The sequence below is a fragment of the Lactuca saligna genome, chromosome 4, assembly GCF_052625555.1.
Source record: "Lactuca saligna cultivar CGN05327 chromosome 4, ASM5262555v1, whole genome shotgun sequence".
Lineage (NCBI taxonomy): Eukaryota > Viridiplantae > Streptophyta > Magnoliopsida > Asterales > Asteraceae > Lactuca > Lactuca saligna.
Window position 1 is genome coordinate 9,839,069 of NC_136420.1, and position 72,089 is coordinate 9,911,157.

General features: G+C 36.4%; 2 protein-coding genes and 1 long non-coding RNA gene across 4 annotated transcripts; 2 read left to right on the top strand and 1 right to left on the bottom strand.

Moving 5' to 3' along the window:
- The first annotated feature begins 19,739 nt into the window (after positions 1–19,739).
- Positions 19,740–22,491, top strand: LOC145041193 (UDP-galactose/UDP-glucose transporter 3-like). Of its 2 annotated transcripts, none has more exons than XM_078989140.1 (7): positions 19,740–19,948; positions 20,845–20,942; positions 21,049–21,179; positions 21,274–21,304; positions 21,452–21,555; positions 21,635–21,756; positions 21,928–22,490. In XM_078989140.1, exons 1-7 carry the CDS (start codon positions 19,845–19,847, stop codon positions 22,334–22,336), a joined length of 999 nt encoding a protein of 332 aa, XP_078845266.1. In that variant the 5' UTR covers positions 19,740–19,844; the 3' UTR covers positions 22,337–22,490. The 2 variants fall into 2 exon arrangements, with proteins under 2 accessions (XP_078845266.1, XP_078845267.1); XM_078989141.1 differs by lacking the exon at positions 19,740–19,948 and adding an exon at positions 20,029–20,187 and having other exon boundaries at positions 21,928–22,491.
- Positions 22,492–23,295: 804 nt separating this feature from the next.
- On the top strand, positions 23,296–25,049 carry LOC145041194 (uncharacterized). The gene is made up of 2 exons (XR_013679989.1): positions 23,296–23,710; positions 24,331–25,049. It is a non-coding gene; the product is annotated as an uncharacterized LOC145041194 (long non-coding RNA).
- Positions 23,818–28,048, bottom strand: LOC145041192 (transcription factor MYB88-like). The gene is made up of 13 exons (XM_078989139.1): positions 27,778–28,048; positions 27,616–27,688; positions 27,028–27,463; positions 26,889–26,935; positions 26,740–26,796; positions 26,495–26,623; positions 26,214–26,393; positions 26,034–26,128; positions 25,302–25,426; positions 25,096–25,208; positions 24,874–25,001; positions 24,650–24,795; positions 23,818–24,507 (listed from the first exon to the last, which is right to left on the bottom strand). Exons 3-13 carry the CDS (start codon positions 27,145–27,147, stop codon positions 24,394–24,396), a joined length of 1,254 nt encoding a protein of 417 aa, XP_078845265.1. The 5' UTR covers positions 27,148–27,463; positions 27,616–27,688; positions 27,778–28,048; the 3' UTR covers positions 23,818–24,393.
- Positions 28,049–72,089: the final 44,041 nt, after the last annotated feature.

Here is a 72,089-nt window from a genome sequence, read left to right on the forward strand (position 1 = left end):
CACGACGCCGAGTGACGTAAAATATGAATTTAAGATAGAGCGATATTTAGCCTTAGCGATCTAAACGAAAGTCGTAGATTTCGTTAAACCGAGAGCGTGCATAAAAGGAACGCCCAAATCTGACTTCGTATGAGGAAGTTATGATTTTATGAAGTTTCGACTTAGCAGTATACAGCCCGAATACTCGATTTGAGATCGAGCGGTTTTTAGCCGAAACAATCTAAATGAGAATCGAAGATCTTGTTGTTAGTAGCGAAGCAATGAAAAGTTAGGTGAGAACGGACGTCGGACGAAGAAGTTATAATTTTATAACGAAGTTTTCCTGTCCGAGCCTTCTAAAAATAAATAATAAAAATAAAAGTCAAAATTAGCCGACGGAGTCTAAATGAAAGTTGTAGAGTATGGTCTGACCTTCGCGTGGATATAAAGAACGTCGAAATCAGAGTTCGTATGAAGGAGATATGAATTTCTGAAGTTTAATAAAATATTTAATATTTATTTTTATTTTACTCCGATATTACCCGAAGAGAGGAGAGGCGGTCTATCCGAAGTACGCAACGCGTACTGCTGTACGCCCCGCGTACAGCATAGGGCACTCGAGTTCTACGGAGTAGCGAGTCGTATGCAATGACGGAGATGGACCGATGACGTAAGCGCTGACGACCACCGAGGCGTACGCCCCGCGTAGCCTTGTACGCCCCGCGTACGTGCGAGGGTTCAGCACCTATAAAAGGAGACCCGAATGCAGCCGAGTTTCCTTTGCAAATTTCATCATTCTCTCTGGTCCTTTGCCTCGTTTTGCGTGCTGTTTGTACCCCGAAGCCCCGATAATATTCCCGAGCCCCGAAGCGAGATCCGAAGCCCCAAGAATCCCGAAGAGCGTTATTCCCGAGCCGAAGGCCTGCCCGCGAGGAGCCCGGTTTTGTGAAGATCTTCCAGATCTACGGAGAAACACCTCTTCTGCAAGCCGTAGTGCTGCCCGATCATCTTTTGATCAAGTGAGTGTGTAGTTATTTTCATTCCAACGCAATATTATGAAGTATTTCCTATAAAATACGTGTTATGTGTATATATTTGGTTGTTATACGTGTGAGTGTATATTCACTCTCTTCTATCTTATAGATATGATGTATTCTCTATGAAATACGTGTTATGTGTGTATGCCTCATCTGTTATGTGGAATATGTATTGCTTAAAGCATGTTATACAGGTTTTTAAACTATGTATAAAAACGTATATTTTTATCTACTAATATGTTGGGTAGAACATGGGTGGATAATTGGTGTGTAATAAACAGATGAGAGGCCTCGGTGTTATTGGTGTTATTCTAGTCATTCAGCAGAGTATGGATGATGACCACGGACTATTCTAGACTGTCCTGTGGAACACTAGCAGGCTCATTACCTGTAGGTGTTGTGAACGACGTGTTCACCGGTGTACTCTATCCCCCACATGGTTGCCTTTAGGACACTTATTGTTGAGGAAGCCCCTCTGCAGTGATGTCCGTCCCAATGAAAAATCCTGAAATAAGTTCCTTATAATAGACGTTATTTTTAGGAACGTAAGGTGAGGATAACGGGAATGGGTAATCGGGTTTATTGTTGATTGTTGAAATTAAATATAATTATTGTGGGTTGAAAACCCTATATGCTCACCAGGCTCCCAAGCCTGACCCACTCAGTTGATTTATTTTACAGGAAGTGGCGCAAGAGCTTAAGATGGGCGAACATCAAGTTGTTTTGTTTACAAGTCTGTATATGTATATATTTGTTGAATGACTTGTAATGCTATCGTTTATGCTTTATGATTTGTATCGGAACATGACATCCCGACTTTTGATTATGAAATGAAATTATATTTCTTTATGAAATGTTTTGATAAATATCTATTTTATCATGTTTTGTTTTTGGGAACAAATTCCGCATCTCTTTTAAAATTAAAAGGATTTACTCTGAAAATTATTTTAAAAAGCATAAATGAAATCGGTCTTTTCTGGCCGAGATTTTGGGGATGTCACAGTTGGTATCAGAGCATTAGTTTAAGCGAATTAGGAATTTGTAGGATTTCTAAACTTAAACTTAGCATTCTAAGTGGAGATTGCGAGGTGTGTGTCTGTTGGATCTTAGACACAAGCACTAGTTTATTTTAGGAAAGTTGCCTAAAATGCTTTTATGTGCTAAATGTTATATGTTGCCATATATGATATTATTTGTTCGGATCTACGGTTTGTTGCCAACCGGATCTGAAGGTTTATGTGTTTAGGATTCTAGGCGTATGTATACAATATTAGAAGTAGCATGTAATCGTTTGGAGTAATAAGGTGAAATTATTCGGTGTATAGATCAAAATGGTGAGAACAAGAAGCGGAGTTGGAAATGCTAATGAAAACAGGAATCAACCGCCTGTAATCGAGCAAGTACCTGTCGTAGCTGCTGCACCTGAGCCGATAACAATGGCTGGTGTACAAATGATGATTCAAATGATGTTGGATCGTCAGATTGAAGAAACAAGACGCCTGCTTAGGCAGAATCGTGAAGAACCGTCAATTCAAGCGGAAGAGCCCGAGGAGAATGGAGGGCAGTCTGAAGGAGAAAACTTTAGTGGGATCATTGGTCAAGACGAACAACCAGTATGGAGGAAATGATGGTCGTAGGTGCAAGTATAAGGATTTCATGGCATCCAAACCACCATGCCTATCCGGAAGCCCGACGCCGGTGCAAGTTATGGACTGGGTCTCCGAAATGGAGACTATGTTTGAAAGTTGCGAATGCAGCAACAGGCAGAAGACCGCTCTTACGATCCCTCTGCTAAAATCTGGCGTGTTAAGTTGGTGGAAGCTGTTAGCTGACTCTATGCCCAAGGGAGAAGCAAGCAAAATGTCTTGGGAAGACTTTCTGGAACAACTAAAACTGCAATACTACTCCGAGCAGGACCTTCTGGAAATCAGTAATGAGTTTCAGAATTTGAAGAAAGGGAAATTGAGCGTTACTGAATACGCTACAAGTTTCACGGAAAAGATGAAGTTTATCCCATATTTGGTGCCTACAGAACTCTCTAAGGTCAACAAGTTTGCCCTTGGACTACCAGCGGACTATGGTCCAATGGTTAAGCAAGCGACCACATTGAAAGCCGCCATCTGGGCTGCTAGAAATGTTGAGACCCAGATCAGGGAAAAAGGTCTAGAAAGGTCAGAGGTTGGTGAGAAAAGGAAAATCGATGGATTTTCAGGGTCCAGCAAGAAAAGTAAATTCTCGAAGTCTAGTTCGAGAGGAAGTGGAGGAAAGGTAGAGGCGAAATGGTGCGACAAGTGCAAGAAGAAGCATCATGGGAAGTGTGGCGGGGAAACCACATGCTTCAAGTGTGGAAAGCCAGGGCATTATGCCAACGACTGCACTTTCACCAAGAATGTTTGTTATGGTTGTGGTGAGGAGGGGCACATCTCAAGGGATTGTCCGAAAAAGAAGGAAGCATCAAGACCCAACATTCCGCCAAAGCCAAGGGCGAGAGCATTCCAGATGACACTGGAAGCTGCTAAAGATGAAGCTGATGTCGCTTCAGGTACCTTTCTCGTTAACAAATTGCCTGCCCAAATTTTATTTGATTCTGGAGCCAACTACTCCTTTATATCACATGAATTTGGTAGAAAACTAGCTTTGCCTATTGTGAGACTAGATAATGCTTTATTAGTCGAAGTTGCTAGTGGCAAGATTGTACCTGTTAGCCATCGTATGAAAAACATATTAATTGATTTGAATGGGAATAAGTTCCACGAGGAATTATTACCTATAGAACTTAATGGTTTCGACATCGTTTTGGGAATGGATTGGCTTAGTGCCAATGATGCCGAAATTTTATGCAAGAAGAAAATAGTGAAAGTGAATTCGCCTGGAAAGGAATCGTTTATGGTGTATGGAGATAAACGCAGAGTAAATTCTGGAATCATTTCCCTAATGAAAGCCAGAAAGTGTTTGACCAAGGGATGTACATCATATTTAGCATTCGTGATCGATGCTAAGAAGGAAAAGAAGGTGATGCAAAATATTCCTGTTGTGTGTGATTATCCGGAAGTATTTCCCGAAGATCTTCCTGGATTACCGCCCGATCGACAAGTAGAATTTCGTATTGACTTGTTGCCCGGAACAACGCCAATTGCAAAAGCACCTTATCGATTAGCACCGACGGAGATGAAGGAGCTAATGATGCAACTTCAGGAGTTATTGAACAAAGGTTTCATTAGACCTAGTTCATCGCCCTGGGGAGCTCCGGGGTTATTCGTAAAGAAGAAAGATGGAAGCATGAGGATGTGCATTGATTACCGAGAGCTTAATAAGGCAACAATAAAGAATAGATATCCGTTGCCGAGGATTGATGACCTATTCGATCAGCTACAAGGTTCAAGTTATTTCTCAAAGATTGACTTGAGGTCAGGATATCATCAGCTAAAAGTAAGAGAGCAGGATATAGAGAAGACTGCATTCAGAACCCGATATGGACACTATGAGTTTTTGGTTATGTCATTTGGACTAACCAATGCTCCCGCAGCATTCATGGATTTAATGAACAGGGTTTGTAATCCGTTCCTTGATAAATCTGTGATAGTTTTCATTGATGACATTCTGATTTATTCAAAAAGCCAAGAGGAGCATGGCAGACACTTGCGAGAAGTTTTGGAAGTCTTGAAGAAGGAGAAGCTGTATGCGAAGTTCTCCAAATGTGATTTTTGGATTCGAGAAGTCCAATTCTTGGGTCACGTGGTCAACCAAGAAGGTATAATGGTTGATCCAGCAAAGATTGAAGCTGTAATGAAGTGGGAACAACCAAAAAGTCCCACGGAGATTCGAAGCTTTTTAGGATTAGCCGGATATTACCGAAGGTTTATCCAAGGCTTTTCTTCGATTGCTAGTCCATTAACAGCTTTGACCCACAAAGGAGCTACTTATGCTTGGAGTGATAAGCATAAAGAAGCATTCGAGAAGCTAAAGAAGAAACTATGCGAGGCACCGATACTTTCTCTACCCGATGGAGTTGAAGACTTCACTGTTTATAGCGATGCGTCTGGTGTTGGATTGGGTTGTGTTTTGACCCAAAGAGATAAGGTGATCGCATATGCATCTCGACAGCTGAAAGAGCATGAAAAGAACTACCCGACTCATGATTTGGAGTTGGCAGCGGTAGTTTTCGCTCTGAAAATATGGAGGCATTACCTCTATGGCACGAAGTGCAAACTTTTCACTGATCATAAGAGTCTCCAATATCTCTTTAGTCAGAAAGAATTGAATATGAGGCAACGACGCTGGCTGGAACTACTCAAAGACTACGACTGTGAGATACTTTACCACCCCGGTAAGGCCAATGTTGTTGCTGATGCTCTCAGTCGGAAAGTCAATCTTGAAAAGCGAAGGCCAAGAGCGTTGAGAATAGAAGTTGTCTCAACCATTTTAGAAAGTATAAAGAAAGCTCAAGAGGAAGCTTCGGAGAAGAATGACCGGAAGGAGGAACGTTTGGGCAAAACGTTGGTGTTCGGTGTAAACAGTCACGGACTGAAGGTGTTCCAAGATCGGATTTGGATACCTAAGACAGGAGGAGTCAGAGATCTTCTGATGGAAGAAGCTCACAAGACCATGTACTCAATTCATCCCGGTAGCACTAAAATGTATAGGGACCTGAAACCCTATTATTGGTGGCCGACGATGAAGCTCGACATTGCGAAGTATGTGGCCGAGTGTGTGACTTCTGCAAGAGTCAAGGCACAACATCAGAAACCGTACGGGAGTTTAGAACCATTGCCTGTGCCTATGGGTAAGTAGGAAGACATTACTATGGATTTTGTCACTAAACTGCCCAGAACAAAGAATGGTCACGACATGATTTGGGTGGTCGTCGATCGATTCACTAAGAGTGCGCATTTCATAGCAGCCAATGAGAAATGGTCTATGGAAAAGCTTGCGAATTCTTATGTGAAGGAAATTGTGAGACTTCACGGTGTTCCGTTAACGATTGTGTCGGATCGTGATAGCCGTTTCACCTCACGATTTTGGAAAAGTCTACAAGAGGAATTGGGTACCAAGTTGTGTTTAAGTACAGCTTACCATCCGCAGACTGATGGTCAGAGCGAACGGACGATACAAACACTTGAAGATATGTTGAGAGCGTGTACCTTGGAATTCCTAGGTAATTGGGATGAACATTTACCTTTGGTAGAATTTTCCTATAATAATAGTTTTCACTCGAGCATAAAGATGGCACCTTATCAAGCCCTGTATGGACAGAAGTGTCGTACGCCGTCTTGTTGGCTTGAGGCTGGGGAAAAGCAGTTTATGGGGCCGGAGATAGTCCATCAAACTGCTGAAAAGTTGAAAATAATTAGGGAGAGAATGTTAGCAGCTCAGGATCGTCAAAAGAGTTATGCTGACAAAAAGCGAAGACCGATGACTTTTGAAGTTGGAGATTCGGTTTTGCTTAAAGTCTCGCCGTGGAAGGGACTTATAAGATTTGGAAAAAGGGGAAAGTTAAGTCCAAGGTTTATTGGACCGTTTAAAGTTCTTCAGAGGATTGGGAACCAAGCTTACAAGCTCGAACTACCAGAAGAACTGAATGGAATTCATAACACTTTCCATGTATGTTATTTGAGGAAGTTCACGGGAGAAGTTCCCGACATAATTCCACTTTCAGAGTTGAGGATCGATGAGAACAAAAGGTTGATTGAGGAACCGGAGGCAATTGTTGACCGAAAGACTAAGAAATTGCGACGTGAGATGGTGGAGTTAGTGCTTGTCCGATGGAAACACACGAATGGGCCAAATCTCACCTGGGAGACGGAGAGTGACATGATGAGTCGCTATCCACATTTGTTTGCTGGTGTGTGATTCCGGGGACGGAATCATTCTAAGGTGGAGAGAATTGTAATGCCCGTGTTTCTAGGCTTGCCATTTTTAGCAATGTAATAGTCTAGGTTAACCTTGTAACTCAACTTGAAATAATAAGAATGTATTATTTGTGAATTATTTGAATTATGTGATTTATGTGTGTATTTTCTTAATTTTTATAATTTAATAAATTAAGAATAAAATAAGCGTCAAAATTTAAGTGTGAGATAAGCCCGACATCTTTGCATAAAGTTGTAGTGGTCGAAACAAGGATTCCGGAGATATAAGGAATGCCAAAATCCGAGTTATAACGAAGAAGTTATGACATGTCGAAGTTTCGCGACAGAACCGACACGACGCCGAGTGACGTAAAATATGAATTTAAGATAGAGCGATATTTAGCCTTAGCGATCTAAACGAAAGTCGTAGATTTCGTTAAACCGAGAGCGTGCATAAAAGGAACGCCCAAATCTGACTTCGTATGAGGAAGTTATGATTTTATGAAGTTTCGACTTAGCAGTATACAGCCCGAATACTCGATTTGAGATCGAGCGGTTTTTAGCCGAAACAATCTAAATGAGAATCGAAGATCTTGTTGTTAGTAGCGAAGCAATGAAAAGTTAGGCGAGAACGGACGTCGGACGAAGAAGTTATGATTTTATAACGAAGTTTTCCTGTCCGAGCCTTCTAAAAATAAATAATAAAAATAAAAGTCAAAATTAGCCGACGGAGTCTAAATGAAAGTTGTAGAGTATGGTCTGACCTTCGCGTGGATATAAAGAACGTCGAAATCAGAGTTCGTATGAAGGAGATATGAGTTTCTGAAGTTTAATAAAATATTTAATATTTATTTTTATTTTACTCCGATATTACCCGAAGAGAGGAGAGGCGGTCTATCCGAAGTACGCAGCGCGTACTGCTGTACGCCCCGCGTACAGCATAGGGCACTCGAGTTCTACGGAGTAGCGAGTCGTATGCAATGACGGAGATGGACCGATGACGTAAGCGCTGACGACCACCGAGGCGTACGCCCCGCGTAGCCTCGTACGCCCCGCGTACGTGCGAGGGTTCAGCACCTATAAAAGGAGACCCGAATGCAGCCGAGTTTCCTTTGCAAATTTCATCATTCTCTCTGGTCCTTTGCCTCGTTTTGCGTGCCGTTTGTACCCCGAAGCCCCGATAATATTCCCGAGCCCCGAAGCGAGATCCGAAGCCCCGAGAATCCCGAAGAGCGTTATTCCCGAGCCGAAGCCCTGCCCGCGAAGAGCCCGGTTTTGTGAAGATCTTCCAGATCTACGGAGAAACACCTCTTCTGCAAGCCGTAGTGCTGCCCGATCATCTTTTGATCAAGTGAGTGTGTAGTTATTTTCATTCCAACGCAATATTATGAAGTATTTCCTATAAAATACGTGTTATGTGTATATATTTGGTTGTTATACGTGTGAGTGTATATTCACTCTCTTCTATCTTATAGATATGATGTATTCTCTATGAAATACGTGTTATGTGTGTATGCCTCATCTGTTATGTGGAATATGTATTGCTTAAAGCATGTTATACAGGTTTTTAAACTATGTATAAAAACGTATATTTTTATCTACTAATATGTTGGGTAGAACATGGGTGGATAATTGGTGTGTAATAAACAGATGAGAGGCCTCGGTGTTATTGGTGTTATTCTAGTCATTCAGCAGAGTATGGATGACGACCACGGACTATTCTAGACTGTCCTGTGGAACACTAGCAGGCTCATTACCTGTAGGTGTTGTGAACGACGTGTTCACCGGTGTACTCTATCCCCCACATGGTTGCCTTTAGGACACTTATTGTTGAGGAAGCCCCTCTGCAGTGATGTCCGTCCCAATGAAAAATCCTGAAATAAGTTCCTTATAATAGACGTTATTTTTAGGAACGTAAGGTGAGGATAACGGGAATGGGTAATCGGGTTTATTGTTGATTGCTGAAATTAAATATAATTATTGTGGGTTGAAAACCCTATATGCTCACCAGGCTCCCAAGCCTGACCCACTCAGTTGATTTATTTTACAGGAAGTGGCGCAAGAGTTTAAGATGGGCGAACATCAAGTTGTTTTGTTTACAAGTCTGTATATGTATATATTTGTTGAATGACTTGTAATGCTATCGTTTATGCTTTATGATTTGTATCGGAACATGACATCCCGACTTTTGATTATGAAATGAAATTATATTTCTTTATGAAATGTTTTGATAAATATCTATTTTATCATGTTTTGTTTTTGGGAACAAATTCCGCATCTCTTTTAAAATTAAAAGGATTTACTCTGAAAATTATTTTAAAAAGCATAAATGAAATCGGTCTTTTCTGGCCGAGATTTTGGGGATGTCACAGTTGGTATCAGAGCATTAGTTTAAGCGAATTAGGAATTTGTAGGATTTCTAAACTTAAACTTAGCATTCTAAGTGGAGATTGCGAGGTGTGTGTCTGTTGGATCTTAGACACAAGCACTAGTTTATTTTAGGACAGTTGCCTAAAATGCTTTTATGTGCTAAATGTTATATGTTGCCATATATGATATTATTTGTTCGGATCTACGGTTTGTTGTCAACCGGATCTGAAGGTTTATGTGTTTAGGATTCTAGGCGTATGTATACAATATTAGAAGTAGCATGTAATCGTTTGGAGTAATAAGGTGAAATTATTCGGTGTATAGATCAAAATGGTGAGAACAAGAAGCGGAGTTGGAAATGCTAATGAAAACAGGAATCAACCGCCTGTAATCGAGCAAGTACCTGTCGTAGCTGCTGCACCTGAGCCGATAACAATGGCTGGTGTACAAATGATGATTCAAATGATGTTGGATCGTCAGATTGAAGAAACAAGACGCCTGCTTAGGCAGAATCGTGAAGAACCGTCAATTCAAGCGGAAGAGCCCGAGGAGAATGGAGGGCAGTCTGAAGGAGAAAACTTTAGTGGGATCATTGGTCAAGACGAACAACCAGTATGGAGGAAATGATGGTCGTAGGTGCAAGTATAAGGATTTCATGGCATCCAAACCACCATGCCTATCCGGAAGCCCGACGCCGGTGCAAGTTATGGACTGGGTCTCCGAAATGGAGACTATGTTTGAAAGTTGCGAATGCAGCAACAGGCAGAAGACCGCTCTTACGATCCCTCTGCTAAAATCTGGCGTGTTAAGTTGGTGGAAGCTGTTAGCTGACTCTATGCCCAAGGGAGAAGCAAGCAAAATGTCTTGGGAAGACTTTCTGGAACAACTAAAACTGCAATACTACTCCGAGCAGGACCTTCTGGAAATCAGTAATGAGTTTCAGAATTTGAAGAAAGGGAAATTGAGCGTTACTGAATACGCTACAAGTTTCACGGAAAAGATGAAGTTTATCCCATATTTGGTGCCTACAGAACTCTCTAAGGTCAACAAGTTTGCCCTTGGACTACCAGCGGACTATGGTCCAATGGTTAAGCAAGCGACCACATTGAAAGCCGCCATCTGGGCTGCTAGAAATGTTGAGACCCAGATCAGGGAAAAAGGTCTAGAAAGGTCAGAGGTTGGTGAGAAAAGGAAAATCGATGGATTTTCAGGGTCCAGCAAGAAAAGTAAATTCTCGAAGTCTAGTTCGAGAGGAAGTGGAGGAAAGGTAGAGGCGAAATGGTGCGACAAGTGCAAGAAGAAGCATCATGGGAAGTGTGGCGGGGAAACCACATGCTTCAAGTGTGGAAAGCCAGGGCATTATGCCAACGACTGCACTTTCACCAAGAATGTTTGTTATGGTTGTGGTGAGGAGGGGCACATCTCAAGGGATTGTCCGAAAAAGAAGGAAGCATCAAGACCCAACATTCCGCCAAAGCCAAGGGCGAGAGCATTCCAGATGACACTGGAAGCTGCTAAAGATGAAGCTGATGTCGCTTCAGGTACCTTTCTCGTTAACAAATTGCCTGCCCAAATTTTATTTGATTCTGGAGCCAACTACTCCTTTATATCACATGAATTTGGTAGAAAACTAGCTTTGCCTATTGTGAGACTAGATAATGCTTTATTAGTCGAAGTTGCTAGTGGCAAGATTGTACCTGTTAGCCATCGTATGAAAAACATATTAATTGATTTGAATGGGAATAAGTTCCACGAGGAATTATTACCTATAGAACTTAATGGTTTCGACATCGTTTTGGGAATGGATTGGCTTAGTGCCAATGATGCCGAAATTTTATGCAAGAAGAAAATAGTGAAAGTGAATTCGCCTGGAAAGGAATCGTTTATGGTGTATGGAGATAAACGCAGAGTAAATTCTGGAATCATTTCCCTAATGAAAGCCAGAAAGTGTTTGACCAAGGGATGTACATCATATTTAGCATTCGTGATCGATGCTAAGAAGGAAAAGAAGGTGATGCAAAATATTCCTGTTGTGTGTGATTATCCGGAAGTATTTCCCGAAGATCTTCCTGGATTACCGCCCGATCGACAAGTAGAATTTCGTATTGACTTGTTGCCCGGAACAACGCCAATTGCAAAAGCACCTTATCGATTAGCACCGACGGAGATGAAGGAGCTAATGATGCAACTTCAGGAGTTATTGAACAAAGGTTTCATTAGACCTAGTTCATCGCCCTGGGGAGCTCCGGGGTTATTCGTAAAGAAGAAAGATGGAAGCATGAGGATGTGCATTGATTACCGAGAGCTTAATAAGGCAACAATAAAGAATAGATATCCGTTGCCGAGGATTGATGACCTATTCGATCAGCTACAAGGTTCAATTTATTTCTCAAAGATTGACTTGAGGTCAGGATATCATCAGCTAAAAGTAAGAGAGCAGGATATAGAGAAGACTGCATTCAGAACCCGATATGGACACTATGAGTTTTTGGTTATGTCATTTGGACTAACCAATGCTCCCGCAGCATTCATGGATTTAATGAACAGGGTTTGTAATCCGTTCCTTGATAAATCTGTGATAGTTTTCATTGATGACATTCTGATTTATTCAAAAAGCCAAGAGGAGCATGGCAGACACTTGCGAGAAGTTTTGGAAGTCTTGAAGAAGGAGAAGCTGTATGCGAAGTTCTCCAAATGTGATTTTTGGATTCGAGAAGTCCAATTCTTGGGTCACGTGGTCAACCAAGAAGGTATAATGGTTGATCCAGCAAAGATTGAAGCTGTAATGAAGTGGGAACAACCAAAAAGTCCCACGGAGATTCGAAGCTTTTTAGGATTAGCCGGATATTACCGAAGGTTTATCCAAGGCTTTTCTTCGATTGCTAGTCCATTAACAGCTTTGACCCACAAAGGAGCTACTTATGCTTGGAGTGATAAGCATAAAGAAGCATTCGAGAAGCTAAAGAAGAAACTATGCGAGGCACCGATACTTTCTCTACCCGATGGAGTTGAAGACTTCACTGTTTATAGCGATGCGTCTGGTGTTGGATTGGGTTGTGTTTTGACCCAAAGAGATAAGGTGATCGCATATGCATCTCGACAGCTGAAAGAGCATGAAAAGAACTACCCGACTCATGATTTGGAGTTGGCAGCGGTAGTTTTCGCTCTGAAAATATGGAGGCATTACCTCTATGGCACGAAGTGCAAACTTTTCACTGATCATAAGAGTCTCCAATATCTCTTTAGTCAGAAAGAATTGAATATGAGGCAACGACGCTGGCTGGAACTACTCAAAGACTACGACTGTGAGATACTTTACCACCCCGGTAAGGCCAATGTTGTTGCTGATGCTCTCAGTCGGAAAGTCAATCTTGAAAAGCGAAGGCCAAGAGCGTTGAGAATAGAAGTTGTCTCAACCATTTTAGAAAGTATAAAGAAAGCTCAAGAGGAAGCTTCGGAGAAGAATGACCGGAAGGAGGAACGTTTGGGCAAAACGTTGGTGTTCGGTGTAAACAGTCACGGACTGAAGGTGTTCCAAGATCGGATTTGGATACCTAAGACAGGAGGAGTCAGAGATCTTCTGATGGAAGAAGCTCACAAGACCATGTACTCAATTCATCCCGGTAGCACTAAAATGTATAGGGACCTGAAACCCTATTATTGGTGGCCGACGATGAAGCTCGACATTGCGAAGTATGTGGCCGAGTGTGTGACTTCTGCAAGAGTCAAGGCACAACATCAGAAACCGTACGGGAGTTTAGAACCATTGCCTGTGCCTATGGGTAAGTAGGAAGACATTACTATGGATTTTGTCACTAAACTGCCCAGAACAAAGAATGGTCACGACATGATTTGGGTGGTCGTCGATCGATTCACTAAGAGTGCGCATTTCATAGCAGCCAATGAGAAATGGTCTATGGAAAAGCTTGCGAATTCTTATGTGAAGGAAATTGTGAGACTTCACGGTGTTCCGTTAACGATTGTGTCGGATCGTGATAGCCGTTTCACCTCACGATTTTGGAAAAGTCTACAAGAGGAATTGGGTACCAAGTTGTGTTTAAGTACAGCTTACCATCCGCAGACTGATGGTCAGAGCGAACGGACGATACAAACACTTGAAGATATGTTGAGAGCGTGTACCTTGGAATTCCTAGGTAATTGGGATGAACATTTACCTTTGGTAGAATTTTCCTATAATAATAGTTTTCACTCGAGCATAAAGATGGCACCTTATCAAGCCCTGTATGGACAGAAGTGTCGTACGCCGTCTTGTTGGCTTGAGGCTGGGGAAAAGCAGTTTATGGGGCCGGAGATAGTCCATCAAACTGCTGAAAAGTTGAAAATAATTAGGGAGAGAATGTTAGCAGCTCAGGATCGTCAAAAGAGTTATGCTGACAAAAAGCGAAGACCGATGACTTTTGAAGTTGGAGATTCGGTTTTGCTTAAAGTCTCGCCGTGGAAGGGACTTATAAGATTTGGAAAAAGGGGAAAGTTAAGTCCAAGGTTTATTGGACCGTTTAAAGTTCTTCAGAGGATTGGGAACCAAGCTTACAAGCTCGAACTACCAGAAGAACTGAATGGAATTCATAACACTTTCCATGTATGTTATTTGAGGAAGTTCACGGGAGAAGTTCCCGACATAATTCCACTTTCAGAGTTGAGGATCGATGAGAACAAAAGGTTGATTGAGGAACCGGAGGCAATTGTTGACCGAAAGACTAAGAAATTGCGACGTGAGATGGTGGAGTTAGTGCTTGTCCGATGGAAACACACGAATGGGCCAAATCTCACCTGGGAGACGGAGAGTGACATGATGAGTCGCTATCCACATTTGTTTGCTGGTGTGTGATTCCGGGGACGGAATCATTCTAAGGTGGAGAGAATTGTAATGCCCGTGTTTCTAGGCTTGCCATTTTTAGCAATGTAATAGTCTAGGTTAACCTTGTAACTCAACTTGAAATAATAAGAATGTATTATTTGTGAATTATTTGAATTATGTGATTTATGTGTGTATTTTCTTAATTTTTATAATTTAATAAATTAAGAATAAAATAAGCGTCAAAATTTAAGTGTGAGATAAGCCCGACATCTTTGCATAAAGTTGTAGTGGTCGAAACAAGGATTCCGGAGATATAAGGAATGCCAAAATCCGAGTTATAACGAAGAAGTTATGACATGTCGAAGTTTCGCGACAGAACCGACACGACGCCGAGTGACGTAAAATATGAATTTAAGATAGAGCGATATTTAGCCTTAGCGATCTAAACGAAAGTCGTAGATTTCGTTAAACCGAGAGCGTGCATAAAAGGAACGCCCAAATCTGACTTCGTATGAGGAAGTTATGATTTTATGAAGTTTCGACTTAGCAGTATACAGCCCGAATACTCGATTTGAGATCGAGCGGTTTTTAGCCGAAACAATCTAAATGAGAATCGAAGATCTTGTTGTTAGTAGCGAAGCAATGAAAAGTTAGGCGAGAACGGACGTCGGACGAAGAAGTTATGATTTTATAACGAAGTTTTCCTGTCCGAGCCTTCTAAAAATAAATAATAAAAATAAAAGTCAAAATTAGCCGACGGAGTCTAAATGAAAGTTGTAGAGTATGGTCTGACCTTCGCGTGGATATAAAGAACGTCGAAATCAGAGTTCGTATGAAGGAGATATGAGTTTCTGAAGTTTAATAAAATATTTAATATTTATTTTTATTTTACTCCGATATTACCCGAAGAGAGGAGAGGCGGTCTATCCGAAGTACGCAGCGCGTACTGCTGTACGCCCCGCGTACAGCATAGGGCACTCGAGTTCTACGGAGTAGCGAGTCGTATGCAATGACGGAGATGGACCGATGACGTAAGCGCTGACGACCACCGAGGCGTACGCCCCGCGTAGCCTCGTACGCCCCGCGTACGTGCGAGGGTTCAGCACCTATAAAAGGAGACCCGAATGCAGCCGAGTTTCCTTTGCAAATTTCATCATTCTCTCTGGTCCTTTGCCTCGTTTTGCGTGCCGTTTGTACCCCGAAGCCCCGATAATATTCCCGAGCCCCGAAGCGAGATCCGAAGCCCCGAGAATCCCGAAGAGCGTTATTCCCGAGCCGAAGCCCTGCCCGCGAAGAGCCCGGTTTTGTGAAGATCTTCCAGATCTACGGAGAAACACCTCTTCTGCAAGCCGTAGTGCTGCCCGATCATCTTTTGATCAAGTGAGTGTGTAGTTATTTTCATTCCAACGCAATATTATGAAGTATTTCCTATAAAATACGTGTTATGTGTATATATTTGGTTGTTATACGTGTGAGTGTATATTCACTCTCTTCTATCTTATAGATATGATGTATTCTCTATGAAATACGTGTTATGTGTGTATGCCTCATCTGTTATGTGGAATATGTATTGCTTAAAGCATGTTATACAGGTTTTTAAACTATGTATAAAAACGTATATTTTTATCTACTAATATGTTGGGTAGAACATGGGTGGATAATTGGTGTGTAATAAACAGATGAGAGGCCTCGGTGTTATTGGTGTTATTCTAGTCATTCAGCAGAGTATGGATGACGACCACGGACTATTCTAGACTGTCCTGTGGAACACTAGCAGGCTCATTACCTGTAGGTGTTGTGAACGACGTGTTCACCGGTGTACTCTATCCCCCACATGGTTGCCTTTAGGACACTTATTGTTGAGGAAGCCCCTCTGCAGTGATGTCCGTCCCAATGAAAAATCCTGAAATAAGTTCCTTATAATAGACGTTATTTTTAGGAACGTAAGGTGAGGATAACGGGAATGGGTAATCGGGTTTATTGTTGATTGCTGAAATTAAATATAATTATTGTGGGTTGAAAACCCTATATGCTCACCAGGCTCCCAAGCCTGACCCACTCAGTTGATTTATTTTACAGGAAGTGGCGCAAGAGTTTAAGATGGGCGAACATCAAGTTGTTTTGTTTACAAGTCTGTATATGTATATATTTGTTGAATGACTTGTAATGCTATCGTTTATGCTTTATGATCTGTATCGGAACATGACATCCCGACTTTTGATTATGAAATGAAATTATATTTCTTTATGAAATGTTTTGATAAATATCTATTTTATCATGTTTTGTTTTTGGGAACAAATTCCGCATCTCTTTTAAAATTAAAAGGATTTACTCTGAAAATTATTTTAAAAAGCATAAATGAAATCGATCTTTTTTGGCCGAGATTTTGGGGATGTCACATGAGTCTTGATGGGCTAGGGGTAAAATGATCATTTTACCCTAAGTTTGGATTTCAGTTGCTAACTGGATGTTGTTTGGGTATTGCTAGTTTGGGAAGTTATCAGGTCAATAACTAGGGTTTCGTGCAGTGAGCTTCAACATTCGAGGTGAGTCTCATCACTGTTCGTATAGGTCAAAGACATCAATGTCGGTCCATTTGGTTTATGTATTGTATGAAGACCCGGGGGTTAGCCCTTGGCCTACTGTATGAAATACCAGGAGGCGGCTCCTGACATACTGTATGAAAGACCCGAGTCTGAACTCTATAATTATTAGTTAAGTAGTTGTAGACTGTACGCTAGTTGTCTTTGTGATGCTTGCATGGAAGACCCGGAGGTGGCTCTTTGCACTTGTCTGTAAAACTTAGGGTTGTGGCCCTCGGCCTGGCAAGAAAGACCATGAGGTGGCTCGTGGCATAACAAGACTATGGGTGACACATAACACATTTATTGATTATGATATATGAATGATATGTATGGCTCGCAGTTATGTATGACATGTATGGTATGTGAGATTTGAGGAACTTACTAATGAAAGAGCTCGGAATGATTGCAACACATACACCCGTGTTTCCGCAATATGTGATCTTCGGTATTGGACTCTAATATTTATTTTATTTGAAATGCTTTTCAATGTCTTGAACAAAGTTATTAAAGTGTTTTAATTATATTAAAAAAATAAATTTTTTTACCTTGAATTTTTGGGTTGTTACAAATGAGCATCTTGATCTTAGTGTACTACTTTCCTACAAATCCATCCAAATATCAGCGTTTTGCTTATTTCACAAAATTGAGAAAAACAGTTTTGTAACAATCCTTCTTTAGAGTGTCGAATGATTTCAAATGATGAACAAATTCCCAAACATTCGATTAACAAACATTCATCATGTAATCTCGCAGAAGCAATTTATCAAATTTTCGGATATAAACACATAAACACACGACAAATATACTAAACTTAGGTCATAACTGATTCACAACCTTGAAAAGCAAAAGATGAGGCTGAACTTACAATCTCGACCACCACACACGCCACCTCTATAAGGATGATACATAGTTGCTATAAACTTCAAATTGCAGGAGAAGATCGAAGAAATCTTGCAATTTAAGTTTAATAGAAAGAAGGGTATGATTCAGCAGTGGAGAATGATTATCCATAATCCCTACCAGGGTTTCGTTCAATTAAGTTTGTATTCCTTTATAATATCAAAACCTAAAGCTTCGTGAAATGGTTCTTTAGTTGATTCATGGAAAATATGGAATATTTCAAACTGAAACAAAGCTACAATCAAATGAAAGAAAATATAAACATACAAAACCCAAATTTGAAGATAAAGATGAACATAAACCCATTCGAATGACCATCAGAAACAAATCGATGGATAATTTGAAACCTAGATGATGAACATAAATCAATTCAATGGAAAAACTGTGTATGTAAACTATAGCAGAGAATCCAATTGAAAAAAAAACTTATAATCATGAAATAGCTTCAAGTATTTTTTTTTTTTAGATTGAGTCATCGAAATACCTGTAAAACCTGCAAACCAGTGAAGTTAAAGAACAAAGTGTGTAAACATAGTTTATAGGAATTGATTTGAAGATGATTTCGTTTTAGAACCCTAACTTCCTCCAAAACCGTTGATTTGGAATTGCTTGTGAGATTTGGGTGTTTCAAATTTGAATTAATATCTGGTTTCCAAAAAAAAAAAAAAAAAAAAAAAAAAAAAAACTTAGAATAAGCAGATAGGAGTTGAATGGGCAAAATAGGTACTTCACTTTGTAAAAAAGAGGAGCTTAGAAGATGCCTAGTGGACAAAAAGTCTTTTACTAGATAGGGATAATATATGTCATGTGCCTTTGAGAAACTTCTTGCTAACTAGTCAGTTCCTAAATACCTGATTTTACTTCTCACAAAATGAGCTTGTGACAATCCGTCGTGAGCCGATTTAGGTTGCCTTTTTGGGGTTTGGTACAATACTTTAATATCAAGATTCTAAATGGCGTGAATCATGTCATGGCGGCAAAACCAAGTCTCAAGTTTAACGAGCCATGACGAGCTATAACGTTTTTCAAAGTGTGATGTAAGGCGACAATTTTGTATTAATTTATAATTATATTACCACATAAATATAAATTTATATTAATAAGGTGTTTGGGAAAACTTTTTAAGGCTAAAAGTTCCTTTTGAAAAAGGACTTTTTGTTTAGTGACTTTTTCTAAAAGAAAATATTTAAAAAGTATTTGTATTTGTTTTTGGCATAAAAGTTAACTTTTCGGGTTAAAAGTCTCAAATCATAAAAAGATTGGATTTGTGATTTTTGAAACATTCTCTTTTTCTTCACTACAAAAAGTCATTTTTAAAATATCTTTTTCTGTTTTTCAATAGCCAAACATCTTTTGGATATTTTTCAAGTTTTTGGAAAAGTTAAAAGCCAAAAGATGTTTTAAAAGCAATGCCAAATACCCTCTAAGTATAACTACTTTTTAGAAGTGTTATATCAATAACTAATAACAAAAAGTTAACAAAAAACACAATAATTGTATCCCCGATTAGAAAAGACATAACAAAGAGCAAAAAAAACGTATCTAAAACAAAAAAAACGCACGTCATAACGCGCCTTGGCACGCCAATCACATCTTGCCACATATCACACTTAACAACAACGTTATAAAACTTTTCGTAACGGTGATGGCATGTCTCACACCATGACACGCCTTGACGCGCACCATGACGTGCCTTTAAGAACAGAACATTGTTTAATATTATATACAAACTTAACCTCACATATCATCTTATGAGATTTCATTTAATGTACACAAGATCTAGCAACATCAATACTTGCTAAAACTCAAACATGCATACCCATGGAATCATAATTTTACCAAATGTGTAACTATAATTCCATTCATCGAATATGCTTTAATAAATCGACATTTTTTGTTTTTATATATCAATTTAATTCAGTTAATTGTATATTTATATAGATATTTGACACGTTGGATACTCTTATTGATTTTATAAATCAGCAAAATATGATAACACTATGTAACGTAACAACTCATTTTCAATAACATGTAACGATGTTATTTATAGATATCAAACAATATTTGTAAAGTGAACCTTCCATCGAATCAAAGACGTCCACGTGCGAAGTGCATCATAGCTTCAAGAGATTTCATTCCACCTGAACATTCCTCGTAAAATATATAAATTAAATATAAATTCTGGTTGATAGAAAATTTCCCGTCGTTCGAGTTTTCGGTTATAGCACCACCGTTTGGAAGAGTTCGTTGGATCTGTGATACCGGCGAATCGACGTATCTCGCCGGATCTCTAGGTTCGGCGTCGATGGTGTTCCATGGCGTAGGTCTCCGCCGTGCTCTGGAGCTAGCATTCTGTATCGCTGGTATTTGGTCGGCTTATATATATCAAGGCGTTCTTCAAGAGACCGTGTAAGCGTTAGTTTTTTGCTATCGATCTCTTAAATTCCTTTTGTTGATTTCATGTATTATGTTATTCATCTAATTGTTTCGTACTTTTAGCATTTAGTGATTTTTGAGTTTCTAACTTGTAATAATGGAATTTCTGATGAATGATGTTTAATTTCCATGAACTCGTCGAAGAAGAAATTGAAAGTAACGCATACAAGAAGTTTTAACTTACTATCTATCAACATTGACGATAAATTTAGGTTAGCTCTGTTACTATTTTCCAATTAAAGTATAACATGAACATTACGTCAAAATGATGTCGATTTTAAGATCCATTGGAAGTTTTTTTGCAATCTACCTTCTCACATCAAACACATAGGGTGATCATTACGTCAAAATGTAAGGTTCTATTAAGTTATGAGAATTGCAGAGTTTGGGTTTTTTTCAGGGGATGAACTCCACTAGATATTTTTGTTATTTGTAAAGCAGAAAGCGACTATGACTTTTGGATACAAAGTCTAATTTGGAATCATGGATCCAAGAACCCTATAGGCTTTTAGAGATGAAAGTCGTTGATAATGATGATTTTCTGTTCTCTTCTTGTTTGGATATTTCTTCTTCAAACATATAGTGTTTTTTTCTTTATGCAACTTCAAAGGAAATTGAACAACCAATTGAAAGAATTAGCAATCCTAATCTAAGCAAATTTCTCAGCCATGTAATGTGTACTAATCTTCCTTTCTATGTTAATGTGATCGTGTGCAAGTGTGGTCATGATTCATTAATCCTACCAATAACAAACTTGTTTCTATTTCCCTTTTTAGAGTAAAACATGTTTACTACAATTCTTTGAAAACTTGGTAGATGTTTTTACTTTTTATCATCTTTTGCTTAAAACTTAGTTGTTGAATTTCCAGGTCTACTAAGAGATTTGGCCTTGAGAAGGAGAGGTTTGAACATTTGGCATTCTTAAACCTGGCACAAAGTGCTGTTTGTCTACAATGGTCCTTCGTTAGTGAGTCTTTCTTATGTTTCTTCATTTTCATTTCTTCTCATGATCTTAAATCCAAATCTCTATACTATTAAATATTAATACTAACAATTTCTGTTCATTGCATTAGTGATAAAGCTTTGGGGCAAGGGTAAAGGTGTTCGTGCTCCATGGTGGAGTTATTGGAGTGCTGGAATTACAAACACAATTGGCCCTGCAATGGGGATTGAAGCTCTAAAATACATCAGTTATCCTGCTCAGGTATTTAAACAGTATAAAATCAAAAGTGATTTTGTAACAAATGTATTTATTTTTCTTCACAATCTTAATCCTTTTTTCCTTATATCACTTACAGGTCCTTGCAAAATCTTCCAAAATGATTCCAGGTGTGTCATATGTTTTTCTTCATATCACTTATAAAACCTAGCTTCATCATACCATATTTACAAAATATATATATATATATATATATATATATATATATATATATATATATATATATATATAATAATCAATCTTAATCTTTTGCACAGTGATGTTGATGGGATCCCTCGTTTATGGTATTCGATACACTTTTCAGGAGTATCTTTGCAGCCTCCTTGTTGCTGGTGGTGTGTCAATCTTTGCATTGGCAAAGGTGAATTTATCATCATTCTACTCAATTTTGCTTATAAAAATTCACAACTAATTAATTTCAATGACTTTATTTTACCCAGACTAGCTCAAAAACCATAAATAAACTTGCTAATCCAAATGCTCCACTTGGATATGGACTTTGCTTTCTCAACTTGGTGTTTGATGGTTTCACAAATGCGACACAAGATTCAATTTCCGCAAGGTACTTTATTTAAAAAAAAATTATAATATTGTTTTCCTAATATATCATGTATGTAACAAGATTAGGTTTTTGTGATAATTAAATTAAAATATTAAGTGAAATAAATATAGTTGCTAATTTTAGGTAGGGTTGAGTTCCAGTTCAATGCATGTGAAACACAGTATTTTGTAGGTACCCAAAAACAAATGCATGGGACATGATGTTAGGAATGAACTTATGGGGAACAGTATACAACACGGTTTTCATGTTTGGTTGGCCTGAAGCGAGTGGATATGAAGCGGTTCAATTTTGCAAACACAACCCTGAAGCAGCGTGGGATATTTTATACTACTGCTTATGTGGCGCGATTGGTCAAAATTTTATATTTTTTACGATTAGTCGTTTTGGTTCGTTAACTAACACCACTATTACCACAACTCGCAAATTTGTGAGTATTGTGGTTTCGTCTGTGCTTAGTGGCAACCCTTTATCTCGAAAGCAATGGGGGAGTGTTGCTATGGTTTTTACTGGATTATCCTTTCAGATTTACCTCAAAAAGAAGAGACCCAAGAGAATGAAGAAAAAGAAGAAGAATGTTTGATGAAAATTCGGTCTAAACCACATTTTTTAGGTAAATCTTTTTTTTTTTTTCATTAGTTCATTGTTTAGTTCGAATACATAATCCATAAAAATTAATTTTTTTTAGATTAGAATTTTCTTGAGTGTTACCATAGAGAAAAAGTTGTACTTATTTCACATAATTCTTTTTTCTCAAGTTATGTCAAGTATTTTCTCTCTTTTTTAATAGTCAAGTAGTTTAAGCTTTTGCTAGCTTGCTAAGTTGATATTTTAGCTAATTAGATGTGTTAAGTATGTGAAGCATGTATGTTGTAGTTATGCTCCAGTGAAGGAAGGTGACATCTGACAAAATGTCTTATTATTGCCAACTTAGAATTTATAGTAAATTGCAAATTTGGTCCTAATGCTTTACCAAAAATCTCAAGTTCAGTCCAAATTCTAAATCTGTACTCTCAATGTGAGCCTTGACTCTTAAAATGACTTCATCTTTTGGACTAAACTTGTGCTTTTAAAGCACGGTGACAATATCCAGAATGAAACACAATTGAGACAATTTTAAAATTTGGACTAAATTTGCAACTTTTAAGTAAATTATAGTGACCGAATTTGTAATTTACTATAGAAATTATTTGTAGGTATCAGTACCCCCAACTTATTTATTAAAAAAAAAAAAAAAAGGTCTATTTCAGGTTATAGTTTAGAAACCGACAAAAACAAAACTGGCCTAAAATGTCAAAAGTCATTGGAAGTTCTATTTAAAATGGAAATTTCATATATATCTTTTTTAAACATTAAAATATCATGTTTATTCAAAATTAATTTTTAAATATTATATTTATCTTTCATAAAATTTTTAAATATCATATTTATCATTTATAAATATCAAAATATCATATTAATTACCTGTAAATTAAAAAAATAAACAACTCGTACCTAATAAGATTTGTTTTGTTTAAATGCTTACTACCCAACAACCAATCATTGATTTATATGCATTAATGCATATATGCGATTTAATATTGGAGAAAAAGGAAAAAAGGTGGATGAAATGGGGCCTCCATAGAAACATGCTTTTAAAATTTGTACAGTTTTCCCTCTCTTCTCTCATCACTTCCACCATACCTTTTCTTTAAGAAATCATTTTCCCAAACCAACAGCCCCTATACCAACTTGTACCCCATGCATTAAGAGTTGTACACATTTCTCAATCCACAAACTTCCACCCTGGAAAAGAGACCAAACCTTCTTTTTGCTCATCATTATCAGCAGAGCTGACCAACTTAAATACACCAACAGATCGGCACACTACAATCCCCACCTTCCCCACAACCCAAATCCACCATTTTTAACCAAATTTACACACTGACACACAGCATCAATCTTTCATCGTCTGCAAGTAAGTTTCTATATCCCTTTTTTTAACTACATTGTCTTCTTTGCATTCAATTCTTTCATCACAATTTTATGTAATAACTTAAGAAACTTTGAAGGCAAAAAAAAAAAAAAGGAATAAGCTTCTGCACACAAGAATCACATCCGCTAAAAACCAATCATTGTAGGTTTAATACATTACAATATCAAAAAATAAAAAAAAAACTTATACCATAACCTCTATTCTACACACACACACTAAAAATGGAGTTCAACTGGGATGGTTGAGCCTCCTCCTCACTCGCTCACTCACTTCTATGCTTCTAAAACCTCCCCCTTTTCCATTTAGGGGGTAATATTGTAAATATCAGCAACTCGCCGATGTATAATTACACTCTGTAAGAAAAAAAATATATATGTTCTGTGCATGATTTTGGCGTATTTTGAGGCCAAATAATTATGAGGGGGAATACTAGCCATATTCGAAACCCTCCAAAAATGAAAAAACAAAAACAATGCATGTCAACTAGTAAAATGTAAATCCTTGATCTACTTGTGGTTGTGGTTGTTCTGGAATGTACCGGAACATTCCAGATTTTGATGCAGATCTTGATGTTGATCAAACCTTTTTGTTTAAAAAATCAGGCTGATATGATATGAGATGCAAAATCCTATGAAAAAACTCTACATTACATGGGAATAATCAAATCAAAGGCAATGAAGAAGAGCCCTTTTGCAAGGTGGAGGTTGTGAAGTTCTGATTTCTGGCTTTGGTGGTGGTGTTGATTCCATTCCAAGTGTTTTTAGTAGGAAGTTCCTTTCCTGAAAAAAAAAAAAAAATGTATAAACATAAATTTGTACTTCAAAGTCATAAAAAATGCTAAGGTAGTGTTCTGTATGGAGTAATCAAAGAGAGAATGGAATGGAAGATTCCATTCCATTCCATCTTAGCAAGAGAGCTTACACTTTCTGAAAACTGTGGGCTTGGAATTCCTGCTGCCATTGATCTAAACAATGGAGTTACTTGAAGTGGGGAGTTGAATTGTGAATTTGGCAAGGGACATATGCCTCCAACATCATTCTCACATTCATCACAAGAAGCTAAGATATCTGTGTAAACATAGGTTTCTTGTTAGGGGTAAAAAAGGTAACTTACACCAAATCTTCACCCCGTATAGCAAAATTTACCTAGGTTTGTTGTTGAATCAGGTGTTATTATATTTTTACCACAAATTTTCTCAATCACTTGGGAGAGAGCAGTTGACCCTGTACTGTACTCTGAGCTTTCTGGGGATCCCTGATATAAATCTGGTTGTCTGCACAGCGCAAATGAAAATGATAAAATATTAAATATTATGTCATCATGTCAGGTGAATTTCCAATTATGCCCTCATGAGTCGTGCCTACTACCTCCATGATTGTTGGCTGCCTTCATCACAACTTCTTATGTCCATATCAGACATGTTATTGTTAACTCCAAGCACATCACTTTCTTTGGTTTTCTTTAAAAAATCTTCAACAGCCTGAAAACAAATAGTATTTGATTAAATGTAAGATTTTCACAGATGTTTTTCAACAAGAAACAAGAACAAGATAGTTACAATAAAGTTATTAACCTTGCAAGCATTTTCATAACTTTCCTCTGTTTTCTCCAGAGTAACTTTGAGTGCAAGTGAACTGAGAAGTTCTGCTTGTTGTAGCAATGCAATAATCTTCGGGTCATCTTTCTTCAGAAATGTTCCTTCAAGAATCATATCATTAGTTTCTTTTTAACAATTTGAAACACTTTTTATTAATTTCATTATCCAATCAAAGCATTTGAATTTCAACAGCTTGAGTTTTCATTAGCTAAGAAATTGTTTTTTTTTTTTTTTTCTTCATTAGGTGTTGTATGGTTAAAGTGCTGAATGGATAAACCAATATTTTTTTTTTCTGGACCGAATGAACAGTTTGAGCGTGAAAAAATGACCATTTTAACCTTGGGTTTTAAAGTGATACTGGTTAATAAATGATTGATGATAAAATGCAACAAAACCCGATTGTTCTTGGGGAAGAAAAGAAGACAAGTAGGTTTAAATAGGTTTCAAAAAAGAGTTTGGTTCAATGGATAAAGAATGAGGTTTAATGGATAAAGATATCCTCAATTCAGTCAACCCAATTAAGCTCATAGTTTATAGTAAGTCAAAAAGAAACACCACTATATATCTGTCCAGATTAAGTCATGTCCCCATTCTGTTAAAAACAAACAAACAGCACATAAGAATCCTTTTGTGCATTTTGTTTCGGATTTAACTTTCCACCCACCATACAATCAACAACTTCAAGATTCCATTTTAATGGTGTATTACCATCTTTTGAGGCCTCTTCGCTTTTGGGATGAAGCTGTGTTGTCAAGGTGTTGATGTTATGGCTCTCTTCTGTTGTATCAGGAATATGTTTCCTCCTAAATCAATACATATACATACATTGATTTCAGAATTAGAATTTGATTTTAATACTCTATATCAAAAATCCAAATCCAAAAATACCTCATTTTCGAAAGAGGCATTGAAGGTTCTAGAACTCTGTCGTCATTTTGTCCATTCTGAAATCTGGTCCTTTTGTTGTTTGGTGTGATGTAACAAGTCTTGTTCTCTTTTGCCATTGCTTCATTCTTTGCTCTCTTCTTACACAATGTGGAGAACCGATTCTTGACAGCATTATCCGTTCTTTTTTTTTAATAAAATAAAAAAATTATAGTCTTTAGTTTTTTTTTTCAATAAAAAGTTAGCAATCAAAAATCAATATAGAAGAGAAGAACATCATTTACCTGCCTGAAACCACTTTTGCTATTTCAGTCCATCTGTTACCAAAAATCTTTTGAGCCTCACATAAAAGCATGTCTTCCTCTTGTGACCATCCTCCTTTCTTGAAATCAGAATTCAAATAAGTGAACCATCTGTGTTTTATAACATTTATCCAAATCAAGAGTTAATAAAAGTAAACGGAATTTTTGGATCTTAAAAGATATAAGATTTTAAGTAAAGATACATGTTATGTTTTCCTTATGGTTACCTTCTTCTACATTGCCTTGTAGTTTTATCCTTAAACTTGGATGCAACAATAGCCCAACTGAAAATTACAGTATTGACACCCATCAATCTTATGAATCCGATAAGAAATAGCTTTTCAGATATATGAGAATTGAAGAAAGGAAATCATACTTGTCGATTCCATGGATACCGATTTGTTCCCTTAATATATCATCTTCCTGAAGAAATACAAACAACGGAGATGTTGAACAAGATGATGATTATGAGAGAAAGAAAAGTTGTTATTTGAGTGATCATATTCATAATGAACCTCTTGAGACCAGGAAACTATATGCCTCTCTTTCTGCTTCTGAGCTTCACCATCACCACTACTGTTGTTGTTATTAGAGCTACTAGTGGAATCACAGGCTTTCTTCTTCATATTCTGCATCCTTCACCAACAAAACCGCTCTCTCCTTTATCCCAAAAACCTAGCTCTCGCATGCTATGGTAAAGGAACTCTTTTTGCGTTTATATGTGGGTGGATTTTGTTATTTGTGTTTATATAAAGAAGTAAATAAAAGATAAGCAAAAGGAACCCCAAATTTCCCTCTTTTTAGGGAGAAAACTTTACAGGCTACTGTTTACTTCAAACGGAACACCACATGTACACACACACATGGAGCAAAACGTCATACGTCGCATTTGCCTTGGATTCCAACCTTTTGTATTGAATCAAAAATAAAAAATCAGCCGCCTTTGATGCCCTAAAACCATACAAACAGAATCCAAATAAATGAGAAAGAGAAAGTTGAAACTGAAAGCAGATTTTGATTAAACTTCACAACTATAAGAAGCGAAATCAAACACGGATTGGATTATGGATTAAGGATTATATTGGAATCATATATACTACTACCTTTTGGTATCGTATATATCGCGAGAATCGAGAAAGAGTAGTCTCCGTAGATCTGAGGGGGTTTGCGGTTGATCTGGAAGTATAATACACGTTAATACGATCGAATGAGGGCGGCGAAACTGTGGATATTGAAATTTATTTTGGAAGAAATGGAGAATATACCTGTAAATCGGTGTTTCGCTCTCTAAGAAAAGGTGTGGGTGGTGGGGCTTGAGAGCGCGGGCATAAGGAGGAGTTTGAAAAAACTGACGCTGAAATCCACGAAGGAGAGAGAAAATGTAATGTAATCTAATCAATTGAAATTCAGTAAAATCACCATTATTAATGGTGTGGTTATTGATTTTTACGCTCCGGGGTGATGATGATGACGATGATGATGGACCTGCGGTGGTGGTAGGGGTAGGGGTTTTGGTTTCGCTGTCACTTTCCCTTTCTCTTCCATGTGATCTCTGTAAATGTTAATTTTTTTAAGTATATACCTCTTTTTTTTTTTTTTTTTTTTTTCAAATATGTTAGTAACTTCCACGCAATGTATGAATAATCAATTGGATTTTTTAATATGTATTTTAAAATTAATATAAAAGTATTAATTAATTATAATTATTATTATAATTAAATAGTAAATACATTAGTTATAAGAAATATTATCATAATTAAATATAAAATTCATTAATAATCTCTATAATTAATGCATTTCACATTTAATTTTATCATAATTGTTATATATGGGTGAGATCGTTTTAGAATTTATAATTTTTCGAAAATTTAAAAACTAAAAGTGGAGTATTAAATCAAAATTAACTTAATAAAGATATTATTGTTATCTTACCAATCTCATTTAATGTTTAATTTTTTTGTTATTAGAAATATTAATAAAATTTCTAAAAATTAACATAATAAATTAAGATTGATTTTTTTTAATAATTTTTTATTTTTTTAAACAAAATGGATCTTTTTTAATTTTTTCAGAAAACATGAATTTAAAAAAAAAAAAAAATGAAAAAATTATTTAAAAAAAAACACCATTTAAAAAAATAGCATTTAAAAAAAACTTGCATTTTTTCCTAAAAAAACTTGCATTTTTTCCTAAAAAAACTATAATTTATTCAAAAAAAAAAAAACTACATTCTCTTAAAAGAACTGCATTTTTTTAAAGTAAATATTTAAAAATCAGTGAATTAAAAAAAAAAAAAAAAAACTAGAATATTTAAAAAAAACTCTAAATTTTTTAACAAAAAAAAATCAACGTTTTAGGTGCATATATGCAATTTTTTCAAATATATATGTATATTTCTTTTATCATAATAGTGGTAAGTGAATCATAAAAAGTCTCGTTTTTATTAATCGATCTATAAACATAATAATACAAAAAATTTATTCGATACAAAGTAAAATATAAAAAAAAAATAAAAAATATTACAAAGATTCAAAGTATTGTCATTTCTTCATATCAAAATTTCCATATTTTCTTCAATTTATCACTTTTCACCTCTTCAATATTTTCTATAAATTCTTCAAAATCTACAATAAAATTAAAAAAACTCATTAATGCAAGAACACTCACAAAAATTGATATATATATATATATATATATATATATATATATATATATATATATACTTATATATATCATGTAAGATTCACATATGATTATATTATATAAGATTCACATGTGATTGTATCTTTTAAGATTCAAATGTGAAATTCACAAGAAATTTTTAAAAAATAATTAATGAAGAACACTCACACAAAATGCATGTGTGCATATAGACGTAATTCATATGTGATTAACTAGTGATTTACATGTAATTCATATGTTATTCACTTGTGATTTATATGTGAATCATATGTAATTCACTTGAGATTTACATGTAATTAATATGAGAATTACATATAATTTACATGTAAATCACATATAATTCATATATGATTCAATTGTGAATCACATGTAATTCATATGTAATTCACTTGTGATATACATGTGAATCACAAGTGAATCATATATAAATTACATGTGAATTACATGTAATTCATATGTAAATTAAATGTTATTAACATGTAAATCACATGTGATTCACTAGTGCTTTACATGTAAATCATATGTAATTCATATGTGATTCACTTGTGATTTACATGTGAATCATATGTGAGTTACATGTGATTTACATGTGAATCACATGTAATTCATATGTGAATTACATGTTATTCATATGTGCTTCACTTGTGATTTACATGTGAATTACATTGTCACACCCCAAAACCAAGAAAGGCGGAAACGTTCCGGGGTGGAGGACGTCATGTACAGTATCACAACAGTGTAAAGTAGTAAATAAGCAACAACATCATCCATTGCATTATAAGTAAAGTTTTAATACATGTGTGTTCTTTCATTGTAATAAGACACCAAAAATATACAATCAAAATAAAAGACGAGACTTGACTGTGCTCCGTCTTCTCAAAACCTGGCCATCGTGCCTATCTACTGGTGACTTGAGAATACAAGTTATTTTGAAAGAGAGTATCAACTTTAAAGCTGGTGAATTCATAAGTATTTAAGTGTCATTGTCTTGCTTTGAAAAACTTTTATGAATGTCATGTAAAACCTTTAAATAAGACAGTTGATATAAGTATGAAAAACCCTAAGAAATCCCTTATTTCCTACTAGTATGAAATGTAGTCTTTTACCAAGACCCGAATGTTTTGTTATGACAATGTAGTCTTCTACCAAAACCTGAATGTTTTGTTATGACAATGTAGTCTTCTACCAAGACTCGAATGTTTTGTTATGACAATGTAGTCTTCTACCAAGACCCGAATGTTTTGTTATGATAATGTAGTCTTCTACCAAGACCCGAATGTTTTGTTATGATAATGTAGTCTTCTACCAAGAACCGAATGTTTTGTAAGTAAAATGATAGTTTTTCCTTCTTCGTGACTACTACAAACAGTAATTGGTCTAACTCATCGTTTATGTGAATATATCACAAAATAAAGTGAATAGGAAAAATATAACCATGTAAGTGTTATCCCTGGATACCAGGATTAACACGCCATCGCAGTAAGCGATATGTATAACCTAATGAACATCCGAAGATTGTCCAATTGTCCTCTATAGCAGCAGCAAGTTGGAGGAAGGGTTAGTCCCGTAGCCGACTCCTAATATAAGTGGTAACCTAATGATCATCCGAAGATTTTCATCTCATCCTCTGTTGCAACAGCAGGATGGAGGAATGGTTAGTTCCGATATCAATCTATCTATTATAAGTGATAACCTTAGACATTCGTGGATGTTCATCACCCAGTGGTGCTAACAGCTAGGTTCCGAAATGGTTAGTCCCGTCTAGACATCCCGTCGAACAGGGATAGGCAGGAAAATTTACACAAAAGGTACGAATAAATCTTCCTCATAACTCTAGGTACAAGTATCCAGGTAAGTGAATACAGGATAATGTATCTATGTAACAGTACTCATGTATGGTATTCATTTAAGCGTATTCAGATAAATGTATCTATGAAAACGTACTTATGTATCATGTAATCCTAGATAAATATACTCATGTATCATGTAATCCTAGATAAATGTACTCATGTATCATGTAATGTACTGGTATAGACTCATGAATGAACTGACTCTTGTGTGATTCCTTGTAATAGGAATATTGTTTTGTATCTTCTAACTATCCCTATGATAATTAACTGAAAGGCAATTGTTTGTTCAAGGAGGTAAACGTAATGGTTTTGCAAGGTATCTAAGAGTTTTGAATAATAATTAAGAGTGACTTAATGTCATGTTAATAAACATTTCAAAACTAATACTTTTTTTATCAAGGTATTTTAAGATGGAAAACCATTTCATGCATCACATTTTGTAGTATGTGAAATCTGCTGGATGAAAACATAGTTATAAAATACATATAAGTGATTTAATAACATGTTGTTTTCTACTTGTATTCCCCCCATTAAAGCATTTAAAAACATTTAAAATATTCATTTAGGGGTATGAACTCACATGTAGATGGTGGTTTGGATGAACTGGATGGTGTAGGATTGTTAGGTGTCAAGTGAGGACTTGTACACACACTACGATCCTAATGAACATATAATCACACATATATGCACTCAATTAGTCTTAAATTACTAATTGATAATGTTAAGACATCCTAGAACATAATAAACACTTTATATAAGTGTTATAAGCCCTAAGGATTGCATCTAAGCTATTGTGGGACAAGGCACTTGGGTTTAGGGTTCCAAAGGACCCTATACTTGAGTTTACTCTCCAAATAACCTCACACATGGAGTTTACTCTCCATATAACCTCACACATGGAGTTTACGGTTGTAAACTCTTGAGTTTATGGCTGTAAACTCCAAGAATTAATGTTCTTGGTTGTTTTGAGGTGTTAAATGATCCCTAGAAGTATTTGTTGGATAAGGTGTCTAAGTCCATAACTTATTTGGTATATACTTGACCCGACCGGTATGGTCCATTTGGGTTGCATCTCATCCAAACTATTATGGATAATTTTATGAGAGTTATACACATATGTTTATTAATATATTATGAGTTATAATATATTAATATGAAGTTACGTTATTTAATTAGTTTTAGTCTTAAATTAATTATGAATTAATTTAGAGATTAAAAGGAAGACTAATTAAATTATGGGCTATTTGTTTTATATAGTGTGGGCTAATACTCATTTGTTAATGGGCTAGGCTTATGTGGAAGTCCATGGATGATCCATGGAGCTTTTAACCCATGGATCCTTGGAAAAGGAAAAGACATGGGTTATTAGGGTTTCACCCTAACCATGCACACTATATAAGCATGCTTATGGAGCATGAAATGAAGCCTAAGAGAAAACTAGTGAACTAGTGTGTGTGTGCATGTGTGTGGCCGATTTATACAAGGTGTATACTCTCATCAAAGTTTTCCAAGAGTTTGTGGTGTTTGTGATTCCATTTGAGGCATTCACACTATTGGTGCTTGGCCCTTAAACTCCTTAGAACCAAACTCACCAAAAGGTATGTAATCTCTTCTAACTCTTTTATGTTGAAATGTTCCCCATGCCATGTTAGATAGGTTATAAACCTTGGAAAATTATTATTTTGCATGTATTTAGACAAACATAGATCCAAGGTTTATTAGGGTTGCATGCACACTTAGGAAGTGTTAGATTGCTCAAAACCCAACAGTGGTATCAGAGCCTAGGCTTGCTTGTTTGATACTTGATGCAAAATAGTGAAAAAAGTCGAAATCGTTGCTGTCAGCAAGGTGGACTCGCCGCGTCCATTGGGGGGACTCGACGAGTCCAAGGCAAAATTCAACCTACTCGACGAGTCAGTTCATGCACTCGACGAGTAGGATCGAAAGAATGCAGAATCTCGACTTTTGCTGCTGGAAATGGACTAGAAACATTACCCTAAATTGTTTTGGTGTTATAAAACTTATTTTAGTTGGTGTAATGGTTGTTCTAATCCATTTGCAATAGCATATATCAAAATTCCATGATTTTATGTGTTCATATAATTCTTGAATTTTTGATGATCATGTTCATGTTCTTATGAATTTAGAAAATGATAGGAATTATTTGCTGAATTGTTTAGGATTAATTCTTTATCATTTATGTGTTTTAATGGAGTCCATAATTTGTCCTCAAGTTATGGATTACCAAAGGTCACTTTCATTTAACACACACTTAAAACACATAAGTTACATGAAAATGAAGAGTCTTCATTTTTATGAACCTTTAATTCATAAGTTATGAAATGAAGAGTTTTGCAAAGTTACAAAACTTGCCCTCAAGTTTTGGAATTTGTAAAGTTTCACACACTTTAATAAACTTTAATTCCAAACCTTAGAGTTTTAATAGTTAAAATTCAACCCTTATACTATTTATAACATTAATGGTTAATTATTATATATATGTATAAGAATAAGTCGTTTTACCGTTAGTAGGCCTCATTCACAAAGCCGGTCTATAAGGTGGGTATAAGGTTGTTGCCTATAAAATGGCGACTTAATGGGTGTATACTCTCACCCACCGCTTGCTTGATCGGTGGAGGGTCGTTAGCCGAACGGGTAGAACAATGACTTTAAATCCTCATTAAAAGTATAATGAATATTATAAAGTAACTAAACTCTTTTAATTCCCAATCTTAGTTATTTTAGGAAAAATGTGAACATGGTGCTAGTCCATGGAATTCACACTTTGTACCTTACCAAGTCGTTGGTGGAGCGTGTGTGGTTAACCGGCACACTAACTAGGACTAGTAAGGATCACGAAGGGTAACTTAATGTTTGTCATAGATCAATGGAGCGTGTGTGGTTAACCGGCACATTGTTTAGGTGATAATATTAAGAGTACCAAGTGAATTAGCATGGTTATTCACACCTTTTTTTGTGATCCTCGGCATCCCAGTCACAAAACTTGAAGGGCACAATCGAGATTGAAACATGCCATTGAAAATTTCAATGAATCTCAAAAGAATCTAGAAATTTCAAATCCAATTAAACCTAATAAATCATTTCGTTTTCATGGTGGAAATTGGTGAATCGTCATTCACCTACCTTTCAAATATATTATTACTTAGATTACGGCATCCCTCTTCTAAGTGTAATATATTGTGATTGGATCCTAGCCTTAATATTACATTTGGGTGTCTTATTAAGGATCCTAAATATCTAATCTAAACTTACTTTCTTCTTTCAGATGTCTTCCAACACTAATGCTTCAGGCTCTAACCCAACTGGTTCTTTCTCTCTCATGAATCTTTGTGGGAGGGTCATCTTTGATGGTTCCAACTTCATGGATTGGATTAGGAACATCAGGATGGTTACTCGTTACGAGGACAAGGAATATGTCCTCGATAAGGAGTTAAAAGAACTTGATGAGTCTACTGCTACTCCTGAGGAGATCGCTGAATTCAGGACTCATGAGAGAGATGCTACTAAGGTGGCATGTATCATGATGGCTACGATGACAGCCGAGCTCCAAAAGTCGTATGAAGATTTCTACCCTTTTGAGATGCACCAAGACCTGATGGAAAGGTACCATCAGAGTGCTCGTCAGGAGCGGTATGAAATAATCTCCTCCATAATAACTACCCGCATGAAGGATGGTGAATCCGTCACGAGCCACATGCAAAAGATGCAAAGGTATGTGGACCGTTTGCTGAAGCTGAATGTTAACATCCCCGAGGAGTTGGCAATTGACATCATTTTGCACTCCTTGCCTTCTTGTTATGATCATTTTCGAATGACATATCATATGAACAAGGAGGAAGTTACCCTCAGCAAGCTTCAAGGACTCTTGAAGACCGCTGAAACCGGTCTTAAGGGTAAAGCGGTTGTTACCTCTACTACTCCTACTCCAACTTCTACCCCTGTTTTAGCTATTGGGCAAGGCAAAGGGAAAAAGAGGAAGCACCCTTCGAAGGGTACCAAGGGAAAGTCTCTTGAAGGCTCCTCATCAAAGACTAAGAACGGTTCTGTCACTCCTTCTGCCATTCCCAAGGATGCTAAATGCTTTTATTGCCATGAAAAGGCACACTGGAAGCAAAACTGCCCTAAGTACTTGCAGGATCTAAAGGATGGGAAAGTGAAACCCACCTATGCAGGTATTTACACTATATTGTCTAATTACTCAACATATTCTAACTCTTGGGTGCTTGATACAGGATGTGGTATTCACATATGTTCTGATTTGCAGGGCCTAAGAAGAAGTGAGGATGTGGAGCACGGGAAGATAAACCTAATCATGGGGAATAGGAAGGCTTCACCTGTTTCCAAGATTGGAGTTATACTTTGTTGCTTAATAATGGGTTAAAATTAGATTTGAATAAATGTGTGTACTCGTCTGAAATGGCGAGGAATATTATTTCTTTTCATGCTTTGTACAAACAAGGTTTTACCTTTTCGTTTGATAATGAATGTGGTGGTATTAATGCTTTCTTTAATAATGTGTTTTATTTTAAAGCATTACCTTGTGATGGCGTGTATGAAACTATGTCGATTGTAGACAACTTAGGAAATAATGTGTTGTATATTGATTCTTCTACTAGCCTAGATAAAGCATCATTGTGGCATTGTCGTCTTGGACATGTAAACAAGAAACGCATAGGCCAACTCCAAAAGAGTAGAGTCTTGGAATCATTTAACCTCAAATCAGATGATAGTTGTGAATCTTGTCTACTTGGAAAAATGACAAAATCACCCTTCACTGGAACTTGTGAGAGGGGTGAGGGTTTGTTGGACCTAATACATACTGATGTATGTGGGCCATTCAAAACCGCCACAAGGGATGCTAATCGGTATTATGTGACTTTTATTGATGATTTTAGTAGATATGGGTATGTCTACTTAATCAAACATAAGTCCGAAACCTTTGAAAGGTTTAAGGAATTCAAGCAGGAAGTAGAAAATCAATTGGGCAGGAACATTATGATGCTTCGATCCGATCGAGGTGGTGAGTATCTTAGTACCGAGTTCCTTGACTACCTTAAGGAGTGTGGGATTGTCTCACAATTGACTCCTCCCAGGACACCACAGCTGAATGGTGTAGCTGAGAGGCGTAATCGAACCTTGTTGGACATGGTTCGCTCTATGATGAGTCGAGTTTCGTTACCAATCTCTTTTTGGGGGTATGCCTTAGAGACTGCCGCCCATATCCTTAATCTAGTCCCTACAAAGAAGGTTACCAAAACACCTCATGAGATGTGGACTGGGAAGGTTCCTAATTTGGACCACATCAAAATTTGGGGTTGCGAGGCTTTCGTGAGGCGCGAAACTCATGATAAGCTTGAACCCCGAAGTGAAAGGTGTATTTTCATCGGCTACCCACAGAAATCCTTCGGTTACCTCTTCTACAGACCCAGTGAGAATGTGGTCTTTGTAGCACGAAGAGGGATCTTTCGCGAGAAAGAATTTATAAGCCAAGGAGACAGTGGGAGGCAGATTGATCTTGAAGAAATTCAAGAATCAATTGGTGAAGGAACCTCAGACACTAGCAATCAACCTGAGGAGGAAACTCCTGTTGATCCAGCTGACGAGTCTGTACCTCCGAGGCGTTCCACACGGGTTAGGAACACACCTTCGTTTTATTATGGTTTTCATATTACTACGGAAGGTGATACGTTTATTAGTGATAGTACACTAGTAAATTTGGATGAACCTAGCAGTGTTAAGGAAGCCATGGCAGGCCCGGAGTCTGCTAAATGGAAGGAGGCTATGGACAGCGAGATACAGTCCATGTATGACAATCAAGTTTGGAACTTGGTTGACAATGTACCAGGCCGTAAAACAGTCGGGTGCAAATGGATCTTCAAGAAGAAGACAGACATGGAAGGAAAAGTGCATACTTATAAGGCTCGACTGGTTGCGAAGGGTTTTACTCAAACTCAAGGTGTTGATTATGATGAAACCTTTTCGCCGGTAGCAAAGATTAAGTTTATTAGGGTTATGTTAGCCATTGCAGCATTTCATGATTATGAAATATTGCAAATGGATGTCAAAACCGCTTTCCTTAATGGAAAGTTGGCTGAAGATGTGTACATGAATCAGCCAGAGGGTTTTGTCAATGCAGAATACCCTAATAGAGTATGCAAGCTTGAGAAATCCATTTATGGATTAAAACAAGCATCTCGTAGCTGGAATCTTTGTTTTGATGAGAAGGTAAAAGAGTTTGGCTTCTTGAGAAGCGAAGATGAGTCTTGCGTGTATGTCAGAGCTAGTGGGAGTATAGTTAGCTTCTTGGTACTGTATGTGGATGACATACTACTCATAGGAAATGACATCCCAACCTTGCAGGAGGTTAAGTCCTGGCTTGGGAAGTGCTTTGCTATAAAGGACCTAGGGGAGGCTACCTATATCCTAGGGATAAGGATATTAAGAGAAAGGAGTAGAAGACTAATTGGACTTAGTCAGAGTATCTACTTGGATAAGGTGTTGAAAAGGTTCAACATGGAGAATTCCAAGAAAGGAGATTTACCGATCCAAAGCAATACCAAACTGAGTAAGACTCAGAGTCCGAGTACAGAGGCAGAGTTAGCTGAGATGAGCCAATTACCATATGCTTCCGCAGTTGGCTCGATCATGTATGCTATGACTTGTACCCGTCCTGATGTGGCATTTGCTTTGAGCATGGTCAGCAGGTATCAGGGGAACCCTGGCAAGGCTCATTGGACCGCGGTAAAGAACATTCTCAAGTACCTGCGGAGGACTAAGGATTGGGTCCTTACCCTTGGTGGCAGTGATGACTTGAGAATATTAGGGTATAGTGATGCTGGTTTTCAGACTGATAGGGATAATTTCCGCTCTCAGTCGGGCTGGATCTTTACCTTAAATGGAGGGGCAATTTCTTGGAAGAGTTCCAAGCAGGAGACGGTGGCTGATTCGACTTGTGAATCAGAGTATATAGCAGCGAGTGAAGCAGCGAAGGAGGCGATATGGCTAAAGAACTTCATCAGAGACCTTGGAGTTGTACCAGCTATTAAGGAACCTATAGAGATTTTCTGTGACAACAATAGTGCGGTTACCTTAGCCAAGGAACCAAGAGATCATGGCAGATCCCGACACATTGACAGAAAATATCACTTCATAAGACACAAGATTGAAGAAGGACTCCTTGTGACAAGGAGGATATCGTCGGATGAGAATCCTGTAGATCCCCTTACGAAGGGACTGACGAGGGTTAAGCATTTTCAGCATGCGAGACGCATCGGGCTGAGGGACGATATTAGTTTTACAGATTAGATAGTTTTCCTGAAACTTGTAAAATGTAATCGACGTTTGATGATGAATAAAATTTGTGATTTATTTATGAGTAAAGTGTTACTATCATTGTCAATTATTTACTATTGTTTCAGTTTTGCATGTTTTGACTTCCAGAATAATTAATTTATTCAAACCTCCACAATCGATCATACGTCGGAAGTAGGTATGAATCAAGATTGTCATGAATTGGGTTTGTAGATGCCTTAAAGGTGTTTAGACATGGCAATGGTTGCTGCAACATTCATGAGTACTCATAAGTTATGAGTATTGGTATAAACCCACGCTCACTTGTATCACTTCGTGGAATTTATCTCGAGTGATCGTGAGACGATAACATCATATAAATCTTTAAACCTAGAGATATGAGTTGTTACCTATGAGTTGGTTGTGCATTGATTGCACGTAAACGCATCAGTAACTTGATGTTATAAAACGTGCCTTTGTGTACAATTCAATAAGTAGTAGAACAAGCATATCAGTCGAAGTTTATCTGTTCCTTCTAGAAATAGAAGCGATATCTGGGCCCCTCGATGATTTTGTGTTGACCCATGTACCAGGCCTGGTCAGAACTAAACCGATGTGTTCAGTGAAGTTCTTCGTCAAAAAAATCGGAAAATCGAGAAACAACTGCTAGACAATAAGCAAGACATAGTTCCATGTGTTTGTCCGGCTGATATCATGAGAACAGAGGATTATGTGATCACTTATCTAAAATGGCGCTTCATAGTTCGACAGAGTCTTCATTGTTCGAGGGAGTTTTCGAGAGCTACGATTGTTGGTTGGTTCCTGAAGTTATAGGCAAATATAGTTATTAGACTTATCCAAGTGGGAGTCTGTTGGATAAGGTGTCTAAGTCCATAACTTATTTGGTATATACTTGACCCGACCGACATGGTCCATTTGGGTTGCATCTCATCCAAACTATTATGGATAATTTTATGAGAGTTATACACATATGTTTATTAATATATTATGAGTTATAATATATTAATATGAAGTTACGTTATTTAATTAGTTTTAGTCTTAAATTAATTATGAATTAATTTAGAGATTAAAAGGAAGACTAATTAAACTATGGGCTATTTGTTTTATATAGTGTGGGCTAATACTCATTTGTTAATGGGCTAGGCTTATGTGGAAGTCCATGGATGATCCATGGAGCTTTTAACCCATGGATCCTTGGAAAAGGAAAAGACATGGGTTATTAGGGTTTCACCCTAACCATGCACACTATATAAGCATGCTTATGGAGCATGAAATGGAGCCTAAGAGAAAACTAGTGAACCAGTGTGTGTGTGCATGTGTGTGGCCGATTTTATACAAGGTGTATACTCTCTCAAAGTTTTCCAAGAGTTTGTGGTGTTTGTGATTCCATTTGAGGCATTCACACTATTGGTGCTTGGCCCTCAAACTCCTTAGAACCAAACTCACCAAAAGGTATGTAATCTCTTCTAACTCTTTTATGTTGAAATGTTCCCCATGCCATGTTAGATAGGTTATAAACCTTGGAAAATTATTATTTTGCATGTATTTAGACAAACATAGATCCAAGGTTTATTAGGGTTGCATGCACACTTAGGAAGTGTTAGATTGCTCAAAACCCAACAGTATTCCAACTTTGTGGGTTAATTCTTGGAAGGGTTTAAGGCATAGAAACACTCCTTTGAGGAGTTTACGGCCCTAAGGCCATTTCCTTTGGAGTTTATTGCCGTAAACTCCCTTGGAATGGTGTTTTTGATGCTTTCAAGTCTCTTGCACATGTGGTATAGGTCTTAGACTTTTATCCCAAGCATATGAAGGCCTTAGGCACACTTTGGTGCCTTTGTTTGATGTTCACGGCCCAAGAACCTTATTAGGGCCGTGAAATCACTTTGAGGGGTGTTTTTGATGTGTTTTGGTCCTTGATTTAAGTGGAAACAATTCCTAGTAAATGTCTAGGGCTTTAGGTGTCTTAAAAACATACTTTGGTCCATGATTTTGGAGTTCATGGTCCAAGATCTTCTTGGGCCATGAACACCCAAAACTTGGTGATTCTTTGTTGTTTTCATGTCCCAAATACACCCATATACGAGTCCAAGGTAGTAGCATATCACAGGGGAAAGGCTAGGCTTTGTTTCGGGAGTTTACCGCCCAAGAACACCGTGGGGAGTAAACTCCTAAATCTAGTTATTTAGCTATCTAAATCATGTTATAAACACATAATAAGCTTTCTAATACTACTAGAGAGAGTTACTCACGTTTTGGTATAAAAACCCGGAGATCCGTGAGAGAGAAAATGACTTTTCTCTAGTTGGAAATGCGAATAATGAATGAAATTGGTTCATAATTCTATTTATAGTCCTGAGATTTTTGGCAGAAAATATTTTATTCCCGAAATGATCTATAATATAATAGAGTGTTGGAATAACAGTGTTGCACAAAACCCTAGTGCATCCACTCTCCTGATATTTCCTGAAGTGTAAACCCTAAATTACTCAAACTTATACGGAAAAGTCTGAAAGTTTACTGTGACTGATATAACTTCTATTGAAGTGATATTGTTTGTACATAATGGAAATTCCGGGTTATCACACACATGTAGCTCATATATGAATTACATGTAAATCACTTGTAATTCATATATGATTCACTTGTGATTTACATGTAAATTACGTATGATTCACATGTAATTCATATGTAATTCACTTAGGATTTACATGTGAATCACATGTAATTTATATATGAATTATATCGGGTTTATTTATAACCATCACATCATGATTCATATAAATACCAAAATTCAAGAAAATTCCAATATGAACCATTATCAGTATGTATGAATTACATATTGATAATAATATTATAAATGGGTAAATGAGTAAATATATTAGGGGTGACTCCATTTTTAAGTAAATGAAGATGTATGAAGATATACTAAATGATGCATTCAAGCTTGGAAAAGATTGTACTTGATCCGAGAGTAACATGGTCCATTTCGGGTTGCGTTCACCAGAACAATTTTATAGGATGGATATTTGAGAAAGAAGTTATTTGTGATTTATTAATATATTATAAGTATAGTATATTAATTGAGAAATCATATGCACCCACCATAGCCACTACCTAAGTGTGAAATGCACCTAGATGCTCATCCATAATCTCCATGACCCTTCTTAATCATACCAAAGATGATATGTGTCTGCTCCAAAATGTTGCGGGTAATCTAAGACGAAATAAACTCCCGTATCCGATCATCCAAGGGCTCGACTCCAGATCCCATACCTGATCCCTCACGAGGACCTAAACCACCTCGAGTGACTACCATACTAAAAACAAACCAAGTAAACCATCAAAAAACACTCGAAGGATCTCACACCATGCAACCCCCTTAGTATCCTCGTGACTCCCTTGACTCGAGTATAAATCTTATGCTTTTATTAGTACGGGCTCAATACTACTCTCCACACCTATCCATACTTTCCTTAAGAGTCATCTTGATTTCCCTAAGTGACCCCAACATTCCATAATCCCGCTAACCCATGCATCTGCTCATGCTAACAGCTTCTTAGGTTCTCCACTTAATTTTGAAATCCATACGACATCGTCTTATAAAATTAAGCAGGCTAAGAAAGCTCTCAAACGACCCGATATGGTCAATGGGTGGACCGGTCCTCCCATCCCAAGAAAAATAGTCATGAATCATTATGTTGGAGTTACGTTATAAACTTATATTATCATTGCTTCAACACCTTTAATGGACAATTTTGACCACACAACAATCCATCCACTCACATAACCGATCTGGTCAATACCGTAGAGCATTCCGACTGTTGTTGATGTTGGGCTTCTTTTACAAACTTGTCTCATAAGGAAAGTCTCGTAAGATTAGTTGTGATTTTTTTTTTAATATAAATGGCTATGCATTGGAGGCATTATTGCTGTGAGATTTACACAACAATTAGAGAGTTCAATATTATGTTTTCTAGTGAATTACTTAAGTGCTAGTTGTATGAAAATTATGATATCAGTCCTATACGCAATCGTTGTAATCACATTTTTGTACGTATGATATCATACCGATAGTCGAATCATATTAAATAGGTAATTTTATTTTACATGTATAACTAAATTAGATTCAAATTTTCATTTTTGTTTTGTTATTGGTTTGTTTACTCCAAGAACAAAATGTTTGTGTTACTAAATCCCAACATACACGTAGTTCAAGTGAAGTTTTATGAAGCATAATTTAAAAAAGGAAAAGACAAGGAAGGAATCCAAGGTGGTGAAACCACTTCCACCCTCGGTCTTCACCTCCTTAAAGCTGCTAATAGTTCTACACCCACCGCATATCAATACTCATACAACTTTCTTTAGGAAAACTTTTTCATTATTATCTAACATTGGATATATAGGTTCAATTCATATAATCTATATTTGTTGTGGAATCCAGTTAACACGGCCAATAATAAGACCATTAAGAAGTTTATTGCAGAATCTGAAAAATATTAGAGTTGTTTTTATTGATTTTACTTTATTTAAAGGTTTTAATAAACCCGTTGATTAAATTAGTGCCTTAAAGTCTTTAGACTAATTGTTTTATTGGTGTTAAACACAAAAAGATTACAATATGTGAGAATTTTGATTCTGAACATTTGTCTTTTTAAGAGAAATCACATATCCGATTGTTTGTCAACAACATATTTGTTTGTATGTTAACAAGCAAACTAATTAACTAACAATGTAACCGCCACTTGACAGAATTTACCTTTGAGTCCAATTTAACTTATGATCCCTTGTTACTATATGCATGTTTATTTTTGTATATTAAACTAGGTTATCACCCGTAGTAATCACGATTATAAAATAAATTAAATATTAATTATAATAAATTAAACAACAAATATTACAAATAAATTTTTTGCTGACATATTTCATCTATGTAAAAGGAATGAGTGAATTAGTGGAAATGTAATTAACGAGGAAAAACCAAAAACTGACAAGTGATAAATAATTAATTTCAAGTTCTAATTGATTGACAGATGACAAATTTGCTACTCTTTTATTAGGTAGGAAGATATGTAATAACCATTTCGAAATATAATTTTTTTTGTTAAATATGATTAGTTAAAAAACACATATCATTTGTTTTTAAATACAATATAATTATAACTCATTATATCTTTTGCAATTGATGTTTATTTTGATGGTCTCGTATATGATTCATTTGCTATAAAGTATTTATTTTTTAAAATTATAATAACTTCAAGTAATTTGTGGGCTTACATAGAATACATAAAAACATTATAATCGTTGACAAATGGACGTATTTTACTGTATATCCATATCAAAATTTTGTAAAATATATAAAAGATCGCTATTTAATGCATAAAGTATATTCAATGCAATAACCACTTAAATTTGATGAATTGCAAATTAGAAAGTATTTAAAATAATATAAGGTATATATCTAGATAAAAGCTAAATAACCATTGATCAAATTTATATTATGGTTGTGAAAAATTTATAATCCCAATGTTCATATATTTAATTTGTTGGTTTCTGAAAAGAGAAAGGAAGGAGCGTTTAGTTATAAAGTAGAATTGCTCTTAGTTTTTTTCTTGGCCATGGCTCTCATGCCACTTCCCCACTTAAAAGTGTTGCTATCTTAAAGTTTTAAAACATTGCTGTAGAGGACAATTTTTTTTTTTTTTTTTTTTTTTTTTTTTTTTTTTTTTTATCATTGACGCATTTAAATATATAAAACTTTAAGCACGTAGTCTCTCTAAGTTATAATGACAAGCATCAACTATTTAAATAAGTTCAATTAAAGAGCTTCTAATCTAACAGTATCCGGTGTTGTTTTTCTTACTTGATGTCGACGGTTCAAGTCTCGTGAAGGACATAGGTGTAGAATTAGGAATAGTGTAGGAGTAGAATAGATTTGCCGTTCCAAAATAATAATAATAATAATAATAAATAAGTTCGATTGTATTTTTTTTCAAGTCATTGTTCGACCACCTTCACTAAACAAAACATATATGGAATTTTTTTTTTTATGAATAATAATGTTTTATGTTAGAAACTTAAGAAAAAACCATGGGGACATGTTTTTTGTTTAGACCTAATGACCCATCTATTATTGTAGTATCAAATTGGGTGTAGTATCACCAATGGTAATACATTTCGAGCCGATGAAATATAGACTTACTTATCACCTGAAAGGGAAATAGTTAAGCAATATTGAAAGAAGATTCTAGGAATACTCTTCGATGTTTAAGTTAGTATAAGTTAGTATGAGGTCTTTGAGAAGATATATCAACAAGGTAGAGTTAGACCTTATCAAGGACCAAAGGGAACAATAAGTATATGACTTATCGTATATCTTTTTAGTGAGACATGGCATTGTGGTGGACACCTAGTCGTGACATGGATTATGCCATATTATCTATTTGCTTTTTGGACATATCGCTCTGGCTTGGTTTTTGTTGAACCCATAGGTTGGTCTTAAGAGAGAGGGGGCTACCCTATTAGGCTTCATGTTAGAATTGCAATATAGGAAATGATTTGCTTTAGACTCTGTAGTTTATGAGCATACATGCACCTCCAACACGTTATACATGATAGTTAAGTATCTGACCAATATCATGACCGATTGATATGGTGGTGCTATCATTGTATGTCGCTTTATTTTAAATGCGATACAATAGGTTTTACTTTTTTTTACTCATTTGTTAGCATTAATAAGGAGATGGTTATCTTAGTACCGTCTCTCATTTTTTATTGCTTTATCTTTTGTTTTGTGCCTCCTGCAATTAACTATTGAGATCATTATTTTTAAGTTTTAATGGCTTCCGACAATTATTTAGGCGTTGTGTCTTAGAAGACAACCCCTAAATACTCGACAAATATATCAAAAGTTTGGAATGGTTCGATCGGTAGGTTATGGGGTTCTTGGACCTAATTTGTCTATTATACAACCTCCTTCAAGTTAGGCGGATGTATATGTGTACAGTTTAAAGGAGGACATTTGATTCCTTACCATTTATTGTGTTATGGATCTTTTCTTATATGATAAGTTTCATACCATCTAACTTAAACCCAAAACGACTTCTTGTATTTTGGGGTTTAAACTTCTCTTTTCATAAATAATTGAGCATCAGATGTATATTTTTGGTCATTTATATTATCTATCTAGTAGTAGGGGATGGGAGTACTTTGATCTTAAAGATTCCATAAAGAAATGGAAGTACTTTTGTCAATCATGATTTGATGTCGATAAGAATCTACCTTGAGCTTGTCATAATGGTTTATATGACTTTACTCATATGCTCATATTCAAAGATCTTAAACATGTTGTAGTTGGGATGAGTATTTCTTGTATGATGAATAAACAGATGACATCGATGTACATTGAGTTATGTAGTATGTATTTCATTTTTGTTCCCTTTATACTTACTTGTTTTACATGAACTTTGCTTCTTTGTGTGTATTGGTTTGTTGCCTCCTCCCCATAGGATTTATCAAAATATGAATATTAATTTCAATAACGTCCACCCAAGCATACAAATAGTCTAACATGTCCAAAAGATGTCAACCATAACATATGTGTTACATGCATGAAGAAATAAACAAGACAATATACTATTATTTGTATGTGTAATTCACATCCATGCCATGTAAGCATAATCAAGCACCATTTTTTTCTATCAATTAATTCACCATGTAAAGCAATCAAACATATTCCCATTTTAACTACCACTTCTGAACAAGAGTTGCTTCTTTTCAGACTATGTCAATATGGTCATTCCAATATTAACAGTATACTTCCAACTATCCTTGAGCAACCAATCTTTGGTAAACATTATATTGTCCTCGACAATTGCTTAATCACTTTAGTCATATCCAATTCTAGACATTTTCCCTTAATGCCCCAAGGCATTTGGAAAATTCAGAAATGATAAATATTATAGCACATGTAATCGATCTTGTACCCAAAGTAAATGTGACACGATTCATGATGTTTCACATAAAGACATGGTTCTAGACCAGTCTTTTGCCATATAATTTTTGTTTGCCATATTCTCAAAATTTTAACTATGAAAAGGGATGCCGTAATTATAATCGAATTTTGAGAACGCAATATATAGAATTTTCTTAAGTTGAACCAATCTAACATGAAATTCATATATATATATATATATATATATATATATATATATGAATTTATTGACATTCTTACCAAAGTTCTTACCAAAGTTCAAATTTCTGATACTAGATTGCTTTGATAAGATTTATCAAAATCATAGACCTTATCTTAGATAGCTCACATGTGTGTCTAAACAATTTCAGAACTATGAAAAGGGATGCCATAATCATAATCTCAATTGTTTAGACTTTTTTCCATTTCACATAAGTCAATGTTAGTGTGTCGGTTAACCATGCACGCTCCACTAACGACTTTGAGAACTGCAAATATCACAATTGCTATCTACTTAAAATCTACTTAGTGAAAGAATTTCCTCACCATCATTTTCATGAATCAGAGAGAAACCTTATGACACTTAGATTTTATGGTGTATGTGTTCTTATCCACGTGGATTTGTCAAAACCATAATCACAAGACTAGGTTAGTGACAAATCCTAACTCATATTGATTGAACTTGTGCAATCTTAACCTCTTGCCACATGGCAGCACAAGGGTCTCCTATTGCTTCCAAGTAGTTATGCAAAAAATTGAGAACATGTAGAACTCAAATATATATATATATATATATATATATATATATATATATATATATATATATGTTTGGTTGTCAAACCAACAAATAATGGGATAAAATAATATTAATAAAGCTCAAATCACTGTTATTTCTTATACTAAAAATAGTATAGAGTAAGCAGGGTCGGTCCACAGGGATACAAGACTTCTTATCTTGCCATATTTTCACACTTGATACAAATAATATTAAAATGGGGGCTTGTGTTTAAACTAGATTTAAACTTCATAAATAAACAAGATTATTAACAGAATATAATAAAAGAAATACATTTCTGATTCTGATTCTTATACATGTATTATGTTGAAAGATGCAAAATGAATATGATTATGTTCTATCTAGGTTGGTAATTTAGATACTAATAAACTCTAACATCCAAGTTGACAAAATTGTTTTATTGAAAACATGTTCTTCAAATAAAACTTCATTTAATTGATTTAATTCAAATAAGCTCTTTCATCAAATCATTAAATGACTTTAACTTCTTGCAACAATTACCAACAATATTCAATATTCCTCATAAGCTTGGGATTATGAACATTTAATCTTTGATTACACTCAGTTTGATTCAGTTACAATCAATTAAGTGCATGTTACTAACATCAAATCATAAAACATATACAAATTTTACAATTTGATTAACTAGATTGATAAAAACCCTAATTCATTGATCAAGTGCAAAAGGGAATCAACCGAACACATGATTAAGATCAAATCAAAGATTACTAGATGTTAAACACAAATCAAGTTCAAGTTACAATCTAACAACACATACTTAAGAATTCAGATTCGGAAATGATAATGAAATCAACCACACATGTCTAGGTTAAACTACAAATCAAACAAGTTTAAACTTCAAATTGACTTACAAAAAGGAAATTTTAGTGTTTCCAAGTGTTAATCTCCTTCCAAAAGTTCTGAAAATCGCATTCTCTCTGCCCAAAATCCGACTTAACTTCCCACTAAACTGATTGTCTGAATTATATGAGAGTAAAACTACTTTAAAACTGTCGAGACATTTACACAGCCCGTGTAAACTAAAGGGTGCCATTTACACGGCCGTGTAAACTAGAAAAGTAGAATGCTCAATCCGTACAGGACTTCGAAGTAGAATGCCCCTGTATATGCGTTTACACGGCCCGTGTAAACTATAAGCTATCATTTACAAGGCCGTGTAAACTCCTATGAAACCAAATTCTTTATTTCTTCATTCTCTCTCTCTCTCTCTCTCTCTCTCTCTCTCTTCAATGCTTAAAAACTTCTGAAACTTTGCCTCCAACTCTTTTTAACTTCCCTCATCAAGATCCAACCTTCAAAAATCCCTGAAATATCATAAAAGTGTGTGAATGGAATTGCATCATGAAAAATCCCGAAAAATATGCAAAATGCATGAGTTTAAACCTAAATGCAATGCACTTTTATGAACTAAAACTACAAAATGAATGCATGAAATGCACCTAACAAATCTCCCCAAGTTTGAACCTTTCTTGTCCTCAAGAAAGAACAAGAAGATTTAAACTAGAGAAAATAAAATAGAACAGAAGAAAAAAAATAAGGTTAAAACTATTTGAAACTTAATGCATGAAATCAAAACAAATATAAAAAAGATCCAACCCAACTACCCTGTTTTATATCATAGTTGAGAATGTACCTGTCATGCCTTGAGTTAACTTGGCTTTTAGTCTCAAAATATTATATGATAGTAGAAACAAGACTTTGGTCACTCCCTAATACAACTCAACAGAATCAAAGATCACAATACTTATTCCTTTTCAATATCATAAAGTCAATTCCTGGAACAAATTATGGTCTTACTCTCGTGAAATTATATGTGACAAAACATGCTCAACCATCTTTGTTTCATAAAATATAACAATGTCCGATTCCAGCTATTTGTTAGTCAACAACAATCTTTTTCTGAAAAATCTTTTCTAAAAATTCCTTAATATTTATCCAGATTGGTTACAACTTTCAAACCACTTACACCAGTCAAAGTAATTAACATTCAGTCCAATGTCATAAGTTCAAATCCAAGTCCAAGGGAATCTTTTGACAGCCAAGTATTTTTCCTAAACATAATATTCAATGAAACTATAAACATAATTATATACAAACTTCCTAATTACATTTTTTTACAAATAAAGCTCATGGCTTTCTTTGAAATCCATGTAACGGGCTTCCAACCAACACATCCAAACCAAATGACCTTAGTGTGCTAGATTTAAAGAGATCCAACGGGTTTACTTGCCTGAACCTCAAAGGCCACATATTAGCTTTATTTGCTATTATTAAGTTCATGACTTTCCATGGAACCCATGTAACAAATTTTCAACAATCAGTCCCAAAGTATTCAACTTTAGGCGATTAGGTGTAAAACACCCCACAGAGTTTACTTGTTCGAATCCTAAAGTTCACAGATTAACTTAATATTAGTTATATATATATATATATATATATATATATATATATATATATATATATAATTTTTAAGCAACACATATACAAATAATTAAGTTAACACAGAACACTCTTATTTATTTATTTATTTATTTGTCCAATTTCTTTATATTTTCGTCCTTGACTTTTCTATTGTGGGACATCTCACGGTCTATTACTGTGAGAACTTCTAAGACATTTTTCAGGGGACTAAAAGTTAACATGCAAAGACCCGTAAGTATAGTTGGAAGCTATGTCCCCAAGCAGGGTATGTAAAAAGGAATGAGTAGAAAGGACTTTTAAGAGCCCCGGAAAGCTCGAGACATTGAGATTTTGCATTCTTTTTATGAACTTTTGAATTTGGCATTTTAAGTTCAATTGAGCATTACTACTCATAAGACCAGTCATATGTCCCAAAGAATTAACTCATACCTGCTGTTATGCTCCAATGTTGACAATCTTCTCACTTTCTGTTTTGCACAAGTAGCTTCGGAAGGTGTGTTCGTGTGTGATTAACTTGCTTTTAGATTTTTAATAAAAAGAGCAGGTTAAATCTCAAGGCACACAACTCACTTACCATCTCAACTGTTTTGAGAAGATTTGGTTGTTTGGGATTGGATCAATTTTTTTTTTGAATTTTTGAAATTTTTTCTACTCTACGAATGACAAAGAGAAAAAAATGAAAAATAAAAATAATGCAATGCAATGCAATATGTACAAAATTATATGCAACCTACATGCAACGGGATAATGCATGGATGGATGCCCCTCCCCAAGCTTAAAATAAGCATCATCCTTGATGCTTGGAGAGAGGCATAGCCGACCTATTGAGGACCGGGCGGTGGATATGGAGGGAACTGTGACGGATAATTTGCAAGATAGTATGGGGGCCATTGGGATGATGATGGTTGTTGTGGCTATGTGGGGAGCACAAGAACTCTATGGATATCGCTCAGCAGGTGATGAATGTTGCGGTTGTGCTGCTCTTGAGCGACCCATCTCTAATCCTGTTCAGCCCACCGCAACTCTTGTTGGGCCCAATGCTATTCTTGCAAGTTACGGTAGTCCTGAAAATCAAAAGTGATTTCAGTGACACCCATATAAATTTCTCCGACTTCCTATTGTAAGTTGGTATAACGGTGGTTCAAGCGTGCAAACTCTCCCATGTAGAGATTGTGTTCAGGAAAAGGAATGGGACGAGATGAGCTAGAGGCACCAGCAGTAGGAACAGAAGGAGGAGATGGTGGAGGACTATGATTTATTGCAACACCTAAGTTGGATTTGAGTTGCCAAGTGGTTGATGGAATGTCATTGGCTAAATTAAGTATCTTCTTGTTTCTGCTGTCAATGCGTAGATACTCTTTGCCATCTACTGTCCAATGAACATCTCCAGTGGGAAGGTGGTGGAAAAGATGCATTGTTTCCATAACATCAATTGATATACGAGTACGGCCTGTGAATATATTTGTTGGGTTATTGGGTAGATGGAGGCCAAGATGCTCAGCAATAATAAAAATCATGCCTCCACAATGTAGCTTCCCACCATTGCTCGTAGCACTTCTAAGCATTTTTTTAATTACCCAACACCCAAAATGAGGGACTTCTGTAGGCTTGTTAATCATACACCACAAAACTTCTAACTCTTTCTTATTAGCTTTACTAATATCTTCTTGAGGAAATAGGAGAGAAGCAATGATCCGGTGGGTGACTTTTAAGACCAGATGGATAATGCTAGAAGCTTTGGTTGTACCTGACTGATACTCATACTCACAAGAGATGCTTCTCCAAAAACTTGCATAGTTTTGCTCAAAAATGACATTTTTTCTGCCCTTCGCTGTGTATACATCCCTTCTTACTTTAGGAGCACAAATGATATCACAAAGGATGTCAGCATGAAATTGATGGGTTTGATTGAGCAAATGAAAAGTAAGGAGATGGGTTTGATAGTCAAAGGTGATTGAGGACAAAAGTTCCAACATTGGTGTTTGATAGCTAAGTGCATGTAGATTCAAAAGAATTTCCCATCCTATGTTTTTGAAGAGTTTGTGGACACCTTTATAGATATGTAAATCCTTGAGGTCTTGAATGTCCACAAACTTTTGAGCTCCCATTGTTCTGTTCATAAGATTTGCATACAAGATTTCTTGTCGATTGGTCTAAAAAATAAGACCAAATTCATAAGGATTGTCCATGGGGTGTGGATCTTGTTCATCATGTGAAGTTCCAATTCTAGATCTTTCACCTCGGGAATCCATTACCCAAATGAATCAACAAAGTATTGCACACAATTTAGGACAATTGAAGCACAAGAACTAGCAAGTTTCACCAAAAATCACCCAAAAAGGAATATGGTTCTATCTAAATGCACAAAGTAAGAGTTTGGAACAATTATACCAATTTTTTCTTGATAATGGTGGTAGGGTGATATCCAATGCTTCCCCAAGCTTTCCCAAAGCTTATCCTACAAGAAATTTCAAGCATTAGTTCGAGATTTTGAAGTTCAAAAAATTCTAGGGTTTGCCCAAAAACCTCAAAATCGACCATGAAAAGGGTGAAATATAGGTAGAAGATAAAGAAGATGAAGAAAAGAGAAGAATCCATACCTTGGAGCTTGATTTTTTGTAACACTAGTCAAAAGTAGGTCAAGAACAATCACATGTGATTATACCAATCATGTAATGTGATTTTGTTAAACTAGTAATGTAGTAAACTCACTATGTATTTCATGATAATTCTAATATAAATATGAACTTTCATACATACTTTATGGTATAAATCAAAGTATATGTCCATACGATTCCAAAAATATAGAGAACATCTAAATCTGACTTCGCATGAAGAAGTTATGATAAACCGAACACTATAAATCTCTATAATAATAGGAATTTAAATAGACTTAGAATTAGCTATTTATGTCTAAAAGAGAGTTGTAGTCATCATAAATACCTACGTGTGCATATAAAGAATATCAAAAACGGAGTTCGTATGCAAAAGTTATGGCATTCCAAAGATTTAGCTTTTAAAAACCCTAAACTAGCTTATTCACAAAGTGAGTTTTATGACGCTCACGAAATTCTGTCATAATTCGGAATCTAGAAGCTGGGAGAGGATAAGATCCAAAATTCATGACGTGAGTTTTATGACACTCACGGCGTGAGGAGTCACATGGCCACCTTTCGAAGCTAGAGACGCAAATGGCAAGTCTACGGAGTGAGTCATGAGACTCACAACGTGAGTTTTATGACACTCACGACATGAGTGTTATAAAATCTTACTATAAATAAAGGCTTCGACCCATTCACTTCCTTACACCATTTCCTTTCTTCCTCTCTTACTTGCTGGAGCCCTTTTGCATCCTGAGCCCCGACAAACTCGCACGCTGACTGTTTCACTTAGATATCATAAAAATCACGCTACTAAGGTGAGTTTCACGGCCCGACTTTCTAATATTTCGGGGGAAAACGCATGCTAGTCATTGTATATATGTTATTATTATGTCTATATGATAATATATAGTTATAATAGTCGGGGTATAGTTGTTCTAAATATAATATTTTGAATATATACAACGATTATCAACTTATCGGTATGTTAATATATTAATGTAGATCTTGAGTTATACTTAGGATTCTATATATATTTTGTGTGCGATATAGTTCCGAAGTTATATTCGGAAGTTTTATATGTTAAGTTACATAGTATGTTGCAATTAATAGTTTTATGTCAAGATAAAACTAGATATGTTATATGTTGTTATTATTAGTTTTATGTCAAGATAAAACTAGATATATTATATGTTGTTATTATTAGTTTTATGTCAAGATAAAACTGGATATGTTGTTATTGTTAGTTTTATGTCAAGATAAAACTATAAACGTTATATGTTGTTATTATTGGTTTTATGTCAAGATAAAACCTGGTTTTAATTCTAATTATAGTTGCTGTACTACCTAAGTATTATGAATATTAGGAGTAATGTTAAAAGCATACTCTAATAACTTAGGGTTTTAGACACGAATATGATTTTACTACTAGAACTAACGGAACTCGACAAGTCTACATGAGCTATTGTATTCATCAACTAAGATTGGAAATCTTAGGGAAAATCCTCTGACCTGTAACCGTTAATCCCGTGTGAGCAAGGAAGTCGTGTATGAATAAGATACGGGTTGACAACCCCACTCGTGGTTGCTAGCTACAACAAAACCGTGTGCGTGTGACGAACTATCCTTTTGTTTGTTTATTGTTCCGACATTGATGAAGCATGTGGAACCTATCTCAAGATGCAAAGCTTGTAGCATCAAGCAGAGGTTTGAAACTAGTCATATAGCCGCGGTTACGGACTCATGGTAGCAAATTGTTAGAAGCATTATACTTTTTCGTTATATAAGTATCAATGTTAAGTATAAGTTTCCCAAACACTTATACTCTAGGTACAAGAAACTGGTAGGTATACTACTTGTATACTAAGTAGATAATTATACCTAACACAGATACTCGTATAGAATTGAAATAGATTTATACGTAGCGGTTTTACTCGTATAGAATTGAAATAAGATTTATACGTAGCAAGTTTCATTTGTATGGAATTACAAACACTTATATTCATAGTATATGAGACTTATAGGTAAACTACTTATTTGGTAAGTAAAATTTTATACCTAGGATATATATGCTAAACGTTGGAGAGTCAAAATGATACTTTCAAAACTATACTTTTGAACTTGAGAAAAAGTGTTATTTTTAAATGGAGTCAAAACCTGTGAACTCACCAACTTTATGTTGATGTATTTTAAATTGCATGTGTTTTCAAGAAGTTGATAACTATGATACGAGAAATGACGTTACACTGCCCGGTGTTTCCGCCGACGGCCGGGGTGTGACATTTTTGATGTAAAATTGAGGAAGATTGAGAATTTTGAAGGGTTTTTTCGAAGGGAGCAGTAGGGAGGAGAAAATTCGTAGTTTATGTGAAAAGAATGAGTTAAAAAATCGAGTTTTAGCTTTAAAATCGTCCAACTCTATTTTTACGTTTACACGGCCCATATAAACTAAAGGGTAGCATTTACATGGTCGTGTAAACGTTGAATCTAATATACTATGGTTTGGTCGTTTACACGGCCCGTGGAAACTATAGGCAAAAGTTTACACGGCCGTGTAAACTCCTGTGAAGGCCATTTTTTTTTCTTCACTTTTTCGATTTGCAACCCGCTAAACCTCTACTGCCTGAAAAATGATTATTAACCCTCTTTTAACATGAAAAACAATTTGGAAGATTGAAAACAAAGAAAATATAATGAAAATATAAGAAATGACATAAATACCCCCGGGTTGCCTCCCGGTTAGCCGCCATTTTTTAATGTCTTTGGCTCGACTTGGACCCCAACTATTTGTCAATCTTGATTGTAACACCTGGTTCCTGGTATGTAAATCTTATTTGAGTATTTTCCATTTTTAACCTTGGACTCGGCGAGTCATAGATCCGACTCGCCGAGTAAGGACGGGACCCGGGACACATTTAAGTTGGCGACTCGGCGAGTCCATATCCTGGACTCGGCGAGTCACCGCTGTTGGATGAAACCCTAAATTTCAAGGGTTTACACCCTATTTAAACCCTCATTTCCGCCCCAAGCTCGCCCCCATTCACCCTCAGAGCTCCCAACATCATTTATAACCTTATTCCTTGTGAGATTGAAGTGTTTTGGTGTGTTCTTGAAGATTTTGAGGAGAAAGAAGAGTAGATCAAGAAGAGGAGAAGGAGGCCAGGCATCTTTGTGTCATCTCAACGTTTTCCTTGAGGTATAGCTCGTTTCCCCTCTGTTTTCAAGCTTGTAGTCTCTTTTAGCTTCATAAAAGTCCTTCTTGAGCCATCCCCCAAGCTTGTTTGTGCATTGTGGGTTGTAATAAGTTGTTAGCCTCTAGATCTTGGCATGATTTAGTCCCTGGAGCTTGGATCTAATGCCTTTATGGGGTTATATTGCATGAAAGCCCTAGATCTACCCCTTTTGGTGCACTTTGAGCCGTAAAACCTTCATTGGTGATTATCTACACGTAAAGTTGGAAACTTTACGTGTAATCCATGCCCTAGAAACCCAGATCTATGAATGGCATGGACTGGAATCGAGCAATTCTGTGTATTTTGTAGGTGCATGGCAACGACTCGGCGAGTCTGCTCGCGAGTCTTCGAATTTGTACCCTTTTTATAGTGTCGAGTGTGCAGTGAGTCACGGGGTGTGACTCAGTGAGTTGGAAGCTAAACTCATCTATGGAGGAACTCGGCGAGTCGATTCCCTGACTCAGCGAGTTCAAGGCAATCTCCTTAGATCAAGAACAGACTCGGCGAGTTGTTCATACAACTCGGCGAGTCTCCGCATAAGTGTTCATCGGATGAAGATGAACTCGACGAGTTGTTCATACAACTCGGCGAGTAGGATGAAGGACTTAAATGTCAGTTTAGAAGAAGAACTCGTCGAGTCATAGCCTAACTCGACGAGTAGAAACAGGGACTCAGGACAATCGTCTGGATAGGAACTCGGCGAGTTGGAGAGCCAACTTGGCGAGTCGGGTCAATTGAAAGTTGACTCTGACTTTGACTTAGGGCTAGACCTGGGGTAAAATGGTCATTTTACCCAAAGGACAGTTAGCAGTGTTTGATTGAGTATGTTGTGGGAATTGCAGCTGGAGGATTTTCGGAGCAGCAGCAGCAACAGTCAGTCAGTTCCCGATCAGTTCAGCAGCTACTTTGAGGTGAGTTACCTTCCAGTAGCGGTGGGTCTAAGGCCACAATGTCGGCCCACCAGTAGGAGACGTATGATAGATGATTGTCTTTGTGATATCATCTAGGTTTGCTACTACCTGATATGTTATATGCTAGCATGATATGTTATATGTGATAGTAGTAGAGTTCGGTTGTTAGGACCGAAGGGTAGTCAGACACCCCATAAATGTCTGACAGTATGTGACGATATGTTTGTATGCTGGCCTGATATGTTACACGATAGAGGTAGTAGTAGGGGACCAGTCCCCGAGGATCGGTTGTTAGGACCGATGGGTAGTTAGCACCCCAGAATGGCTTGACATGGGTAGTCAGCACCCCAGAATGGCTTGACACGGGTAGGACGGCACCCCAGAATGGCCGTATGGGTAGGTCGGCACCCCAGAATGGCCGTACCGGGTAGTCAGGCACCCCAGAATAGCCTGGCAGTATGTATGTTATGTGGTACGATGGGGGAACTCTCTAAGCTTTGTGCTTACGTTTTACAATTTTGGTTTCAGGTACCTCTTCTTCGAAGGGGAAGGAGCTGGCGCGGTAGTGGCACATCATGCACACACTCTGGTTTCCGCATTTACGAGATTCACTGGGATTTGTACTCTGATATTTTGATGGGTTGTATGGTTTGGCCTTTAGACATGGTTTACATTATGTTATGGTTTGATCAAACAATGTTTTTAATTGTTAATGTTTTCTAAAGTAATGTTTTCAAAACGAAATTTTCGGACGTGAAAATTGGGTCGTTACAAGTTGGTATCAGAGCCCTGGTTTGAGGGATTTGGACTCACCTTCGGGGGTATCTGAACTCAAATCGAGGGATTAAAAGATTTTTTTTTAAAAAAGGAAAATGTTTTCTAAATGGAGAAAAGAGCTTAAGAAAGAACAAAGTGTGTGTGATGTGCGCGACCGGCCGAGCTCAAGTAAGTATTCCCCAAAGTACCCATACAAGCTTATGTTATGTTTATCAGATTTTGTAGAACAACATGCTAGAATAGGACTAAGGATCTAGGAGTGATGCCTTATGTGCCTGCTTTATGTGTTCCACCTATATGAGAATTGCATGCTAGTATAGAGTAGACAACAGTAGGGTAGCCTGTTAGGGTGTGCCTGATAGTATGAGTTAGCACGGTGTGCTAGTTCAATTTCTCTCTATGAGAGCGGAATTGTTTGAGGTTGTTTCCCTTGTCTGAATGCTGCTTGCTTCGTGCTACGTGGGACTCCGAATAATGGGAATTAGCCATTAGGCGAATACGTCACATCACATGCGATCAGAGTTGCATAATCTTAGAGTACCGGATTTGATCCTACTGCGCAGCTCTTGTTTGAGTCCAACCGTTGTAGGGACGAGTCGGGTACTCGAAGGATTATCTGAGTCTCGTCGCATGTGATGGTATTCGGGTGATGGCTAATTGGCATTACAAGGAGGCCTGCAGCAGCTGAGGACTGGATCGAGTAGAGTCGGAGATTTCCCTAGGGCGAGCCTGGGATAAGTATAGTAGTAACCAGCCTCAGTGTAAGGGACCTGGTGGAGTCGAGGCAGTCCTTGAAGAAGGTACGGATAGATGTGGAAGGTAGTATGGGCCCGTACTACTGAAAGCAGAGGATCCGTACCCGAACCAAGGAAGGCCAAGACAAGACCAGGGAACTTGTAAGTAGCTATGATCCCTCAGGAAGTATCAGTATATCTAATGATTGTTTTGATGTATTGAGAATGGTGGTACTTCGATCGAGGCCGGTAGATGGCAGTTCTGGAGAGGGGTCAGGTTCGGGATCAGGTTCCGAGCCGATAGATGAGGGGCTATGCGAGTTCATCGCGTCAGAGATCACCAGAGGCATTCTTGAGTCGACCCCCATTATCTTTGGGTCGATCAAGGAAGGGATTATGGAGTTGATGGAGGATCGCCTGCGGGCATTCAGGAGTGATTTGGCATCTAGCCAGTCGGGATCTCGCACACTGTCCTTCAAGGACTTCAGGGGCAGTGGTGCGCCGGACTTTCATGGGGTGAAAGACCCTATTGCTGCCAGGCGATGGATTGCAGACCTCGAGTCTGCACAGTTGACTAGCTTCTGCTCCGAGGGGTCGAAGGTGAGGTATGCAATGGGGTGTTTACGGGACTGAGCCCGGGATTGGTGGGAGTCAGTGGGTGACTCGTTGGGAGCCTCAGCTATCGAGGCTATGACCTGGTCGGACTTTGTGACCAGGTTCAGGGCAGAGTTTTTGCCGGTTGTCGAGCTTTAGCAGCTGGCCAGGGAGTTTCTGGATATGAGATAGACAACAGAGACTGTGGCGGAGATCACCGCCAAGTTCCGGGAGAGGGCTTTGTTAGTGCCCCAGTATGTGGTGACGGGATCGTTCCATGTGAACGACATCCCAGTTCAAGTATTGTTCGACTCGGGTGCATCCCTATCGTTCGTTTCTCTTGCGCTTAGCAAGAGGTTTCATGAGACTTCAGGCGAGTTAGATTGCCCTTTAGAGGTAAAGATTGCTGATGATCGATCGGTGCGAGCATCGATGGTGTTTCGAGATTGCATTCTGCGTTTGTTTGAGGTGCGTTACCTGGTAGACTTGGTTCCCATTCCATTGCATGGGAACAAGGTGATTATTGTCATGGATTGGTTGATCCCTAATGGGGATGGAAAAGGTCCCATGAAATCAATGCCCCAAACATCAAAAATTTCACAAACTAAAATGGGATTTAGGGGCATTTGATTCTTTGAGTTTAAAGAGCCCATCCATTGACATTTATCACAGCTTGAACAAATGACATAAGAGTCATGGAAAATACTTAGCCAGTAAAATCCACTCTCTAAAACTTTTCTTGCAGTCCTTTGAGGACCAAAATGCCCTCCACAAGCATAAGAGAGTCAAAATGTTAAGATATAAGGTACCTTATATTGATCCACACATCGTCTAATCATTTGGTCAGCACAATATTTCCACAAATATGGCTCATCCCAAACATACCTCTTGGATTCTTTCTTGATCTTGTCTTTTTGCCATCGAGTCAAATCTGGTGGAAATTGATTTGTGACAATGTAGTTCACAATATCGGCATACCACGAGGCAACTTTGGCTGAAAATAGGTTCTCATCGGGAAATGCATCATTAATGGGAGTTGGGTCATCGGGAGAAACAATCCCGCTAAGATGATAAGCTACAAGATTTGGCTTTCCGCTCTTCTCTTTGATTTTAATGTCAAACTCTTGCAAAAGTAATACCCATCGAATGAGTCTAGGCTTCGAATCCTTCTTTGCATGTAGACACCTAATAGCTGCATAATCAGAATAAACAAAGACTTTAGAACTTAGCAGGTATTGATGAAATTTTTCTGAAGCAACGACAGTGGATAACAATTCTTTTTTAGCTGTTGAGTAGTTTGCTTGTGCACTATCAAGTGTTTTTGAAGCATAATAAATGACATTAGGAACACGATATTTTCTTTGCCCTAAGACTGCACCAACTGCATGATTGCTGGCATCACACATGATTTCAAAAGGCAAACTCCAATCCAGCAATTGAAGTATAGGTGTTGTTATTGTTGGATTAGTGTCTAAGTCCATAACTATTTTGGTATGTACTTGACCCGATGGTGCATGGTCCTTTTGGGTTGCCTTCACCAAAGCAACTTGATTGGAGAAATAAACAAAGAGAGAGAGGTTATTATGATTTATTAATATGTTATAAGAATAATATATTAAAGGAGAAATCATATTTGTTTAATTAATATTGGTCAATAATTAATTAGGAATTAATTTTGTGATCAAGTGTAATTAATTAAACTAGAGGGGTTGATTTGTAATTATGTGATAGTTACAAAATAAGGTAAGGATTATCTTATTATTAGGTTGGACGAATTTAAGGTGATAAGGCCTTAGAATTCGACTATGATAAGGATTCAAGGATTATCTTATGGGTTGCTTTGTGGATAAGCAACTAGATAAGGATGATGACTGAAACCCTATCTCTACACCTATATAAAGACCCTAAGGCTCATGAATTCGTGTATCCCTTCCCAAGAGGTCCTAAAGACGAATTCTCATACCTCTCCTCTCTCCTTATACCTTGTCCATTTGCTCTTGGTGTTTGTAAGCCATTAGAGGAGTGACACTGGTGACTTTAAACATTCCAAAGTCAATTCAAGGAGGAATTAGGATTGGTATTACTCTATAACAATCAAGGTATGTTCTTAAACCCATTCATATGTTAATATCAATTTCATATACTAGAATTAGGGTTTATAGTCTTGGATTCAAAGCATGTACAATAGAGAAACCTAGATCCAAGCATTAGGGTTTGTATGAGCACATAGGATGTCTTATGACCAAAACCCATCAGTGGTATCAGAGCCTAGGATGGTTTCAATTGTATTGATGCATTGGATATCTGAAAATTTTGATTTTTGGTGATCAAGAGGCTGGAATCGCCGAGTCCATAGCTGAACTCGCCGAGTCCAGGGTGACTCGACGAGTCCGGGCTTGACTCGACGAGTCAACTCGTCAGATAGTGCTTATCTCAGGATTTCTTGCTGTTTTTGCATTAGGATAGTTACCTTATCATGTTAGATCAATATAAATCCGATTTTATGATATATATGACTATATCCTTGATCTAATTAAAGATAATTATCAATTAATAAAATATTTGTTTCCTTATATGATAATTGATTGATTATTTTGATTAAATTGATAAATTGTTTTGCAAGAAATCATTAAATAAATCAAATATAGATAATTATGTGATTAAATGTTAATTTAGATTATTTGTTATTTGATCCTTGTTGTTATGAAAAGTTTCATATTTTACCATTTAGGTTTTATAGTTTAAATTTGAACCCAAAAGTTTTGTTGTTTTGAAATTTAAATAGTTAAAACCCTAATGTTTTGAAAAAGGGTTCAAAACTTGCCCTCAAGTTTTGGAATTTAAATTTTGATTGAATAGTTTAATTTTGATGCATATTTAAATTCTAAACCCTTATGGTTTGAAATGTTTCAAAACTTTCCCTCAAGTTATGGAATTTAAAGGTTGATTAAAAGGTTAATTAGAAATGTTAAATTCTAAAACTCTTGTATTGTTTTGAAAAGGTTCAAATCACACCCTTATGGTTTTATTAATTAATTAAGGTGTATAATTAAAAGAGATTTAATAAATCCATAAAAGTTTAGGTTAACCTTTTAATTGAATTAAAAGTGTAATTGTTAAAGTTAACCATATAGTATTTTAAAAGTATAAAATACACTCTATACTATATATAACATTAAAAGTCTAACATTATATATATGTATGAGTAAAAGTCAGTCTTACCGTTAGTAGGCCTCATTCACGAAGCTGGTCTATAAGGGGTGTTTAAGGAAATTGCCTATAAAATGGCGATTGAATGGGTATCCACTCTTACCCACCGCACTCTTGACTAGTGGAGGATCGTTAGACGAACGGGTAGGATAGGACGAAACCTTCCATTATAAGTATAATGAAATACCAAGTAACTAAATGTTTTTCAAATTCCCAATCTTAGTTACTTAGGCAAAAAGTGAATTGATGCAATTCCATGAAATTACACTTTGTGCCCTTGCGAAGACGTTAGTGGAGCGTGTGTGGTTAACCGGCACACTAAATGGTTCTAAGCAAAGGTAGCAAAGGGTGACTCAATGTTTGTCATAGTTCGGTGGAGCGTGTGTGGTTTACTGGCACATCGAATAGGTGACTGTAACATGTGAGGGCACCATGTAGTTTGCATGGTTATTCACACCCGCTTTGTGATCCTCGGCATCCCAGTCACAAACTAGAGGGGCATATCGAGATTTAAACATGCCATTGAAAGTTCAATGAATCTCAAAGGATCTAGGAGTTTTCATAGATTTAAAACTTAAATTTCTTTTTCGTTTTTCATGGTGGAAATTAGTGAATCGTCATTCACTTACCTTCAAATATTCTGCAACTAGATTACGGTATCCCTTTTCTAGGTTGTAGCGTATTGTGTTGGGTCCTAGCCTTAGTATCTCATTTGGGTGTTTACTAAGGACTCAATCAATCAACTAACTTGAATTCGTTTTCTCCCGTTTTGTAGATGTCAAAGTTCGACAATCATGGTCTTCCCAAATCCCGTGGAAGAAGAATTCCACATGAAGATGGTATTCCACGATTCGATCGAGGAACAAGAAATCATGCTTCACTTCCTCCTCCTCCTCAAATTGTTCTCCCTAACCCACAAGATCGAAGAATTGAAAGGTTCAATATCACTAAGGCCCTATTGAAAATGAAACATGAAGATGGTAAATCCGTGTGTGCCCACATTCTAGGAATGAAATTACACATCGATAGGTTGATTATGTTGAGTGTGTCATTTCCCGATGAGTTGGCTGTGAACTGGGTTCTGCAATCACTCCCTGAATCATATAATGAGTTCAAAAGAAAGTATTATATGATGGATCATGACGAAAACCTCATTGACCTAACTTACATGCTCATTGCTGCTGAATCAGAAATGATTTGGCGAAGCAATGGAGCATATTTGTTGGGAAGGTCAACCGACCATGCTTCCGAGGATGTTCTAGGAGAACCGATCTGCGCTTGCTGCCATGAGAAAGGGCATTGGATAGAAGTCTGCCCCAAGAGCCTGAAAATTCCAAAGATGGGAGAGTCAAAGAGTATGGCCGTGCTTTAGGTAAAATCCATTATCTAACTTAATTAAGTTCCTATTCGTTAATTCTTAATACATGATGTGATAAGATTGCATTTGAATGTTTTTGTAGGATCCGTGAAAAGAAAGGAAGCTTGATAAGAGAGCAAGATGAATCTAATCAGAAGAGATGGATCTTGATCGCATGAACTTGAAGATTGGATTTTGAGCTTAGATAGTTATGATAGAGTTGTTAGAAATTTTCCTTTTACATAGTTTTCAATAGATTTTGCATTGTAAGGACAAATGTTTTTCCGCTGCTTTTATAAATAAAATAAATTTTGTTTGACTTATTTATTTATTTGTTTACTTCCTTGCAATGAAATCGTTATGAAAATTGATGTTTGAATATTTCTACAACGAATGGATATGATTCTTAGTTATGTTATTTATGGGAATGTCGAGAATTTACCAAATAGGGAGAGTTTCTCATCGCCCAAAGTTTCAATTGGACTGAAATTTGGAATCACGCAACTTGGTTATATGATGAATGAGAAATTTCATATTTGGAAATTAGACAAATTCGTTGACAAAGTGTCAAGTGAAGGACTAGGAGATCGAGTACACAAAGTTGTGTGTTGATCAAGTTCACCATAAGAGTAACAAAGATATTCGTCATGATTTACTAAAGGCTTAGTAAATATGATTACACTTATAAGATTAAGTGTAATTCTAAATTGATTAAAGGGTTTAGATCAATAGTAGAACGAATAAGAAGAATCAAGTAGGCAGAAAGATAAAAGTTTCTCCATTCTAAGAAGAAGGGAGAGTAGCTTTTATGCTTTATGATAGATATTAATGATTAAGAACCATATCTCAATTAATCCTCTAAGTGAGTCTTAGTATAATTGTATGTTTAAGAAGAGGAATCAATGATTGAAGAAATGGTTAAATCAAGAAGTCTATCATAGTTCGTTCCAATAACAAGTCTTAAAGTTAAGATTGTGACAATGAGTGAAAAGTATTAAAGGTTTATAACATTCATCAAATGTGGAAAGTTGTGATGTCTTGGATAAGAAAAAGGCCAACTAGGACCAATTTATGAAGTGTTTTGATAAAAGCTACACTAGCTCTTGAATATTTGGTTGTCAACAAATGTTTATTGACAAGAGAATCTTATATGTCAAGGAGTCAGTGGGAGTCTTAATGGTCTTGAAAGGTTTCAAGAACAAATCAAATAAACCTTATCGATCATCACTAGCACACGAGTTGAGGTTTACAACCTATCGTGTTGACATTATTTTGTTTCTGTTCTGTTTCCAATTGAGTTAATTATGCATCTGAGTTCTATGAGTTCTCATTTTGAACGCATATAAGGAAAAGCACCTTGATCAATGAAAGGTACATTGATAGGAAAAATGTGAGATGCTTAACTACTTGGAAGACGTGGTGGGCAGCTGTACTACCATAAGGCAAGAAATCAAGATTAAGAAAGTTCGATCCATATGAGTTTGAATTTGTCGTAAACTCTGGTTTTAACAAATTCACATGGATAGGAACGAATACAACGCTTTAAATCTAAGTGTCATAAGATTTCCTCCTTCATGAAAATGATTGTGAAGAAATGCTTTCACTAAGAAAGATTTTAAGAAGATAGTGATTGTAAAGTTGCATTCTCGAATTCAATTATGGTTACGGTATCCCTTTCCATGATTTGAATTGTGAGGTTTGGCAATTAGTCTTAATTGTTTAAGACACACATATGAACTATCTAAGGCAAAGGTGTATAAGTTCAAGAAGGCTTGATAAAAGATTATCAAAGCACTAAGTATTAGAAACATGAACTTAAGAAATTCAATAACTATTGTTTTTCTGAAAGTTAAGATGTTTATGAATACATGTCGAAGATAGTGGGAGCATAAATGTTATGATTGTATGATTATTAAGGAAAGTATTGCAAGTTGGCAATATTAATTATAGAAAACAAGAGTCATTCTTTGCAAAGTTGTAAGGATGGAATAGTTGTTTTGCTATAATTAAGGGAGAAAATATTATGCTTCATTTCAAATCTAAAGGCTTAGTTTGAGAAATGTTAATAAATTTAGTCAAAGGTACATAGTGTGTTCTTAAAATTTTGATTATGATTACGGAATTCCTTTTCACAATTCGAATTTTGAGAACATAGAAAATAAAACATTATGCATTGTGTCCCATACGCTTCGGGTATAGGATCAATTGCAAATGCTTTAATGTTTGACCATTTTAAAATTTTCCAAATGTCTAGCGCATTTAGAGGGAAAAAGGGACTAGAATTGGTTTTGACTAAAATAATTAAATAACCATCAAAGGACAATCCAAAGTTCGACGATGATTGGTTGCTTGTGAGTAGTTGGAAGCATGGTATTGAATGGACCATATCGACCTTATTATGAATAGAAAAGATTCTATTAAGAATAAGTTGTCATATGGAAAATATGGAAGTGTGTCCATATTGGGAAGTAAATATTGAAAATCTATGAATAGATTAGAAACTTTTATACCAAAGGATGTTCAAAGAAATGTACTTTGAGTGAGAGACATCATATCTAAGGAATTGTCTTGTAACGATCTCCGTTAGAGAACTTTGTAATATCATTGGCAACAGTCTTTGTGACTTTGATGCAGTGACATTACGAAAGGATCGTTGCATCAAGTGTTAGAATCTAGCATATTCCGTAAGTAACAAGAATTTGATATTCTTACACTTATTAAAAGGATTTGGAGTTGTGAAATGAGAATGATTGGAAATGTATTCAATTTGATCTATTTCACAAAGTAAGAACCATAGGTAAACATTGTGTGCATGCTAGGAGCATGGGACAAATGTAATAATTCAAGTAAGAAGTTGATTACCCGAAACGAAAAATAATGAGTAATCGGTATGGTGATAAATAAAAGGAGTTTCATTTATACTCAAAGGTTTGAGGCCATATGGGATTAGTATTATTCTTGTGTTTCACCTTGCATGTTTTAACTTCCAGAATAATTGAGTTTATTAAGAATAATCAAATTATTCGAACGGGACATAGTCATTTATATGTTGGAAGTAGATATGAATGAAGGCTATCATGAATTGGTGTGTGGATTGTCTAAAGAGCATTATACATAACAAAATGTTTGCTGCAACGTTCATGAGTGCTTATGAATATGATTTGAGCATTGGATTAAACCCACACTCACTTGGATCACTCCATGAATTGTATCACGAGTGATTGGTGAGACGATAACATCTTATATTCTTAAAACTGAGATGTGTGAGTTGTATCTTGCGAATCGGTTGCACATTGATAATATGTAAACGCACTAGTAACTTGGTGTTATAAAACATATTGTTGTGTGTAATTTGGTGAGTAAGTGCAAGCAAGCATTGTATCAAAGTTTATCCGTTCCTTTTATCCAAAGTAGGATAAAAGCGATATCTTTGGGCCCCTCGATGGTTTAGTGATGACAAACGTAAATGCTCGGCCGGGCTAGGGCTAATTTGATTTGTTCAATTAGTCAGTCGTCATAAATCGGAAATCGAGATATAGTACAAAGAGAATGATTAGAAATCATATCTCAGATGATATCTAGAATGGAGGAATATATGATCCCTTATCTAAGGACACACGTATCTGATAGGATCAGAGTTGACAACGGCTTTGGAAAGCTACGATTGCAGATCAAGATCTGAAGTCATACACATAATAGTTATTAGACTTATCCAAGTGGGAGACTGTTGGATTAGTGTCTAAATCCATAACTATTTTGGTATGTACTTGACCCGATGGTGCATGGTCCTTTTGGGTTGCCTTCACCAAAGCAACTTGATTGGAGAGATAAATAAAGAGAGAGAGGTTATTATGATTTATTAATATGTTATAAGAATAATATATTAAAGGAGAAATCATATTTGTTTAATTAATATTGGTCAATAATTAATTAGGAATTAATTTTGTGATCAAGTGTAATTAATTAAACTATAGGGGCTGATTTGTAATTATGTGATAGTTACAAAATAAGGTAAGGTTTATCTTATTATTAGTTTGGATGAATTTAAGGTGATAATGCCTTAGAATTCAACTATGATAAGGATTCAAGGATTATCTTATGGGTTGCTTTGTGGATAAGCAACTAGATAAGGATAATGACTGAAACCCTATCTCTACACCTATATAAAGACCCTAAGGCTCATGAATTCGTGTATCCCTTCCCAAGTGGTCCTAGAGACGAATTCTCATACCTCTCCTCTCTCCTTATACCTTCTCCATTTGCTCTTGGTGTTTGTAAGCCATTAGAGGAGTGACACTTGTGACTTTAAGCATTCCAAAGTCAATTCAAGGAGGAATTAGGATTGTTATTACTCTATAACAATAAATATATGTTCTTAAACCCATTCATATGTTAATATCAATTTCATATACTAGAATTAGGGTTTATAGTCTTGGATTCAAAGCATGTACAATAGAGAAACCTAGATCCAAGCATTAGGGTTTGTATGAGCACATAGGATGTCTTATGACCAAAACCCATCAATTATCAACAACTCTTTCAACCGATCAAAAGCTTGCTTGCACTCTTTGGAAAATTCGAATTCTATATCTTTTTTTAGTAGCTCACACATGGAATGAGATATCTTGGAAAAATCTTTGATAAGCCTTCTATAAAATCCTGCATGACCAAGAAATGAGCGTACCTCACGAACACAAGTGGGATGAAGTATAGATTATATGACATCTATTTTTGCTTTGTCCACTTCTAGACCCTTAGAAGACACAATATGACCTAGTATGAGACCTTTGTCCACCATAAAGTGACACTTTTCATAATTCAAAACAAGATTGGTCTCAATACATCTTTGCAAAATCTTTTTCAAATTACCCAAACACTCATGAAAAGAATTACCATAAACTATGAAGTCGTCCATAAAAACTTCAATAATTTCTTCAACAAATTCCAAACAAATACTTACCATGCACCTTTGAAAAGTGGCTGGAGCATTGCAAAGTCCAAAAGGCATTCACCTATATGAAAATGTTCCGAAGGGACATGTGAAAGTTGTTTTTTCTTGGTCCTCGGGTGCAAAGGGTATTTGATGGAAACTGGAATACCCATCCAAGCAACAATAATGTGTTTTTCCCGCTAACCTTTCCAACATTTGATCAATGAAAGGAAGTGGGAAATGGTCTTTCCGGGTTGAGGAATTGAGTCTTCTATAATCAATGCAAACTCTCCACCCGTTTTGCATACGGGTGGGGACTAACTCACCTTGATCATTCTTTGTAACGGTAATACGTGTCTTCTTAGGCACAACTTGGACCAGACTTACCCACTTGCTATCTGATATAGGGTAGATCATCCCATCATTCAACAACGTCAAAATCTATTTTTTCACAACCTCCATCATTGGAGGATTCAAACGCCTTTGAGCTTCTCGGGAAGGCTTGTAGTCTTCTTCCATAAGGATTTTGTGCATGCAAAGTGAAGGACTTAGCCCTTTGATGTCGGCTATAGTCCACCCAATAGCTTCCTTATACTCTTTCAAGGTGGTGACAAGCTCTTCCTCTTCTTTTGTTGACAACTTGGTGGATATGATCACTGGCAAAGTTTCTTTGTCTCCAAGATATGCATACTTGAGATGCTCAGGTAAAATTTTAAGCTCCAATTCCGGTTCCTGCACAATAGAAGGAACAAGTTTCTCATGAGACATTGGTATTTTCAACTTTGGAACATCAAACCTCATTTTCTTCTTCTCATCCATGCAAGACACAACCTCCATAATCTCTTTATCAATTGTAAATTGATTGGCAAGTTTTTCCACTCTTTCTTTTTGAAGATTCCTATCTAAAATGAGAGCTAACACATCAAGATTAGACAAATCAAACACTCCTCTGTTAATGGTTCAATGACATCCACAAAATTCAAAGATGAAATATCACTTGGATATCTCATAGCATCATAGATATTGAAATTTATCACCTCTCCATCAAATTCCATGGACAGTGTACCATCATAAACATCAATTTTTGTCCTGGCTATTTTCAAAAAGGCTCTTCCTAAAAGAATTGAACTCAAATTTAGTGAGTCATCATCATCCATATCAAGGACATAAGTTGGAAACACTAATTCATTCACTTGGACTAACACGTCTTCTAGCACACCTTTAGGATGTACTAAAGATCTATCAGCCAATTGAATGATTACCCCGGTCTTCTTCAATGTGCCAATATTTAAAGTTTTAAAAATGGAATATGGAAAAGCATTGATAGAAGCTCCAAGGTCTAGCATAGCCCATGGAACATGAAGATTACCTAACTTGCAAGGAACCGTGAAAACATTTGGATCCTTACAATTTTAAGGTAGTCTTTTCTATAACACTGTAGACACATTTCACCCACTTTGACAGTTTCATTCCCTTTCAATCTTTTCTTAGATGTGCACAACTCCTTAAGGAATTTAGCATATCTTGGGATTTTCTTGATGGCATCAATAAGAGGAATATTTACCTCAACTTTCCTGAACATCTCCATGATTTCATTGTCTTCCCTTTCACGCTTTGACTTGTTTAATCTTGAAGGAAATGGAGGAGGAGTGACTTTTGCTTCAATAGGAACTTGCTTTGAGGGTGTTTTTGACTTTTCTTCTTCTTTCTCTAGCTCCGTCTCTTCTTCTTCTTCAATCATTTTAGGACCTTCATATTCTTTGCCATTCCTCAAAGTGATGGCACATGCACTATGTTTTGGATTCTTCTCGGTTTGCGTGGGTAGTTTGCCTTGTGACTCCAATTTACTCACAGAAGTGGCGAGTTGAGTCATTTGTTGCTCCAAAGTCTTGATGATCGCTTTGGTCTCATTATGAAACGTTTGAGTACTTTTGGTTAAACTCTTAACAATGTCTTCCAAAGACATTCCCGATCCGCTTGAACTACCTCCTTGATGCATGTTTTGAGGTTGGTATTGAGATTGATGAGGAGGTTGAGTTGGCTGGAAATGTGGTTGATAACTTTGTTGGTGATGCATTTGATTTTGAAATGGGGGTCTTAGTTGATAAGGTGGTGGTCTTGGCTGAAAATTGGCATTAGGTTGATGCTGATTTGGATTGCTTCTTGGCTGTAAGTTTCCTTGTTGTTGACTTGAAAATCCCATAGCTTGAACTAGCTCTACATTTTCTTGTAACATGGGGCACATATCAGTGGGATGTCCAACTTGTGTACAAATACCACAAGGTCTAACTGTTGGTGGTTGCACGCCCTTGTCCTTTGCAAGCATCATCACTACTTTAGTCAACTCAGAAAAGTTGACTTTCAATTTTTAGAGTAGAAATTTCTTTCACTCCTCTTGGTGCATCATTGTACCATTCTTCTTCTTGGACTATATGCTTGGACTCTTCTGCCATGTTCTTGATAAGAACTCTAATTTCTGTTGGAGTCTTATCAGCTATAGATCCGCCACTTGATGCATTGAGTAATCTCTTATCCTAAGATGGCATTCCTTCACAAAAATACTGCAACAACTGATATTCGGTAATCCCATGTTGTGGACATCTTGAGCACAATTTCTTGAACTGTTCCCAATAAGTATGCAAGGCTTCTCTCTTTTGTTGTTTGATACCAATTATCTCTCTGCGTAAAGCTGAAGCTCTCAATTCTGGAAAATATTTATCCAGAAACATCCTTGCAAGTTCATTCCATGTTGTGACTGACCCCGGTGGTAAGTCATACAACCACTCCTTAGCTGAATCTTGTAAAGAAAAGGGGAATGCCCTTAACTTGATTTGATCTTCTATAACTTCATGTGGCTTCATACCCACACAAACAACAAGAAATTCCTTAAGGAATTTATGTGGGTCTTCATTCTCAAGACCACAGAATGAGGGTAACAAATGGATGAGTCCAGACTTGAGTTCATAGTTGATTGCTATAGGGTAATTTATGCAAAAGGTTGTTGGGTGACATCTTGAGTGGCCCATTGTCTAAAGGTTTGTTCAGGTGGTGGTCGTGGAGGATTTTGGCCATTATTGTCTCCTATGGTAGGAGTAGGGATAAAGGTTTCAGATTCGGGTAAAGGTGAAGATGATGAGATGGTACTTTTGGATGTTGGTGAAGATGGGGTTGATGGATTTGATGTAGAAACTTCGTATTGTTGTTGTTATTTTAAAAGTCTGGCTTGCTTCCTTCTTTGTTTAGCTGATTTCTCTATCTCCAAATTAATTGGTAAAGGTGTACCTGTGCGAAAAGATCTTGGCATAAACAATTAGTACTACCATATCCCCGACAACGGCGCCAATTTGTTTGGCTATCAAACCAACAAATAATGGAATAAAATAATATTAATAAAGCTCAAATCACTGCTATTTCTTATACTAAAAATAGTATAGAGTAAGCAGGGTCAGTCCACAGGGATACATGACATCTTATCTTGCCATATTTTCACACTTAATACAAATAATATTAAAATCGGGGCTTGTGTTTAAACTAGATTTAAACTTCATAAATAAACAAGATTATTAACAGAATTTAATAAAAGAAATACATTTCTGATTCTGATTCTTATACATGTATTATGTTGAAAGATGCAAGATGAATGTGATTATGTTCTATCTAGGTTGGTAATTTAGATACTAATAAACTCTAATATCCAAGTTGACAAAATTGTTTTATTCAAAACATGTTCTTCAAATAAAACTTCATTTAATTGATTTAATTCAAATAAGATCTTTCATCAAATCATTAAATGACTTTAAGTTCTTGCAACAATTACCAACAATATTCAATATTCCTCATAAACTTGGGATTATGAACATTTAATCTTTGATTACACTCAGTTTGATTCAATTACAATCAATTAAGTGCATGTTACTAACATCAAATCATAAAACATATACAAATTTTACAATTTGATTAACTAGATTGATAAAAACCCTAATTCATTGATCAAGTGAAAAAGGGAATCAATCAAACACATGATTAAGATCAAATCAAAGATTATTAGATGTTAAACACAAATCAAGTTCAAGTTACAATCTAACAACACATACTTAAGAATTCAGATTCGGAAATGATAATGAAATCAACCACACATGTCTAGGTTAAACTACAAA

Excerpts from the sequence above, each read along its gene's own strand:
- LOC145041193 (XM_078989140.1), top strand. The coding sequence starts at position 19,845 with ATGGTGTTCCATGGCGTAGGTCTCCGCCGTGCTCTGGAGCTAGCATTC. Across the intron at positions 21,305-21,451 it reads ATCTTCCAAAATGATTCCAG|TGATGTTGATGGGATCCCTC; the intron begins GTGTGTCATATG and ends TCTTTTGCACAG. Across the intron at positions 21,556-21,634 it reads CAATCTTTGCATTGGCAAAG|ACTAGCTCAAAAACCATAAA; the intron begins GTGAATTTATCA and ends TATTTTACCCAG.
- LOC145041192 (XM_078989139.1), bottom strand. The coding sequence starts at position 27,147 with ATGCAGAATATGAAGAAGAAAGCCTGTGATTCCACTAGTAGCTCTAAT. Across the intron at positions 26,624-26,739 it reads ACAAGGCAATGTAGAAGAAG|ATGGTTCACTTATTTGAATT; the intron begins GTAACCATAAGG and ends TATAAAACACAG. Across the intron at positions 26,129-26,213 it reads ATGCCTCTTTCGAAAATGAG|GAGGAAACATATTCCTGATA; the intron begins GTATTTTTGGAT and ends GTATTGATTTAG.